Source organism: Myripristis murdjan, chromosome 6 (genome assembly GCF_902150065.1).
Source record: "Myripristis murdjan chromosome 6, fMyrMur1.1, whole genome shotgun sequence".
Taxonomy (NCBI): domain Eukaryota; kingdom Metazoa; phylum Chordata; class Actinopteri; order Holocentriformes; family Holocentridae; genus Myripristis; species Myripristis murdjan.
The window spans coordinates 18,361,536-18,422,483 of record NC_043985.1 but is presented as its reverse complement, the minus strand read 5'-3'; the positions used below and the strand labels follow the sequence as shown (position 1 = coordinate 18,422,483).

At 41.5% G+C, this 60,948-nt stretch overlaps 5 protein-coding genes and 5 non-coding genes across 11 annotated transcripts; 2 read left to right on the top strand and 8 right to left on the bottom strand.

The window, feature by feature from the left end:
* Positions 1–14,543: 14,543 nt before the first annotated feature.
* On the top strand, positions 14,544–28,221 carry map2k1 (mitogen-activated protein kinase kinase 1). The gene is made up of 11 exons (XM_030053964.1): positions 14,544–14,819; positions 22,489–22,699; positions 24,272–24,418; positions 25,126–25,203; positions 25,389–25,440; positions 25,875–25,999; positions 26,308–26,515; positions 26,750–26,814; positions 26,970–27,028; positions 27,546–27,591; positions 27,675–28,221. Exons 1-11 carry the CDS (start codon positions 14,737–14,739, stop codon positions 27,786–27,788), a joined length of 1,188 nt encoding a protein of 395 aa, XP_029909824.1. The 5' UTR covers positions 14,544–14,736; the 3' UTR covers positions 27,789–28,221.
* Positions 28,222–28,232: 11 nt separating this feature from the next.
* Positions 28,233–31,770, bottom strand: rpl4 (ribosomal protein L4). Its single transcript, XM_030053965.1, has 10 exons — positions 31,615–31,770; positions 30,738–30,909; positions 30,500–30,606; positions 30,118–30,256; positions 29,696–29,820; positions 29,303–29,432; positions 29,042–29,198; positions 28,759–28,842; positions 28,451–28,571; positions 28,233–28,366 (listed from the first exon to the last, which is right to left on the bottom strand). The coding sequence occupies exons 1-10, from the start codon at positions 31,615–31,617 to the stop codon at positions 28,292–28,294; spliced, it is 1,113 nt and encodes a 370-aa protein (XP_029909825.1). The 5' UTR covers positions 31,618–31,770; the 3' UTR covers positions 28,233–28,291.
* On the bottom strand, positions 28,648–28,715 carry LOC115361337 (small nucleolar RNA SNORD18). Its single transcript, XR_003928409.1, has one exon. It is a non-coding gene; the product is annotated as a small nucleolar RNA SNORD18 (small nucleolar RNA).
* Positions 28,911–28,982, bottom strand: LOC115361336 (small nucleolar RNA SNORD18). Its single transcript, XR_003928408.1, has one exon. It is a non-coding gene; the product is annotated as a small nucleolar RNA SNORD18 (small nucleolar RNA).
* On the bottom strand, positions 29,577–29,644 carry LOC115361335 (small nucleolar RNA SNORD18). Its single transcript, XR_003928407.1, has one exon. It is a non-coding gene; the product is annotated as a small nucleolar RNA SNORD18 (small nucleolar RNA).
* LOC115361339 (small nucleolar RNA SNORD16) lies at positions 29,904–30,003 on the bottom strand. The gene has a single exon (XR_003928411.1). It is a non-coding gene; the product is annotated as a small nucleolar RNA SNORD16 (small nucleolar RNA).
* On the bottom strand, positions 30,325–30,423 carry LOC115361338 (small nucleolar RNA SNORD16). Its single transcript, XR_003928410.1, has one exon. It is a non-coding gene; the product is annotated as a small nucleolar RNA SNORD16 (small nucleolar RNA).
* A 335-nt stretch (positions 31,771–32,105) lies between the features above and the next one.
* zwilch (zwilch kinetochore protein) lies at positions 32,106–36,858 on the top strand. The gene is made up of 18 exons (XM_030053314.1): positions 32,106–32,284; positions 32,408–32,450; positions 32,560–32,652; positions 33,006–33,127; positions 33,263–33,450; positions 33,575–33,654; positions 33,736–33,891; positions 34,136–34,207; positions 34,307–34,400; positions 34,485–34,537; positions 34,613–34,715; positions 34,813–34,892; positions 35,011–35,167; positions 35,318–35,346; positions 35,438–35,574; positions 35,690–35,785; positions 36,116–36,231; positions 36,355–36,858. Exons 1-18 carry the CDS (start codon positions 32,235–32,237, stop codon positions 36,441–36,443), a joined length of 1,758 nt encoding a protein of 585 aa, XP_029909174.1. The 5' UTR covers positions 32,106–32,234; the 3' UTR covers positions 36,444–36,858.
* Positions 36,859–36,953: 95 nt separating this feature from the next.
* lctlb (lactase-like b) lies at positions 36,954–41,674 on the bottom strand. Its single transcript, XM_030053315.1, has 14 exons — positions 41,548–41,674; positions 41,251–41,411; positions 41,027–41,114; positions 40,825–40,934; positions 40,582–40,710; positions 40,107–40,202; positions 39,912–39,966; positions 39,640–39,805; positions 39,276–39,549; positions 38,982–39,108; positions 38,354–38,553; positions 38,107–38,170; positions 37,340–37,384; positions 36,954–37,180 (listed from the first exon to the last, which is right to left on the bottom strand). The coding sequence occupies exons 1-14, from the start codon at positions 41,672–41,674 to the stop codon at positions 37,065–37,067; spliced, it is 1,758 nt and encodes a 585-aa protein (XP_029909175.1). The 3' UTR covers positions 36,954–37,064.
* A 1,588-nt stretch (positions 41,675–43,262) lies between these two features.
* snapc5 (small nuclear RNA activating complex, polypeptide 5) lies at positions 43,263–45,679 on the bottom strand. Of its 2 annotated transcripts, XM_030053318.1 has the most exons (4): positions 45,496–45,679; positions 45,104–45,231; positions 44,916–44,996; positions 43,263–43,977 (listed from the first exon to the last, which is right to left on the bottom strand). In XM_030053318.1, exons 2-4 carry the CDS (start codon positions 45,191–45,193, stop codon positions 43,786–43,788), a joined length of 363 nt encoding a protein of 120 aa, XP_029909178.1. In that variant the 5' UTR covers positions 45,194–45,231; positions 45,496–45,679; the 3' UTR covers positions 43,263–43,785. The 2 variants fall into 2 exon arrangements, with proteins under 2 accessions (XP_029909178.1, XP_029909179.1); XM_030053319.1 differs by having other exon boundaries at positions 45,104–45,679.
* Positions 45,680–60,948: the final 15,269 nt, after the last annotated feature.

Genomic DNA, 60,948 nt, shown 5'->3' with positions numbered 1-60,948 from the left:
CCTGTCCTGACTGCTGGCCATTGATCACAAGCGAGGTATCCGGGTGCTGAATAAGCGCAGGAGCTTTATGTTATAGGCCTCAAAGCACCTCACTGATAGCACAGAGATCCATCACAACACACTGGCAATGGGCCAGGATTTGCTCACAAGAAATGATCCCCTCGGGTGAAAGGAGAGACAGAGCTACACGGTTTATTAGACAGGAGTAGCACTGCATGGCGGTGTGATGTGTCAGTAATATGTTTATGCCAGACATCCATGCGGTGATCAATGGAGCCAAGTGTATGTAGGTAAGCATCTCCGGCTCTAGAGCTAAGATCACTTCCATAGAGGTTAGTTTCATGGAGAATGTATTCATACGAACTCAGAAATATACTCAAAATACAGACAAACACACACAAAAATGTCACAAACGTAACAGAGGCAAAGCATCACAGTCAAACAGGCATCACAATATTAATGGACAGTGAGCCATTTGTCCACTTTTATCATCTGTCAGGTGTATAGGCAGCCAAATGTGTCATGTCAACAACTCACATCTTGCTACATTTGTCAGGGTGATGATCATCCATCACTGATCACAATGCAGAATTATTGCACAATATGAAATGTGATTAACAATCATCATGTCAGCCAGCCTGCAACTCCTGCCTGCTCTGATACCTGTTCAGACATCTACATAACAAACTAACTGCCTGAAGAATTCATGTGCAGGTCAGTGATTCATATTAATGACATGTTTTTCTTTTAAGACCTATGTGTAATTCCATTTATCAACAGAATTTTTAAATCATTTTACCTTTTTGAACTCACACTGATTCTCTCTTCAGTCAGCAGGTCTGATCTCTGCTTTTTAATATTGTTTGGTTGAATATAAAGGAATGACAGCACATATTGCTGAGAGATTTTTTACTTTGTGGAGTTACATGACCAAGGACTCTGATCAATAGGAGTGGGTTTTGTAGGAAAAATTTTCAAATTCAGTACTTGTTAAAAAATGGCCTGTCTGTTGAAGTAGGGCCATGAGTTAGCATGAATTAAACTATGAGTAATAATCCTCTGTACTGGTCTACAGCTGATTTTCCCAACTCTTCTGCAACATTTTAAAGCATTTTTAATGTATCTCAGTACCTTTTTGATGCCTTCAAATTAATATTTCATAGTTAATTTCAGGATGTTTCTGATGGCTGATATTTTCAAAGCTCTGTCCTTCTACTCAGACAACCTCATTTCTCAGAAAAAAAGATTAACCAAAAATCCAGATGCTCACAGAATAGTGAATGTGTTTTCTCTGCAATCTGGACAAGTGATTAAGTCCTTTTCACACTCCGTGGTAATTATTATTAAAACTCATCAACAAATGTATAGCAGAGAATAAACTATGCGTAAAAGCATATGCCTGAAATGGAGAGTAGCTTTTCGCTGTCTTGTGAATAATGATGAATAATAGCCCTTTCAACAATAAAACCACAGGCTTGCATTGAGATGTTATCAATGCTCACTTCCTCAGCTCACGTTGAGTCCCATGCATCTCCACTGGAAAATGTGTCATATGGCTCTCTACACTGAAACCGACAGCCTGGACGTGTCTAAAGACTTGGGCTTTATAGCAACAGTCTTTTGACAAGAGAGGGAGGAAAAAGTGGCAGATGTAAGCAGATGCATCAGCAGTATTTGCAAAAAGTCACCCGATTCCCGCGAGGGACGTGCTTGTCATTAAAACAAACAAGAAAAGAACTGATGAGTGCATTAATCAGAGTACAGCCAAGCGTTGGTGTGGAGCTGTGTACATGGCATTCCTCCTCAGGAGCGCCCAGAGCCAACCGCACCTGAGGGAGGGGGGATTAACACAGCTCCACTCTGGAGCTCCTGTATCTGAAATCTGCCTTAGCTCATCGTTTCTGCTCCTCACTAGGAGGCTGTGGCTAAGATATCAGGCTCAGGCAATCTATTCCCCCGCAGAGTGCTGGCTGACCGACATCAATGCTGTGCATTGTCAAATTATTAATTAAATGCATGCAAGCATAATAAGATGCAGACATGGTCAGACCTTTGGGACAGCTAACATAGGATTGAGGCAGAATCTAAATTGCAGATTTCTTTCTTATTTTTCAGTGCAGACTATACTATATGAGGACCAAATATTGTAGCCTGCCTAATTCTTACTTAAGCACCACTTTACACTGACTTAACTTTGTTGTGATACAAAATTTGCATGACCATCACTCTTCCCCACCACCCGTATTCAGATGGAAATATACAGCATGACAAAATTAAAAGGAGCAATTTTCTCTTCCAAGAAAAGTTCAGACTTGCATGTCTAAAATACAGACTGTAACCAAAATAATGTCCAAATATATGTATATACTATATGTGGTTTCAATGTTAATTAAAATTTGTAACATGTTTGAAACACTATGCTTTGCTTCTCTTATAGTCAAATAACACAGGCTGCAGCATACAGATGTTGTCACAGACAAATAAAAGATAACAGAGGCTTACGCCACATTACTTCTTTTCATTTCCTTCCTACGAAGGTGCAAAATGTAAATATCACATGTTCATAGCTTTTCCAAGTTAAGAGAGAATTTCCACTGCCTGCCCCCATATTTTTCATTAACTTTTGCTAATGCAGTTGCTATGGCTCCAGGGTATTTGGTCAATGTTCAATGCACTTTTGCTGAAATAATAACATCTATCCGTCAGCTCAAAGCAAAAACAGCTTAATTTGCAGAATAAAGGTCATTGGAGCTGTTTCTTTGAAGGGTTCTGAGACAGAAGTGTTTTTAAAAGAAATTGTGGTTTTCTCTAATAAAGTCTGGACGAAACTCTATTTTGAAACATTTCCATAAATATATTGAGGTGCTCACAAACAGTTCTGAAAATCAGTTTCAAGTTCATGGTGTTGAATAGGGCACTGACTATCATGAAATGCCCTTGTGAATTGTACCCAACTCATTCATTATCCTGTAGGAAACGTACTGCATATCCCGATATGCTTCTAAAAATCGATTTGCCCTCTGTACAGCATTTTGAGCATGTAAAATATTTTACTCTGATCAGTGTTTCCAAATCTTCTCATTCACATATGATTAAGGGATTATCGTGCCTATGATTAAACCACTGGCTTATCAGGTGTTAATTGCATATATTGAATATTTTAAAAATTAATCACCTAATGCTCTGAATTGAACATAAACTTTGTTAAACGATTACCTCACTGTTGTTTCATTATTTTTAATCAGTTTTGCAAATAGTTAAACTATTGCACATAGATGAATGTAACTGCATATGTAAAATCCAAATTCTCTGAAATTCTTACCATGGAAAGCAGTTTCTCCATGCTTGCCAATACAATGTGTCCTTGGGAATTGAAACAACTGTCAGCTTTTCACAGCCGCACTCTCTCATTAATCAGCACTAATTAAATGTATTGATTGAGCCAAACATCAGGATTTCCAGTTGAAAGGGTTTACTAGACTGTAAAGTGCACACAAAAACAAAAAACAAAACAAAAAACACAGCAAATGAAAAAAACACTCACATGTCCTTGAAGAAGGCATCACTTTTGAACAGCTTAAAATAAATAAATAAATAGCCAAATAAAAATAAAATAAAAATAGAACAAAGATGTTTCTGCTCACTTCTCATTACTAAACGCTGTCAGAATTCACCTTGTCTCAGCGGCAAATATCGCCCTTGGCTCTGCTGAGCATTGAAGCCACTGAAGCTCACCTCAATATCAATCTGCTCTCTGGCTGCATGTTCTCTCATCACTAAAAAAGTTGTATCAAATCACAACACGGACCAAATAAAATGGTAAGACCAACAGATGGCATAGGTACTACAAAAACCCACAGTTCACTGGTTTTGATTAATAGCTACTGTGTTCAGACCTACACCGGTAGAGGGGAAATAGCAACCCTGAAACTGCCTGAATTTATTGTTTCCAAGTGCAGGATGTCTGAGATAGACTGAAGATGCATCTGTCTTTATACAAACACAGGTCAATCTGCCCCCAAAAACACACTGCACATGTAAATGTGTTTTCAAATACAGATTGTGTTGACATTTACAATTTGTCACAATATAAAAAAGCTGTGGAAAATATTTCTAATGTAGCACTAATATGGGGTGAGAATTATTCTCTAAACAAAGGCTGTTTTGAGATTAAAATGAAACACAAGTATGTCAATTTAACCAATAATGATAACCTAATTTACAGCTACAGAGATGCCACAAACAAAAGAACATGTAAATATAAAGCACATTTGTCCATACTGTCTGCAAGTCGATCCAACAGTAGATATAAAAGTTAATCTTCAAAATCTAAACATAAGATGCACCCACTACTCACACTGTTGTTGTTCCATTCAGTTACATCCAGTTTTGACAGTGAGACTCCTTGATGGCCATGATGTCCATGCTAAAGATAAGTTTGCATGCCTTTTGAGACTGTAAATGTTTTGTTTACATTTGTAATTTGGAAAAAAAAAAAAAAAAAAAAAAAAAAAAAAAACGGGGCACAAATTGAAAGGACATTCAAGACTGGCCTTTATCCGTACCCATTACTGATACACTCAAAGACAGAAAATAGCAAGCAAGGAAGAACGACTTCATTAAGGGATAACAAAGAAGCACCGAATCTAAATCTCTGTTAACAGTTGAGAACTTTCATCATGCTAAAAGCTTCAGTCTCCAAGTAAGAAAACAAAAAGCTGCACTGCTGAGGTGCTGAGGCGCATTAACCCTATGACAAATTATTTTACAACAAATTGCTGTAATGCGGGGAACCCATGCAGAGTGTAGGCGACAATTACGCAGCTTCCAATAGGGCAAAGCAACAGTAGGTACGGACTCCACTCCAGCGTCTTCAAATGATGGAAACACCATGTGTACGTGCACAAAGTTGCATAAAAAACTCCTTTGTCTAATTATTTCGGGGGAAAAAAGAAAAAAAAAATCAACCACAGCAGCCTTCTGATGATTTGATTATTAAAGCATCGTCCAGATCTGCTGAGTGAATGAGGGACTTGTGTTGAAGTTTGAGCAAAGCACCTCTGCCAGTAGCTTGCGCTCTGTTGTCATCTAGTGGCACAAAAACGAAACAGCAAACTACGTTTAATATTAATTCTCAACAGAGTCCAAATTTCAGCCACTTCTGTTGGATTCCTTCGATATCCATGGCTTTGAAGAGCAAAACGTAATCAGTATTCTTATTTCCTAGCAATATTCATATTGGGCCGGAAATGAACACTGTTATGCTTTTGTGTTTTCATCGGGCGCAACTTTCTGAGCAATGTCAGAGGGGAATATTGCGTTCCACTGGGAAGGGGGTGGAAACTGGAACAAAATAATGCCAAATATCCCCACTAATGGCAAACAGAACAACCTTCAACCCATTAGTAAAACCTCTGTCGCACCCTTGTTCATAGGCAGTCCAAATCAGTTGCTTATGCGTCAGGGTTGTGCATCCTCTCATACATTTAACAAATCATTAATGCATCAGGAGCCTCTAGATCACAATAATGTATCAAATTATCTATTTTTTTTTTTTCTGACACAACACAACACTTGGAAAACACATTGATGCAGCAGACTACACAAATCTTTAAGAAGAGCCAGCCTTTTTTTCTTTGGCAAAGCAGACACATTTTCATGGGATGCACTCGCCAATAGCCTAATTAAATTGAGAGCGCAATTTGTCACATCAACTAGCCTGCAGCAGCGCTTGCCAAATGCCAACGATTGCAACCCAAGTTATTGCTGGCCGGTACAACAACACAAAAAAATGTGACAAAGGCTGCTAATTTTTCGTTTCCCAACATTTGCAAGGGTCGGGTACTTCTTGCATAGCCTATGTAGACCGTAATGACATGGCATGTTGCAGTATCATCAGCTTCCCTGGCAATTAAATCTAGCTGAAGTTTTTATTAGGGGGGATTTTCGGGGAAACGTGTACTCACCTTCAGGAGACTTCAAATTGAAAGTTGTCGCCCTTGAAAATAGCATTCAGTGAGTCCAATGTGCCACGCGGTGTTCCATGTTTAAATGGTGTGTAACTTAAAATGCCCCCCAAAAATCTGTAGGCAATAGTTCAAAGTGGCAATTTCCTACGTCGCTACAGGAAAAACTCAGGTGTTGTGAGAGGCATCTCCGCTGCCTCCTGCCTGCTCTCTGCCGTCTCCTTCACTGGCTGAAGCGCGGCCCACTTTAAACTCAAATGACGTCATGGGCGCCGATGTTGATGCTGATGCTGCACCCCCCAAACGCACACGCGCGCACGCACGCGCACGCACATCACCATCAAAACCTAATTTTTATGGCTGTATAAAAGTTAAAACAAATCTGTTTCCCACTTTAAGTAAGGATTAGTCAATGTTAGTGGGGAAAAAAAGATAATTGTAAATTGTTTGCTTGCCATACATGCGACATGGAAGGGAATTGGGTAAATGGCATGGAACAAAATAATGACTACAATCAGATTTTTTTTCCTGCAAAACTTGGATTTTTCAGATTGCCTAAGGCTGTGCTTCAGTTTCAGATGATTGCTCACAGTCCTGCCGTATCATGTCTGATATGACATAAACACCAAGCGCGCCCAACTGTTGCCTGTGCAGCTCTGATCCCCACGCACTTGCAGTTGTGGGCCATCTCTGAGCATGTCATCTAACTTTGCAGGTGCAGGCATCAGTGCGTGTCACAACGCTGCAGCAGACTTTGCAAAACAGACATCTTCCTCTGCCAGAGAAGACACCCCTGTGCTTTTCCATACGGGAGATGTGGAAATGCAGCGCTGAATCCAATCCCTTAACTCAGGGCATGTTGTTTTTGTAGTGGGAGGTCAGAGGGAGGTGAGTGTAGCAGATAAGCCTTGCTGGGATGATGTGAACTTGAATGTTTTTCTTTTCTCTTGAATGCTTCTTTGTTATACTGGCCTATGTCAAGATAATATATGCTGCTATTTGGACAGAAGGGGAAAATGCCACATTCATAAAGATACTAAGTGATTTGTTATTTTTTAACAGGGTGGATGGCCCAACGGGAGCACCTATCTTCCTCCCACATAACCAACAAACACACGCACCCATGTACACCTCCCAGAGGACATTGTTGCAGGATGTAACCATAACTGTGACATTTCTGTGATTTTTTTTTTTTTTTTTTTTTTTAAAGGTATATGAGCATTTAATGATACTTTTGGTCCAAGCTCTGTTAATTTCTGACCGGGCCTCTGTCTTGCTTCTGGCCCACATTGTCTTTCTCCGTCAGCTGCTGTGCTCCTCAACACAAGAGAGAATAAGAGAGACCCACATCCGCCCAAACCCGCTCCTGTATGGCTACTTCATATTATAACTGCAGGCCTAGCCTAATTCTTGATATTATAATCGCAGTGATTTCAATAATGCTTATTTGTCAAAAGACAGCATAAACTTTACCTCCAATTATGTAACTGTAGCAGCTGAGCGCGGTACGGTCAGTGCAGGTTAATTTCCTCAGTCACATTATTACCTGCTCCACTCCCAGGTAACATCAAACATCTACAGTAAAAACTGTTCTCGTTTCTCCCCTAAAATATTTTCTCAAAGAGGTGGCTTGGTCTGGGATATATTTTCAGCAGCAAAGATGTTACTGAATGATCATAGAAATATTAAAGGAATATTATAGGAATACTACATTCATGATCAATAATACATTGATCATGAAGGTGACACTACTCTATAGAGGATATGGACGACAGTAAGGTGTAGAATTGAGTATTTATGGCATATAGTTTAGAAAATATTATAGATCCAAGACAAAACTGAAGAAAGGAGGGACTGAGAGAAAAAGTCTCAAATACAAATTTGCCTGCTACTTCAGCACCATGGACAGCACCAAGGATTTATCAATACACAGCACGGTTAGGCTGGTGACATTTCAGAGCCATGGCTGGGGCCATAGATTTAACTTGCACAAGCCTCAGTCAGATAAAGGATCAATGAATCAGGCTGAGTAGACTAACATATTCAACTAAACAACCCCCCTCTGTCCATGCACTCTCTCTGCTACTAGGGGATGGAGAGGGGGGATGGTAGGTTAATTAGGGGGTTGCATTTTGGTCATTCTGCTGACAACTGAGATGTCATCCCCCTCATCCTCCCTCAAATTGTCTAACTGCCTTTAAGTCAAAACCATGGAAAACGTGGTTTGTTTTAATGCTACATGCTGTTTAAACTCTCCATTGTTTTGGAACTGTCGCACTGTTTGTGAGAAAAATCCTAGAGGGGACATTTTTACCACACTCCCCTGACTACATATTGTTTTGAAAAATGACAAAAGACACAATAGGGAATATAAAATGTTTTGTCCCGATCCTCGTCTCAATCTGGGCTTACACCTAGTTCACATCATTACACCCATTCTTATCTTGCTATAAGCCTCAGCAAAAGAAATGGCTGAATCTGCTGACTTGAAATGGGCCACTCAGGAGTTTAGCTTTGAAAGATTTCTTCATAAATGACTGCTTTTTTCCCTTTTCTCAACAATCAGAGCAGCTCAAGGTCTCAGTTTTTACATTCACTTCACATTATGTGTAATACCAAATAGCCCAATTTGCTGCAAGACCCCTTGGTATCACCATAGACATGTTCCACTCTATTAACTGTATTACAAGACTATACTACATGAAGTAATATCTGATTTTTATTACCTGATTTACAAATTAGGCAGGCCATTTCTAAGTGCAGTACAAACAACAGCAGGACTTAGACCTAACCATCTGAGACCTCAGATGGATGCACACTTTGTCTGTGTCTGCAAACCATGCACTTGTATAGTTCACAGCCATTCTGTCCCCAAAACCAAAGTAGCTTTGTGCTTGTTTTGCAAACTCGGAATAAAAAGATATTCGAAAGACAAAGCAAACAGTATGCTTGATTATGTACCACAATAGCTGAGAGCAGTGTATCACTTCCCACTTCTTCATTCATAGTGATCCCATCCTTTGGTTGTGCCCGTGTCTTAGTTAGTCATAGGACAGATTTCCATGTTTTGGACCCCGACTCATTGCCTCTTTCTTCAGCAAAAGCAACTGTCTGCTCTTATCAGCTGCTTCAGAAGCTGCCTTTGTGCCCCACAGTAATCCCTGACCACGAATCCCTTAACACTCTGAATAAAGTAGTAGTGGATGGGGCGACAAATCCACAGCATCAAACTTCAACATAGCATATCATAGTTTTTCCAGAATTACTGTTCAGTCACGCTGCCAGCTCAGTGCATCTGAGCTTCATCTTTTTATATGCCTCATCTGCTGTGTTGTCTAGTGGCACAGTGAGCTCTATGAATTAAACAGCTCACTGAATATTGGACCACAATACTAGGTCAGGTCCTGAGCTGTTGTGGACTGTGGCAGGGATGTCAGCGGGTGGCATATTTCTGTTTACATTTCCCAATCGTCTGCTTCCCCTAAGTGCCCTACCTTATGTCTAATTAGTAGTGTTTCTTGACTGACATGCTCATGTAATGACCTTGTATATTGTCTAGTTGTTTGTGTTATTTGTTATATGCATTTTCTTAGTGTTACCTCTTTTAAACCAGTATTTAAATCAGAGACACTGAGCCCTGTGTATTCACTGCTGCACTTTCCTGATCATGTATATTGTCTAGCTGTCGACGTGTTATATGCTTTTTTCTTGATATTGCTTCTTTTAAATGTCCTAAAATGGGGAGAGACTCATGACTCAGAATTCCAATGTGTTAATGGTAATGGCAAATAAACTTGAACTGAACTGATGCATAGAGCTCTTTCCTCTGACAGTTAAGAATTAATTTCTGTTCATTTACTCTCAATTGCTGCTGGCAGGGACTGCAACACTTGCTGCCAAGTTGCTGAGGTCATTTGCATCCTGACAAGTTTGATGTGTGTAAAATGACATTGTTTTTGAGAGTGTATGTGTCTGATAATGCATTAGGGAGACCAGGTATGAAGTCTGTCCTGACATGATCAAATGACCTCAGCCCTGTTTGTGAAAAGCAGCATAGAGCTCACATACTTTTTCCCTAAGCGCTTGAAAGAGGACAGGGTCTGTGTTTCTTTTTTGTCAGTCCTTGTTCATGATGAAAAAGAGATGCTGTTGGCAGTAATATGCTTTTGGTAAACCAGTCACAGCTCAGTGGCCTTGTGGTTTGAATGTCTGTCAGGACAATGTGTTGACTCTTCAGAGCAGGTTGTGAAAATGGATGCCGGCTCCTTCTTTCTGCTTGATATTTAATCTACATGCAGGGTTATGCTGTCAGTTGACACATCATCATTCACCGGGGAAGGTACTGGGCTCCGACACAGCTGAAATCATTCACTGTTATTTCTGAGTTTTTGCACAGAGATCAAAGCCTCTCAGCACATAATTGGAACTGATAGTAGTAATATCTAACCCAAATTAAAAAGAGGAGTGCTCAGAAATTATCAAATCATTGTTATGCTCAGATGTGAGATGCTCCAAATTACTGAAGTTGATAGAATGGCTACAGTTATGCTATTTGCTAAAATGTACTTGTTATAAGATTGGATGTAACTGTATGAATGTTAAGCAGGACATTGCTGGAAGAGAGAAAACACACTCAGTTGACTTTAAAAACATGTGGCATCATAGTTTTTTGAGCTATTGCAGGAGCAAAGGGATAAAAACATGAAGAGTGCTTGGTTTGAGTCTGGGAATAAATGACAATATAAGATAGCATATTGAAATAAACAGCTACAGGATCTGCAAAAACCAGAGCTTTTCCACAGTGTGAGGAGAATCATCATGAGACGCCAACTCTTCTGAACTGCTTCAGATTGTATCAACACTTGTTTGATAAAAGACACCAAACATAAAAAGGAGGTATTAAAGAGGGCAAGTATTACTTTGGATGAGATCAGACACCAAGCCCTCAGTGTTTTCATGGCAAAATTAAAAAATAGGGCCAAAGCATGGAAAGAAAAACAGAGTGTGTGGGAGGCTCATGTTAACCTGAAAGACAAAAGACAGACTTGAACCTGAAAATTATTTCGAATGGTTGCTTTGAAATGACAACACAGGTTTGTCACAGGAAAATAATTTAGAGAGGAAAATGCTGAAGGATAAGCTTCAGCAACAAAGACTGCGACAGTGACCTGAGCATGGCAGAGATAGAATTAGGTCCAGGTTTAGAAGGCCCTCTGATAAAATGCTGAGGTCTTGTAAATGTTTGCTATTTTTTGTATTTCTTATTATAAAAAATAATCCTAGAAGTCCCCTTGCCTAGTGGTGTCACTTGGTGGTTGTAAGCACCACCACAGTGTATAACTTGTATTTCTTCCAGTGTAATAAGAGATCGATAACATATCTGATCAGAGCTGGTGTAACTGGTCAGCAATGCATATATGAGGGTATTATTTGAAGAAAACATGAACACTACTTTGTATGTGGTTGATATTGTTCTACTGGCCAAAACAAAGAGGGACCTAGGAAAGATCCTCTCCTGTGCCAACACCTAGTGTAACAAGTTGAGACTGCCTCTGAATGTCAAGAACACCTAAATAATATATTTTACAGTCTCACTGGGGGGATAATGGCTATTTTCAGTTCTGTTTGGGATAACTTCAGTTGAACAACACAAACAATTTCAAATCTCTCGGGTTTTATTTAAATGAAGACATGAACTTTGAAAAGTCCTTTGCACATCAGCTTCTAGAGCTCCGGAAGTAGCTCTAGGTAAGGATTTGATAAACATTTGTGTCTTTTCCTATAACAAACTCTACCTAGCCTGAGGTTGTCCAGTGTCAGATTACAGTGCTGAAGTCTGTGATGGGATCTATTTAAGATATAGAAGGAGGTATGAAGGGATTTACAATTGGGCAAAAAGATGTACTTCCCAGGATCACAAAGATTTGCATCCATATTAGCGAAAGTGTGCACATGTGGTGGAAACTGTGTCAAGTGCACTGCAGTATATAGATAACTAAATTGTGAAAATATAGAGGAGAGCAGACTATCCAAGGGAATATTTGAGTGGCATATAGATACAAAAGGTCATTTGGCAAGGGATATTCATGCTTTTTTAGATAATCAGATGCAAAAAGATTACATTATTAAATAGTGAAGCTATATAATACAGTAGACAATGTGACAGTTCCCCTGCTTACAGACAGGGCCTAAGGACCACTGGATCGATCAGGTGGTCAGTTTATCTGTCCATCTGCATGTCCATCCGTTGAATATTTAATACTTCATGCCAATGCAACATATCACAAAATCTATTGGGCTCATTGACATGAAATTTGGTGAGCACATCCATGCTCCCCAGAGAAGCAACCCTGTAAATTTTGTCTCCTTAGCTTGACCCTCAGGCAAAGTTTGTACACAATATATCAAAGTTTAATGGGTGGATTACCATAAAATTAGGAGACCACAATAATGCTCCTCAGAGGATGATGATAAATGTCATTTTCAGGGACGTCAATGGACTTTGCACAGAAGATATGATCTCATTTGTAAATAGAGAACAGAAAAGAGAACTCTGCTGCAGCGTGGTCACCCTATGACCTTTCTTCTAGCACCACCCTCAGGTCAAATATTTTACTTGTACACAACATATGTTTTTTAAAATGTAATGGATAGATTTTAATGTAATTTGCTGTGAGTATTCGTGTGTCCCAGGTAATGAACCCTATTTTTTGTTAGCAGGATATCTCAAAAGGTTATGAATAAATTTGCACAACTTTGTGGGAAACTTGGTCATGGGCCAATAAAGTGCTGATTAATTTTTCATGCTGATTGGTCAGAAGGGGACATGGCAGTGGGCCATGTCAATCAAAAAAAGGCATCTAACTTGTGAACAAATACATGTGACAGGGCAAATTTTTGTACAAAAGCTTGGTAATGCAGTTGGAGCTGATTAACCTTTCATGCTGGTGTTGTGATGGGGGTGTCCTATCAAATAAAGGTGCATAACTCCAGTGACAGAAATTCTCCCTAAATCATCCACACACACTTAACTATTTATTATTATTATTATTATTATTATTATTATTATTAAACCAAAAGCATTACCTTCAATTAAAAGCATGAAGCTGAGAAAAAGTTTAATTTGGTTAACTATGTGACATGGCAAGGGCATATCTTGAAAATTAAATGGGAACAGCCATGACATTTGGAAAGCACATTCATGCTACCCAGACAATGAACCCTGTCAGCTTTGTTGACCTTGTGACCTTTCCTCTGGCGCCACCCTCAGGCCAAAATGTATAAACCCCATGGGCCCACCAGGCTACTTGCCTTCCCTTGAAATGCACCAAGCCAACATAGCACCATTAATGGCGGCCCAATGCTTGGTAATCAGCTGAAAGCTAAGTGGTTTACAAAGACATGAAGGTAACCCCATCTAGAACATACTATGTGATTAAAATTAATTTTGAAGCAAAAACTATGGTCAGATGTGACTTATTCAAGAAGAAAGGAATACTGTACTATCTAAATCAGATTGGGAATATTACTTCTACATATTGAATGTGGACAAGATTAGTGGACAAAATTAAATTAATTTGATTTCATACTGGCCTATCTTATATATTCTGACAAAAAGACTTTAATAAGATTAATGACGAGACTGTCTGTAACTTGTACTTGTAATGAATTGACTGACGTTCTTACAGTGGGTGTCTCTGAAATGCTGAGAGCCATAAACATTTATTTGCAGATCATTTAGAGAAGGCTGAGGAAATACCTAATGCAGTACTTTTTGCATAATGGTCCTTTGGCCTTGAGGGAATATATATGGGATGACACATCAACAACTAAATAAATAAATATAATTACCCATTCATGCAGATATGCATTCATTCACACAATAACTATATAGCATGCTTCCTGGATGGCTGGCCATGGACTGTGTTGTTCAAGGCCAGTGTTGTACATGTGTTCCTGCTGTTACCTTCAGTCAGAGCTTGTGCGTGGGTTAGCTGAAAAATTGAGTGGACAACAGAAAAGAAAAGGTTTTATGGTCCCATGGTGGTCCTGTAGGCATTTCAGTACACAGTTTTATACTAAATTATGATGGACAACAGTTTGTTTTGTCACATGGGAGATGGGGAAAAGCAGGGATTCGAAACTCAATCAGCATTTATTTCTTTCGACACCGCCCACAGATGCATACTTGCAGGATTATAGTATTTTTCTATTCATGTTAGATATTATTCTAACCATAATATCAGACTGGAATTCAATTAAGGTTTAGTTTCTTTTAATGGGGTGTAACAAGATATAATTTTGAGGCACATGATCATAGGCCTCTTATCCAGGAGGGTGGGGTTTTATATTGTATGGCTGAGATATTGTTCTTCGTTATTTTATGGGGGCAAAAAAATGATCAAAAAATAGTGGTGACACGAGCAGCCGATTGCCTCTATTTCCTCAGTGGCTGAATGGTTACAGTGTAGCTATACCGTAAATCACCGATAGGGGGAGCACTGCCCCAAGCGCAGCCATGCTGTCCGGAAGACGAATGTAAATATTTTTGTGACGTACCATCCCCGAATCATTCACATCCACCCATTAAGAAGATCTGTGCTGTCTGTCAGGGGCACTTCTAGCTCAAGACAACATTATCCAGTTACTTCTTCTCAGCCATATTCGTGTTAATAGTCCGGGCTTGTCTGATCTGAGCTCGCTGGTCAGGTTTACATCCAAATTGCTCACCCTTGTGCGTTTTCACAGCAGATTGTTTCTTGTGTTCAACATGCAGAAGAGGAGGAAGCCAGAGCCGATCCAACTCAACCCGATTCCCGATGGAAACACCATAAATGGCACCGGAGCCACAGAGTGAGTGAGGATGTTCATCAGTACTTAGATTGATGTACAGTGAATGTCGTTATTGCCTCTCTGATTTATCAGTTATGATAGGATAATATTCCGTGCGCCAAGGCTCATGACTATTCAGTGGTAACATTATTCTCTAGCCTGCACGAAGTTATTTCCAAGTATCTAATCTGATGTTATTCTCCTACATTGTGTGTGTGTGTGTGTGTGTGTGTGTGTGTGTGTGTGTGTGTGTGTGTGTGTGTGTGTGTGTGTGTGTGTGTGTGTGTGTTCATGTTATGGATCAGCTGCACACCAATGTGTGAGCTGCATGTAGGTGATTTAAGGTCAATATCTGGGCTGCTCCAAACTTAAGAATTCAAATATCAAATGTAGCAGTATCAACCATATTTATTTTTTTTAATGCAAAACATTTTCACAAGTTAAATTTTGTGACTGCATCCCAACAGAGATTATGTAAACACAGCAGGACTGCAGCTTCATATCATCTTATTGGTGGCTTTGATGTCGACGTCCTTGCCTCCCTCTCCTGGCCTTGCACTGTGTAGAAAGTGATTAGTCAGAGGTTGACCTTTGCAGGGGGGTCCAGCATATTTAAAACTGTTTTGGTGTGTGGAGGATGTTGTGTGAAGGCCTGCTTGCACCACTGTCTGAAGAAAGCACAATAATGGAGATATTAAATTGTTGTGACACCGTGCTCTAGTTCTGAGTTCATCGTGAACAGCAGAGCCAAGCCTGCAGTCTCTTGTGCAGGATTTCTAGAGATATGAATTACATAACATGCCATCTCGTGTGTGTGTGTGTGTGTGTGTGTGTGTGTGTGTGCGTGCGCGTGTGTGTGTGTTTTCTCACGAGGTCATCTCCTGCACATCTGAAGGCAATGCGCCATTCTGGTCTTCTGCAGTGTATGATTTAGTATCTGTAAAATCAAGTGAAATAGGCTTCATTCAAGTCCTTGCAGAGTTCTGGATTAAACGTGTATAAGCGGCCGCTCTCAGCAGCGTAACATGTTACTTCAAATTCAGAGGCAGATATTAATGACATCACTAATGACACCAGCTGATACTTGGTAGGTCTTGCTACAGATCTGCTACAGATATACAGATAATATAGATGTAGATAATACAGTGACTATTCAATAAAAAGTACAGCATTATTTTCTATGTTCAATGTAGGCACTATTTTTCTTGATAGTGCGGTTACTATTCTGTCGTAAGTAAAGTGATGAGCCTGTGCACAGATACCTATGCTTGGAGTTTGCAGTTTAACAATTAACTGTATTATTTGTATTTTGTTGTAAGTGAGAAACACAACACTATATCGATACTCTAGCCCCTTTTTATCAACAGGTTATGTATTGTTTATCCAATTCATTTCCATATAATATTACATTTTGGTGCACTGTGTTAGGGAAGCGTATTGTGCTATTTCAGTTTACACAATTGGAATGGGGATTTTTAATTCAGTTTTTGAGGCAGTTTGTCACCAGTTTTATCCTTTAACTTGTTCTATATTTTATTAGTCTATCCAGTTGTTTGCAGTAGATTGTATTTTAAAGCTACATTAAGCAATATTACATGATTTTATGTTTATGGTAAAATGAGCCCCACCATAAAATTTACAGCCAGGCTGTTGTTATTTCTTGGTTTGAGCTCTCTAAATTTCTATATTGGCCCAAATAAGCTCTTCCATGGGAAAAAAAAAGTTTATTCAGAGCAGCTTACCTTGCAGCTGAATGTCTGCAGCTTCACCACGTTTTCGAATTGGAGGTCAGAAACAAAATAATCCAAGTAATCCAGCCAGAGCCATTCATCATTTCCATCCTCATTTTTTTTTTTTTTTGCCTTAATTTTCAATTATGTAGAAGCGATCTACTATGAAGCTGTATCATGATACGTATTGTATGATGGAGTCATTGCTATAATTATGCTTAATTTGAACACAATTTTTTAACATTGAATTTAATTTTAATTACATTTTTCCTATCAGAAATTGGTATTATTGTTATTGTTAGTTTTTATTAAAGAAAAGATGAATAAATGGATAAATATAGTTGATGGTAGTGGGTGGGCCATTTCTCCAGGACACTTAATCTGCATAATCAAAATCACGTCAGTAAATATTAAAAATAAACTAATCGCCTTATATTAAGCAGCATTCTGCTTTTTTGCTTGAAGGTCAAGATGGTGCCAAATGTTAACTCATGTATGGTAGGTGATGAGGACTTTGGTTTTATTCAATAGTCTCTTTTGTGCATGACATAATGCTTGGCTGGAGTAGAGTGCATTCCTTTTGCTGCTGGGCAGGCTGTGACGGGCCGAGCGGCAGCAAACACCAGGAACTCTGATTCAGGGCTTTGGAAGCCTCATCTTGGAAGACACGCTCTGGAATCCCTCTTCCCGGCATGCCTGCAACGGGAAGTCTCAACTTTTGTCTGTGTGTGTGTGTTTGTGTGTGTGTATATGTGTGTGTGCGTGCATGTGTGCAAGAGGGGGCTTAGTCTAATTCCTCTCCCTGGCCCAGTACAATGCTGCTGTACTGTGGCAGCCAACCGGACAGAGTTAGACTGACATATTGCTGACAGAATACCCATGGACTCTGGTTTGAGTTAGCCCTCTTTCCAATAAAAGCCAGTTTTATCTGGATGTGTAACTCTGAGTCTGAAAAAAAGTGAAATAAGCACTTACACTGTATGGACAAAAGTACTGGGCCACCTACACATTACACCCACAGGAGCTTTTATGAGATCCCACTTTAAATCCATAGACATTAATATGGAGTTCCCCCCTTTGCAGCTAGAACAGCTTCTCTTCTGTGAAGGCTTTCTACAAATTTTGGAATGTGTCTGTGGGAATTTTTGCCCGCTCATCCAGAAGAACATTTGTGAGGTCAGACACTGATGCTGGACAGTCGGCCTGGCTCACAATCTCTGTTCTAGTTCATCCCAAAGGTGTTGGATGGGGTTGAGGTCAGGGCTCTGTGTGGAGCCATTCAGGTTCTTCCACACCAAACTCAGCCAGCCATGCCTTTATGGAGCTGCTTTGTGCACTGGGGCTCAGTCATGCTGGAAGCAGAGAATTGTCCAAAATGTCTTGGTAAGCTGAAGCATTAAGATTTCCCTTCACTGGAACTAAGGAGCTGAGGCCAACCCCAGAAAAACAAGCCCTTAGCATTATCCCTCCTCCACCAAACCTTACAGTTGGTACAATGCAGTCAGGTAGGGAACGTTTTCCTGGCATTCACCAAACACAGACTCGTCCATCAGACCACCAGATAGAGAAGCGTGATTGGTTGCTCCACAGAACACGTTTCCATCACTCCAGAGTCCAGTGACGGTGTGCTTTACACCGCTCCATCCAACACTTGGCGTTGTGTTTTGGTGATGTAAGGCTTGCATGTGGCTGCTCGGCCATGGAAACCCCTGCCATGAAGCTCCCAGCACACAGTTTTTGTGCTGATGTTAATGCCAGAGGAAGTTTGGAGCTCCGCAGTTATTGAATCAGCAGAGTGTTGGCCACTTTTATGCACTATGTGCCTCAGCGACCACACTCTGTAACTTTACATGGTCTGCTACTTGGTGGCTGAGTTGCTGTGGTTTCTGAACACTTTCACTTTGTAATAATACCACTTACAGCTGATGGTGGAATATCTAGGTAAGGAAGAAACTTCACAAACTGACTTGTTGCAATCGTGGCATCCTATTAAATTACTATTACAGTGCCACACTCAAATTCAGTGACCTCTTTAGAACAAGCCATTCTTTCACAAATGTTTTTAAAGGCAGACTGCATGGCGAGGTGCTTGATTTTATAAACCTTAGGCAATGGGACTGAATGAAACACCTGAATTCAGTGATTAAGAGGTGTGGCCCAATACTTTTGTCCATATAGTGTATAATTTGATGGTTGAGTGTACATGGTTCTCTTTGTCAGAATGACTATCTGACTCTGTGCTTATCATTTCTGGTCAGTTTAGTCTAAATGGTCCTTGAGTATTATGCCACCTAGCAATGCAAAGCACTCAACATTATGATATAGCAAGCTGATGAGTTAATTACACAGTTTCCTGATTTTTTATGAGCTGGAAACACCATTAAATATGTCCCACTTTAGTGCTGAAATAATTGGTTGATTAATTGATTAGTCAATCAACAGAAAATGAATAGACTATAATTTTGATAACTGATTAATCATTTAATATTTATAAAGTGAAATTACCCAACATTGGCTATTTACAGTTACAATTAAAATAATGTTTAGCTGCAGCCCTACCCCCCTCAAGTAACACTCCTCTACCTTGCTAAGTAGCCTGTGTGATGGGGCTTTTAGGGCAGCTGGGAGCAATGTGCCACATGGATGCTAATGGTACCATAGATGCTTTTCAGTCTCCAGTAAAGACTTTCCTACCCAGCAGGATCACGGTCTCAATTACTTTGCAGGTGGTAGAGCCAAATCCATTAAAACTGGATAGAAGGGTTGCCCAACATATACCCTATAGGGGTGAACTGAATGTCTAGACCAACAATAAATTCAACATTGGAGTGGTTAGTCCACCAAAATTCCTGAGTCTCTGAGCAGCTCCAGGGCATGTGGACTGAACTCATCATTGCACCCCCAGTGTGTAGACTTATCTACCAACCCAACTTTGTATAAAGCCCAGATGTATAAATGAATAAACTGGATTTATGTTTTAAAACTTGGATCAGCCCTATATGTAATTCTCTTGACATCTTTTCCTCATTCGTAAGTAGTCTACCTCTTTCAGTGTCTACAAATAATACATTCAGGTCTGTTTCTCATGATGATTTAAGAGCTGACCAACTGGCATCTGAACCTGCAAATATCATGGAATAATAATCACATGCTCCATGGCCAATCCCGAAATGCTTTGTGCATGCTGAAGAGTGTCAGTCAGGCAGGCCAAATGTTTGAACCAGCAGATGTCTCAGTTGAAAACATCCCAACATTGATTGTATGGTGTTTCAAACATCTTTGTGTATCTGCAAAGATTTCAGTATGTCCTTATATTAGGCAGTAGGTCTCATATAATTGTGATACGCTTAAGGAACCAAAAGTTGGAATAGTAATTTATTCATAGAGCTTGGGATTTAAACGAATCCCTGCAGACCGGTTAAGCTAGAGGTTGAATTTAAAGATCTGAGCTACTTTTCCTTTGTATGTAATATAATATGATGGGTATGAATAATTGGGTATGGATATCAAAATGTACCTAGATCAGGTTAGACAGACGAGCCGGGTGGTTATGTCCAGGTATTTAATACCACACCTTAGCAAGGTAACGCTGCCTGAATGAGAATGAGATTTTGAGCCTGTAGGATGTAGGAAGAGCCTCAGATTTCATCCAGTTTGTCTCATAAACTGGTTGTAAAGAGAACATGTCGGTTGTTTCCAGTGTAGATGAATGCAGATTCCGTGTAGATGAGTTTAACCTAATCAGTTGCGGACCTTTTAATGATTCAAAACATTGTGCAACTGTGAAAAGATATTGCCATGTCATGTGAGAGCTGTTCTCAGTGGCCCACATAAACCCACCAATCTGTCATTATTGTCAGAGGAGGAGCACGAGCAAATAAAACCGACCTGGTCTGAATGGAGAGGTTGTAATTTTGTCCGGGCAGTTTGCTATAATCTTCTATGAGATCATGCTATCAAAGGCCAGACTTGGACCTGCAATGTTTAAGGTCTAGGGGGTCATTTCAGGTTCAGAGTGTTGTGGGTTTTTGTGTGTAAATATGATTTTTAATTCACATAACCATGGAATGTTTTTTTTTTCTTTCCATATTGAAACACATAAGATGTGCACTGATGGATAACAGGCTCAGCTATTCCCCAGAAACATGATTTGGTTGCTGATAATGCGTAATGGGAACATCAGTGGCAGTGTTCCTCTGTGACTTGTCATCAGTCCTCGCTATTCTAGCTGGACTAAACACAGACGCACAAGGGAATAACAAGGAAATCATATAATGATTAACCACTACTGCAGCGTAGTTTCTAGAGCTCACTACTCATTGGTCCCTGTTGCTATATCCTATCTTACCACAATGGAATGTGCACTTGTTTGTGATACACTCAGGTATGTATGCCAGTAGCCAAAGCTCAGCATGCCTTTAGGCTTGCATGGACTTATGTATGCTTAAAGTGATGTCTGCCTCTGTTCAGTCAGAACATCGGGCTGTACATATAGTGAGTTTCTTCTGTTCAGGTCTGCAGGGTGTCCTTGGACATTGTGTGGATGATGGAACACAAAAGGCCAGAGTCGTGCTCACTTCCTTATGCAGTTGGAAGTAAGGCTGTGCTGCTCAGCTATTGTAGTCCCTCCCACACGTTGTGTATAGTGTGTGCCTTGCTGCTCCTCTCTTCACTATCTCCAGCCTCTTCCACCTCCAGCTCTTGTCGTCAAAACGCCCACACCACCCACAGCCCCCTCAAACTCAGCACCTCGTCTCCATGGATATGCAGGCCTGTTGTCAAAAATAACACCACTTAACCCTCTCTTTGCCGCATGTGGTTGAGCCGTGCTGAGAGCAGCATCCTGCCCTGCTCTACCTGCTCTTCAGCGAGTCATGATTAAGTATAAATACAGAAAAAAAGCATAATGACCACTGTGCTTGAACAAAACAATACTATCACCACCACATGAGCATATTATGATGCAAGTATAGAAAACCAGCACTCACACTGATGAAAATCAGATTGTGCCTCTCAGTAGCTGAAGAGGCAAGACCTTACAGCAACTCACAGTCCTTTCAGAACAGATATGCTTGCTGGCATATCAAGTATATTGACAGTTATTCAATTGGGACATGCTTGTGTTACATTCATTTGCAGCATAAACCATTGGATGAAACATCTCCGCAGAAATGTGATTCCCATTTTACCATATTTATCCTCAATCAAGTTTGATTTTACAATATTTAATGAAAAGACATCTACAGTCACAGGGATGTTTAACACACAAGATCAGCTTACTGATCTTACTACAAATCAACTGTTTGACCAACTCATTATTTGCTTGAGAAATGACATGATGATTCATTGATCTTTAAATAAATAGTTCATGTTAAAAGTTAAGAATGGTATTGTGTTAATATGCTCTGGGAGAATGGAGGAGATCTGTGGGAGGAGAAGGAAAGGATGAAGAACAGCAGGTCAGATGAGTTCATTTCACAAATGACTTCTAAAGGAAATGCATTGCCATGACAACAGCGCCAGGGGAGAGGCATCGGTGCTCAGAGGAACTCCCAGCTTCCTCGCATTGGGATCTGGGGAAGGAACATTGAAGCACACGCCCATACAGCCCTCACTGTCCGCCAGCCTGCTCTTTTGGTTGGTGATCATATTCCTAAGGGCATAAATATTAGTTATCACACACCAAGCTAATGTGTATGCTGTGAGTTCTTAATGATATAATGAAATATCCTGATTCAGTTTGCTGTGTCTCTTGAGGGAAAAGACAAAACCTGTGTGTGAATAGCACTTATAATCTCACTTAAGTCCAAAATGTATACCTTGTATTTAGGGAACACTATTTAATACATGGATCGCTCATCTCTTTCTCTCTCTCTCTCTCTCTCTCTCTCTCTCTCTCTCTCTCTCTCTCTCTCTCTCTCTCTCTCTCTCTCTCTCTCTCTTGTCTTCCGCTTTGTAAGAACAAACTTGGAGGCACTGCAGAAGAAACTGGAGGAGCTGGAGCTGGATGAGCAGCAGCGGAAACGCCTGGAGGCCTTCCTGACACAGAAGCAGAAGGTGGGGGAGCTGAAGGACGATGACTTTGAGAAGATCTGTGAGCTGGGCGCAGGCAACGGAGGAGTTGTCTTCAAGGTCTCTCACCGACCCTCCGGTCTCATCATGGCTAGGAAGGTAAACTGTGACAGCAGTGCCTGGTTGCACTTAAAGCTCTGGTAAAGGCATTAAGAAAAAGCAGTTCACTGGCCTCTACTCCCTGGGTTCCTGAGTATATTGTAATTACATAACTCTTTGCAGTTCTTTTGCTTCAGCCAGCCTCAGTCAGGCTGGCTGAGAGCTGCCCTGAGTTCCACCCTGAGTTCCACCCTGAGTTCTCTTCCCCAGTATCTCAGACGGGCATTGATTTTTATAGGCATCATCACTGTTTTTAGAGGCTGTGGTCAGAAATGTACACTATACAGGCAAAAGTACTGGACCACACGTCTTCATCATTGAACTCGGGTGTTTGATTCAGTTCCATTGCCACAGTTGTATAAAATCAAGCACCTACCCATGCAGTCTGCCCTTACAAACATTTGAGAAAGAATGGCTCGTTCTAAAGAGCTCAATGAATTCCAGTGTGATACTGTAATAGTAATGTAATGGGATGCCACCATTGCAACAAGTCAGTTCGTGAAATCTCCTCCCTCATATTATTATAGTAGTGAAAGTAGTGAAAACGTGTTCTGTGGAGTGATGAATCACACTTCTCTATCTGGAAGTCTGGTGGATGGATCTGGGTTTGGCCAGGAGAATATTACCTGCCTGGCTGTATTGTGCCAACTGTAAAGTTTGGTGCAGGAGGGATAACGCTATGGGCTTGTTTTCCTGGGGTTGGCCTTGGCCCCTTAGTTCCAGTGAAGGGAAATCTTAATACTTCAGCTCACCAAGACATTTTGGACAAATTTATGCTTCCAACTTTGTGGGGACCATTTGGGGAAGGCCCTTTTCTGTTCCAGCATGACTGTACCCCAGTGCACAAAGCAAGCTCCATAAACGCATGTTTGGGTGAGTTTGGTGTGGAAGAACTTGACTGGCCCGCACAGAGCCCTGATCTCAACCCCATTCAATACCTTTAGGATGAACTAGAACAGAGATTGTGAGCCAGGCCCTCTTGTCCAACATCAGCGTCTGAGTGCACAAATGCTCTTCTGGATGAACAGGCCAAAATTCCCACAGACACACACCAAAATCTTGTAGAAAGCCTTCCCAGAAGAGTGGAAGCTGTTCTAGCTGCAAAAGGGGGGCTGACTCCATATTAATGCCTATAGATTTATAATGGGATATCATAATAGCTCCTGTAGCTGAAATGTGTAGGTGGCCCAGTACTTTTGTCCATCACTGCCTTTTTGTTCTCCACTCATCTCAAATTTATTGTGCACACAGTGAAAGTTGGGTTAGAGTTGTGGTATAAAAATGGTCATCACTGCAAACTAATAGTCAGTATTTGGCTTCCCATGCTTGGCTGACAAGATTCAAATGCATATCAAAGGTGCAACAGTATGAAAAAATATTGAACAACACGTGTCCCATATGATATTTCTGTGAATGTAACCTTGAGCATGGTTGAATGCATGTGTCACAATGATTCATGCAGCTCTCCTTCAGTGAGTGCATGCATCTCAAATCCTTGTGTGCGTGTGTGTGTGTGCAAATGTGAGACTGTGAATGCCAAAAGGTCATGACCTCATGTCTCATCTGTTCTAGCTGATCCACCTGGAGATCAAACCAGCCATCAGGAACCAGATCATTAGAGAACTGCAGGTGCTACATGAGTGTAACTCCCCCTATATTGTGGGCTTTTATGGGGCCTTCTACAGTGATGGAGAAATCAGTATCTGCATGGAGCATATGGTAAGACTTGTCAAATGTGTTGTGTTTGTCGGTGATTCTACCATACATTCTCTCAGAGTACTGTGTTACAGATCATGCCATAGTTAGCTGATATGTGTATTTTCCATGGATGAACTGAAATAAATTCACTTTACATTTCATACCTGTCATTTTGAATCTCAAAGAGCCATACAGTCATTCCATAGAAGGGATGTCACAAGAACTGATTCTTAGGTAGCAAGTAAACATCCAAATTTTTAGAATGTGCTTGCTTGTTTAGTATCATTATTATCAGCACACTTTGATACCTCACTCTGTAACTCTGTTTTTTTTTTTTAATCTTTTTATTATAATGCCGCCTTAACATGTATGTTTATATACTGCAATAGTTAGTATTATAATACTAAGTATGAATACTTATAATAGTTGCAGTCAGCCATGCAGGGCTGTAAATCAACATGAGAGCACATAGTCACATCAGTGTATTTATTGGTGCAGCAGGACATTTCATAGTTTGTTTAATTCTAAATGAGCATTTTGTTGAGCTGCTAAGGCTGCAGGTGAGTGTGCACTTGTAACTGATTTCTGTTTTCCACGTGGTATCAAATCAGGTATTGAGAATTATGGGACATTTCTGGTATTGGTATAAACTAGCCACCAGAATTCTGGTGTCTTGACATTCGTTTTACAGTAGATCCTCTCCTTCTGTCCTTCCCTGCTTGCTGTAGGATGGCGGCTCCCTGGATCAGTCTCTGAAGAAAGCAGGCAAGATCCCAGAGCAGATCCTTGGCAAAGTCAGCATTGCTGTGGGTAGCTCCAACACCTCTCCCACCAGATAAATGCAGTGCCATGACGTTAAAGCTATATTTGCATGTTTTTTTGGCTACCAAACAGGGCAGATAATTGATGCATGTGCACTATCGTGTTTCTTCTCCAGTTCACAATAATCCATGTGCATACTATGCTGATATATAATTATCTATCTTTCCAGGTCATTAAAGGGCTCTCCTACCTGAGAGAGAAACACAAGATCATGCACAGAGGTTAATCACTATTTTATTCACTGAAAGATGTTACAAATAACATAACGAAGAGGGCTTTATCCTCTCTTTACAAGCCCTTTATGTAACTGGTTACCACTCTTTGGTTATGCAACACTCAAAACTACTGTTTGCTTAAAATAACTAGAGAGACACTGATTTTGTCACTTACGCTGCAGTTGAGGCACAATGAGTGAAACACGCTAAGTTACAATGAATGTGAGATGTTTTGCTGTTTATAGAGGCATTGACTGAACCTCACTATCATTCAACTCCCCATATCGGATGGATAGGCTACACTTGAAATAAAAAATCTGTCTGGCAAACACTGGACACACAATGACCCTCTAGAAGAAATTTCTTTCTGCGGCGCTGACTGTTGCCTCTTGAACTCTTGCCCAAAGTGTTCTCCTGAATACAGCACATCTTTCTTTCAGATGTCAAGCCCTCTAACATCTTAGTGAATTCCCGTGGTGAGATCAAGCTGTGTGACTTTGGAGTGAGCGGACAGCTCATTGACTCCATGGCCAATTCCTTTGTGGGCACTCGCTCATACATGTCTGTGAGTTCACATGCACACATTACTCTTCTCTTTCCCCGCTGCACTCACTCACATAATTCTGACATTGTGCAACACTGAATTATAATGGTCCAGCATGCAGGTGGTGCACGACTATTTGTCATGTATCTGCATCTCCGTAAATGTAATGAATCTCAGATTTGCACATACATTAATGAAATTTTACCAGCATTTTACTTGGGTTATATTAACGGCAATTTGTCTGTAAATTTCTACCACTACTGTTATTATTATTATAATTATAAGCAATCGTAATGGTTGTAGTAATGTCATTTCATGTGTTTGTGCAGCCGGAGCGCTTGCAGGGTACCCATTACTCCGTTCAGTCAGACATCTGGAGTATGGGTCTGTCCCTGGTGGAAATGGCCATTGGACGCTTCCCCATCCCACCGCCTGATGCTAAGGAACTGGAACAGATCTTTGGCTTCCCAGTGGAGGGGGAAGCTGCCTCCAGTGAGTCCTCTCCAAAGCCACGGCCCCCTGGGCGACCAGGCAGCTGTAAGTCTGGGACGACACTGCTTCACCTTATCTTTTAGCAGACGAGCTCTTTAAATTACACTTGCTTTACTACTGACTAAAATAATTTGAAATGAACCCCCAAGCTTTGCTCAATTAATCATCATAAAGTGAAAACTTGTATTGCTCACCTTGAGTGATGCTTCCCACAGAAGCTCAGAGTAAAATATGACTGAATCAGGATGCTGTTATGAAAACTACTTTCTTCCCTTCTAGCGTACGGTCCAGACAGCAGACCTCCAATGGCTATATTTGAGCTGCTTGACTACATAGTCAATGAGGTGTGTGGATGTCCCTGCTTAATTTCCATGTGTTTGTTTGAGACTGTGAACTGAATTGTAAATGCATTTTGCTGATGCCTTTGCCTGCCTGTCTGCAATTTCATCACCCATAATGTTTGACTATTCAGTGTTGAATGAACTATCTTATTTTTCAGCCCCCGCCTAAGCTGCCTGGGATATTTGGTTCTGAGTTTCAAGACTTTGTGAATAAATGGTATGTATTTCATTGTTATTGACCATGTTACTGCTCTGCTCTAGCACCCTATTGAACACACCTGGTGAGCTTACGTTGTTTGACTTGGAGCTCAGGTGGCTTCTCCTTCCCCTATTCTTGATAAAATTTTGAATTTTTCCTTGTGCACAGAGGGTCTTAAGATTAGTGGTGCTGGGTAGTTTTAAGTTAGGGTTTGAAGGATGGTTATGCCCTGTTATGCCTCTTCAACACGCTGCTTTGTGTCTTGAATTTTGCTGAGTTTCATTTAGTTACATCAGTTTGTTCTATGAATGATTAGACTCAGTCTTTAAGACCCTTGAGATAAGCTTGTGATAAAGGGGTACATTAAAAAACATGTAATCACATCAATGGTCCAAACATTTTCAGTGCAGTACATGCAGTCATGTGTAAAGACAAGCAAGGCTCTGTATCAACAATGTGTCTGCTCATCCTAAGTTGTAATGCCACCTGGTGGTATCGTTCTGCAATTATAAAACGTTGAACCTCTCCATTACAGTTTGATAAAGAATCCAGCAGAGAGAGCGGACTTGAAACAGTTGATGGTAGGTGCACACGTTTACATTTCTCAGTTTCTAATGATTCCCGGTCCTATTGAGATGGGTTACATTTGTCCCTTTGTGCTTAGGTGCATTCGTTTATCAAACAGTCTGAAGCAGAAGAGGTGGACTTTGCTGGCTGGTTGTGTAGCACCATTGGACTAAATCAGCCTGTGACCCCCACCCATGGCACAGGCATGTGAGACCTGCTGTTTGTCTACGCGCCACACACAACCTGACCATTTCAACCGCTCTGCCAGAACCAGCTTCCACTCAAGGTCCTCCTGATAACTGGATTTGTATTATGGGAGAAAGGTATCCATTTCTACGAGTTTCAGTAGTTACTGGATCAAAAGTTGTGCAATCACTAGTTGTATATTTAGTATACAAACTTATATGCCAAGTGAAATTAACTATGTATTGAACAATTCTTTGGGCTATAATTGCAGGCCTGCCTGAAAGCCATTTTTTCTAATGATCAAATATTGAATTGTGACAAATGCTGCTCAACTCATTTGCTTGGTATTCTCATTATTGCCCGATGTGCTTTTACAGTTCCCTGGAGATAAGATTATTTGCTAGCATTTGTGAAATATGTTGTTATCAAAGTCTTGTGAATTAAAATTTTGAATGACAGGAGTGACTCGTGTATTTGAAACAATTTTATTTATGTCATCAGTGAGCCCCACAGTCTGTATGGACAGATTTATTCCTTGGCCTTTGCAGGTGCTGCCTTCTTCACTGGCTTCTTCTTCTTGGGTTTCAGCATCTTGGCCTTGATCTGTGGAGAGGCAGAAAGAGATTGGATAAACAATGATGACCTAAGCTAGTGTTCGCCTACCAGCTTACATCTTCTGCTACTTACAGTGGGGTCGTGCAGAAGGATGGCATGACGTCTTGCTGTCTTGGCGTAGGGGTTCAATTTCAGCATTATCCTCAGGTTCTTCAGTGGGTTCTTCTTCAGAACTCTGCGGTTGATCTTCTTGCTGTAATGGGAACAGAAAAAAAATTACAGATGTGTATATTTTGCTCATGTGCCATCTTTGTGATAAATTAGCTGCATGACTCAGGACTTCCATGATAATCAGGGTTCAGAAACACGGACCTGAAGTGGAAACTCATCATAATCTGACAAAACATTTGAATAAAAATTACAAACTGTGTGGTACTTACTTAGGTGCACGAAGTGCTTTCTGGATCTCCTCACTCTTCAAAATCCTGCTCAAGTCTGTGTTGGTCATCTTGTGCATTGGAAGGCTGAAACAAGTATGACACATTAAGAAAGGGGTCCTTGTGCATTATAAAGTTATGTTGATGTGTAGCTCGAACTCAGAACTTCTGAAGTTATCATTTCGTTTCAAAAACACGGACCATGAAGTGGAAGCTCATCACTGCAATACATCTGAGCAATATTAGTTTCATGAGTGCGACAATATAACATTCCCTGAATACTCACTTGTAATCCACCTTCAGGGAGGCAGGTTTGCGCCAGGTGCCGTACAGCTCATCCAACTTGCGGAAAGCGCTCTCAGTCCAGATGCAGAAGCGGCCGACATGACCACCAGGGGCGAGCCTCAGGAGGTTCAGTTTGTTCACGTTCTGCAGGGTGATGCCTGTAAACACCCACAATAATTAACCAACAACCAACTTTCAGGGTGCAGAGCAATAAATCAGCCTTAAAAAAAACTGATGTTAAGACGTTTACTGTTCTCAGTACCTGGGATATTTCTGAAGGCTTTGGTGACACCGGCGTCTTGGTTGTAGATGATGCACGGACCTTTGCGTTGGATACGTCTGCGGTTTCTCATCTTACCCTTTCCGGCACGCATGCGCTGGGAGGCATAGACCTGATGAGGGAGTAAACATAATACATGAGCTCACTACTAAAGATGGAAAAGGGACACTGTCATCAAATAACCTGCAGGTTTATAAATTCAGTCTGGTATTTGTATGAAGCTGCTCTGTCATTTTAATAAGCTGAGATAGCTGAAGGGCTCAGAACTTCCAATATAATCAGGATTCAGAAACACGGACCTGAAGTGGAAACTCATCATGGCTGCACTATCGCTCTGAAATTCAAACACTCAATTTCCAAGGCGGTTAAGATTACCTTTTTGATGTCATTCCAGGCTTTAAGCTTCTTCAGCAGCAGAACGGCCTCCTTGGTCTTCTTGTAGCCCTCAACTTTGTCGTCCACCACCAGTGGGACCTCGGGAATCTCCTCAATGCGATGTCCTAAGAAAAGAGACCATCATGTCAACCTCAAACGCAGCCACGCGACCTATGTTTGCTGAAGAACACGTACTACTGCTGGAGTGTGCTCAGAGTTTATGACACATCAATACCCAATGACAGCTTAGAGACAGCAGGCAACTGTCACTGTTCACAGGGTCAGACGCAAATTACACCATCATGGCAAGTAAAATGTAAGGCTGCTGTTTTAAAATGTTTAAACAAATGTTTGCAGCTTTTGTTGTGTCTGAAAAACACATTTTACTCTATTTACTATGTTCAATTACAACCAAGGCTTACCTTTGGACATAACGAGGGCAGGAATGGCAGAGGCAGCCAGGGCAGAGGAGATGGCATAGCGCTTCTGGGTTGTGTTGATCCTGCGGTGCCAGCGGCGCCAGGTCTTGGTGGGGGCAAACATGCGGCCTCCACGACACATCTAGACTTGGAGTCAAGGAAATAGACATACTACAACTACTACAATGACAAAAAAAGAATCTTCTTACCTGCTCAGACTCAATATTCATCAACCATCTGTGCCAGCCTATGACAGCAGGCAATCTGTCACTGGCCACAGAGTCAGACGCAAATTACACCATCACAGCAAGTTTGTTTACATCTTAAAAGAACCTCAAATGTGATTCTCATATTGGCTTCAATCCTAGTGAAGAGGTATGGATACATTTCCAAAAGCTCCCTGGCCAGAGCGGTGGGTACCACCACCTCTCACACGAGGGATACGGGCCACAGCTCTTCCTGTGCCCCAAGACTCTGCACTGGTCTGGTGACCTGGAATATAAATAAGCGATTACATGCCTCAGCTGCAGGAAAAAAGAGGCATCAAGTAATTTATTCAACACATGCCAAAACTTTGTTATAACAGCAAAATATCATAAATATGCCCGTTCAAATGTGCTTACCTGCCAGCTCGCTGACTGCATAGGGCTGGCGACTATTTTTGCGCATGTTGGTGTGCACAAAGTTCACAATGTCTGGGCGAATTGGAGCCTTGAACACAGCAGGCATGACAACATTCTTGCCTGAAGATTCTCCTTTCTCGGAATAAACCGAGATGAGGGGTCGGGCACAGGCCTGGGGAAGCAAGGAAAAAAACACAAAACTAAAATTCAGACAGGTGCACAAGAGATTAAACAGGAATTACACATTCTACATTGTGTACTCTTGAGAAAGTTCCCTTGTGTCATGTTTCAGCATGTGACAGCAAGCAACCTGACAAGCGCAGTAGTGTGATTAGCTTCAACGTGAATCACTGAATTCAGCTAATCTCACTAAACTCGTGTGGTGCCGCTTATAATGTCTCTTCTCTCCGACTGACAGCTTGTTTCTTGTGCCGCTTTACACTGAATCCGGTCTGCTAGCGTTAGCTTTGCTAAAGCTAGCCAGCATAGTTCACGAGCAGAGCTACACTCAATCATACATGATGGGAAACGTCACCCGCGTTACCAACAAAATGCGCTCACATTGTTGCGTTTCGTTTCTTAAGTGTAAACTTTTAGAAAACATAAGCGTCATGTGAACGAGTGGCCTTTGATAGCTCGCTGGCTAGTCCTCTCTCATTAAAGTGAAAATCACACGTGTAACAGGGCTGCTTGCTAACGCTTCTCATCCAAAATGGCTCCTCGTGTTAGCTTCGCTAGCCGGGAGCATTTCACCTCGCTGCGCTTTAAATCCCACAATTATATCCCCACAAGGCAGCGAATACATACGTCTTAACTTTAATACAAATGTGGAAACTGATAAATAACACTAACACATGACACTAATGTGAAGTCTCACCATCTTTCCTAATTTTTTTCGGCTCGCCGGGGACCACGCTCCTCACGCTATGGCGGCCACAGTAAAAAGGAAGTTGGCGAATTAACCCAAAACGTATATGCCTCCGCGACGACGAAGGACTACTTCCGGCACTGCCACAGGCCCCACAAGTCTTATGCTCAGCACAGATGGTGATGCACAACAGAGTTTGCATCAAAGGCAAATTACAATTTAAGATTTTTTTAATACAGTTCCATGGCTCTCCAGACCTCTTTAAAAACGACAGCAAACACTGGCACTACTTTTATAGTGCATGTACCGGGGGATGAACTTAACCGCCGAACTACATTCGAGGTCAACAGTTTCTATTTTCTATTCAGTAATTATTATTTTCTTGATAAGGTAATTCGTCATGCACCTGACACCATTAACACACCTTACTGATTTAATCTGTACATTTTGGTGATATAAAATTACTTAATTAAGTTGATGACCTTTAACCTCATGACGTCGCTCTTTCGTCACCTGTAAGCCCGCGACTGTCAAAACAGGAGCAGTGGCTGCTGCGCATTTTTTCACCAGATTAGTTTTTATCTTTCGGTTAACTTCTTTTGTCTGTGTGTTTTCTGTGTAATTTTGAAATGGCTGCAAAAGCGATAACGAATGCCAAGGAGTTTTTAAATACTCTTCGGTGAGTTTGGTGTTTGTTAGCGGCTCTGTGACTGTTAGCAAATGATAACAAGTGACGCTTTAGCTCGTTTAGTGTATTAGAGTTAGTTTACTCTCAGTTTTAATGCCTCCCTTTGCTTCCCAGGTCTCTCCAAAACGATGAAAATAAGGATTCAACTACATATGAGGTAAATGTTAACTTGACCTAGCAAATTTCGATGGAGTTGTGATATGTTCATGTGCGTCCAGTTGGATAATTTTGGTTTAATGCGCTAATGTAAATGTCTGGGGTTTCAGGAAGACATCCAGATAATACAGAGTGGGAGAGATGGATCTGCTGTGCTAAATATGTACTGTGGCAGCCAGCCGCTCTTCATCTGTGAAAAAGCTGTGAGTTGTTTTCTTTTTCTTTGGTGTGCACTATTCAGCTACATGCATGCTTTCACAGTGATAATAGATTAAAGTAGTGTTTCATTTAAGTTCTTTTTTTTTTTTTTTCTCCAAATTATTTGTACACCATTGGTATGAGTGCATGTACACCTGACCCTCAAGCTGCTCTTCAGACTGTGATCACTGATTACTTAAACAACCAAAATTACAATCTGGAAAGTACATCACAGGCCAAATATATGTTTTTGGGGGTGCAAGAGTTTGGCATCACTGCAGATATCTGTCCTGACTGTAAATCAGTCCTTTATCACTGTTGACCTGTACTATATGCTTTTATTTTTTGATTTGACAAGGTCCCAAAAATAACTGAACCTGATGATAAGAAAATGGATGACACGACATCAAGCTCTGATGGCGAGGTCAGTGTATCTCTGGCAGATTTGGGACCACAACCGCTCAACATCATGAAAGCAAGGTGATATATGCAATATTCACACTGTTTGGAATTACATTTCATATTTTCATTCCTGTAAGATAAGTGATGGTAGGATTGTGTTGCCTGTATAGTTTTGTAAGATGACTGTATTTTTTTTTTCCTTTCATTTTACAGACAACTGCTGTCTTGGTACACAATATCTCAAAATGCTAATGTCTCCTCTGTGGTCAAGTCGGCAGTACTCCCTCTGTGGGTTCGGTGTGACATGTCTGATCCTGTCGGGACGTCCTGGTTAGGGGCGGAAACAGTCTGCACAGGCGATAAAGTAACCGGTGTCAAATTATACTCTGTCACCTGCAAAGGTATGGCACAGAGACTTTATTTGAACATTCCATACTTAAAACATTACTGACAAAGTAAATTCATTGTGTTTCCCTCGATAATTATGAAAGTTTTGTATGTTATTATTTTTTATTTTTTTTTTAGATTCAGCAGTGGATAGAGGATCATTTCCTACCTTAGATGAACTTAAACAAGAGCACAAGAAAAGACATCATTCGTCCTCGGTATGGCATGGCTCCTCTTCTTTTGTAGGTCATTAAGTCATTAAAGAATCATCACTGACACACTTCTGTCAATGTTTCCAGATGGTGATAAAAGGCAGCGCTAAGTACACCTTGTTTGGCTCCACTGTTGTTGAAAACACTGTGATTGAGTCCCAGAATTATGTGACAGTGGATTTTACCTGGAGCCACGTAGAGAGCATCCTTGAGATGCCACCTCTGTCCTCCACAGCAACTCTGGTAAGCAGCAGTCAGTCTTGGCTCATACTCTTCATCTTGAATATAATACTTTATCTTAAGGTCTGTAAAACTGCCTTTAATCATGAAGTAAAATGAAAAATGAAAAAATACTTTCATTAATCATACATGTACAATGAAAATCTATGTCTGTTAAGTGGTAATGACTGCTTTTTTTTCTAGACCTCCTCACATTTACTCATTATTAATGTTATTTTTGCCTCCTTTTTCTTCTGTGCACATGCAGAACATCAAAGTTACCGGCGGCGACATGAGAAGTCCAATGTTCGAGATGTACAGGGAGCTGGAGTTTCTTCAGGTTTGTGTTATAATTTTGTGTCACAATTATTTGAGGTGAGTGAGTGTAAGTATAAATGCTTTATATTCTCTTAATATTTCTAATCGCTGTTATTGCCAGACTCTTGCTGACGGTTTGAGAACTGGTGAGACTGAATGGATGGAGCCCGTGGAAACTAATTCAGCTGTGAATCTCACCAAGGCCTACCTAGAAGGTTTGGACGTTTTGTTTAACATCTACAAAAATCGACTATGATTTAATGTTGACAGATAATTAAGAATACTGTATACTCTTTCAGAACTTCAGACGACTGCAAAGACACTACAGGATCAGGCTGCAAAAACAGCTGAGGTATGATGGTAATTTAAAGATTGGACTTTGAGAATACATTTTACTGTTTGCTCACCACTCACTGTTTACCAGCAGCCATCAAAGCTGAAGACTGAGTCGGAGCCGTCCATTTTTAACTCTCTAATGGAACGAGGCGACTTGGATTTTGTAGAGCAGCTGTGGGTTCGGATGAGAAAGAGTGAGTGAGTCCAGTGTGGGTTTCCTCTTTGGGACACTGTAATTCCATAGTTTCCATCGTGGGAAAGACACTGAAAATTCTATTGTATTCATTACAGGTGTGACTTCGTATCAAGATGTTGGAGACTGTCTGAAACTGGTTATTGAGGCCTTAAGATATGGCGACATTAAACCGTGGGTATGTTTGATGCAGCTTTTGAAAACTAGCTGTTAATCGGTTATGAAGAAAAAAATGAGGACCATAATAAGTGTCGTCTATTACAAGGCTGTTTCTTGTTTTGTGTTGCTTCCTCCAGATTCACCGGGACAGCAGCAGCTCCCTCAGCAAACTCATCCTACAGTCCTACCACCAGCAGATCGATCATGTGTCTCTTTCAGGGCTCACCCCTGTCCACATGCTGCTGGAGATGGGACTGGACAAGATGAGAAAGGATTACATCAATTACCTCATTGGTAACCTCTTCAGTAGCATTTTTTCTGACATTTATGTGTGCTTTCCATGTGATTTTGGAACCTCAAGATAATGCATGCCACCTGAGCTCAGGATAATATTGTGAAAATGCAGTTTTTTTACATACATGTGCTGATCTTTGTTCCTCTCAGGTGAAGAACTGACAACTCTCAACCACTTGGTAAGATCAAGATTATTCTAAAGACTTGCAGACAACCACTTTCAAATGAGTCCTCTTGCAAATTTCTGCATGTGTGTTTCACACTCCACAGAGTTTCTATCTCAGCACAGAGGTTGATCTGCAGGAGCAAGTTGCTCGAGTGAGGAAACTGCACCATCTGCTGGAAGTAATTGTGACCTGCAGCACCTTCCTGGGTTTGCCCTACGACCGGCTGTTCTCCCTCACACAGTAAATCGAGTCGGCTTGTTGCAGTGATTTATCTCATGCAAAATATGTGTTTTGCCTCATATGAAGTTAGATTACAGAAATTTTCAGTCTTTTATTTCTTTTTCCATTCTCCTAGATCATGCTTGCAGTATTACAAAACGCACCCATATGATGAAGACCATGAATTCAAACTGCAAATCACACCTGCCCTGATCAGCCACTTCTACCAGGAGTAAGGAATACATCTGTTTGCACATTACTTGAGTAGCTCCAAATAAATCTGTAAATATGTTTGAAATTATTACATTTTCATTCATGTCATAAATGACAAAATAGTGATAGTGAAGGAAGCATTGATTGGACAGGACATATACTGTCATGCGTCACATACAGTTGCATTAGAAGCTTGTTAGTTGCTCTATGGAAAACGTAAGTTAAAGTTAATGAATTTTAATTAAAGAGATTTAGACAGAAGTTTAAGTAGGATTATTTTGTTCTGCCAAAAAATAAAGGGGGGGCTATTACCTTATCCCTCATATGAATGTGTGTGTGCGCGCTACAGAACCCATCCAGTTGTGTGGGGGGTCGAGGTGTCCAGTGGCCACGGTTCTCGTGAGGTCAAGACATCGCTGCAGTTCAGTGACAGACCACTGTTCGATCATGTCATCTTTGAAACAGGTGACCTTTTTGTAGTCCTATAAATACATATCACATAGTTGTTGTTGTTTTTTTTTTTTGTTTTTTTTAACTATTATTAGCTATGGATAATTTCTTTTGTCCTCATTTTATTTTATTTTACAGAGAACATAATTGAAACGGTCAATGGAGACGACAGGGAGCCTGCCTACTTTACCACCATGGTGTGCTGCAGCCTCGTCAGCTTTGCTTGAATTCACACGAACTACAACTGAAAACAATCTAAGGGATGATCAGTTTATTTTGATATCACAGTTACTAATAAATTTATCTTAATATTGAAATGTGTAAAAACCTCATCACAAAGCTTACAGAGACCAGTGTATGATTTTTATTTTAATATATCATTGTCAAATGCATTATGAAAACAGCTTTTTTGTTTGTTTGTTTGTTTTTTCCTGTGCAAGCAAAAGAGTGTTGAAACAGTTGCGGTTAATTAAGCTCGAGTACTCCCAAATTTGACCAAATGAAGACACAAAGATCATTTCAGCTGTTTGCAAAAGTGATATTTCACGTTGATGTTTTAATAACAAAAAATCCAACATGTGGCAGTTTTATCCCCACTGTGCGAATGTTTGGTAATAAATCAATAAAGCAGTGTTTAAAGCAGTGTCCCATTGTACAGCAAACATTGAATGCACATCAAATGAAGAAATTTTTAAAAGAATTCTAATTAACTCTCAATATTCAGTTTGAATCATAAGATATGCTCACACATGACAAATTAAAGAAATTATGCCTATACAAGATGCATGTATGTATGTGTGTATACATATGTTTATGCTGGTGAACATGCATACTTTGAGAGCTGATTTCTAGTTCCGCCTCCGCAGCAGGAACATAAGGAAAATGGCACTGAGTAAAATAGAGAGTGTGCACACAGTGGGAACAACAATCTCAGTTACCATCTCCATGTGGCTGGTCAAAGGGTCTGCAAAGCACACAGACACATGTTAACGACTCACTTGCATGTAGTGCACACAGTGCTTAGAAAGCAGTCTAATGATGCTCAAGCACAGCACTCAAAGGGTTAATCATTTTCCTAGGTCATCTTTTATCTGATTTAGTATGAGAATAAGTGATTTCTTACCATGTATAAGTCTTAGAATATTGGCAGCAGTACTCCGCTGTTCCTCTAATAAAGAAAGAGAAATTACTGAGTTGAATGAAGGCACATTAACCCTTTGAGAACTGTATGCACGTAGTGGCCACATGTACAGATATGCTGAAATGCTTATCAATTTTCTGTTAAAGCTGCTGTGACATGGGGAAAGGGGGCGGGGGTTGCAAACTGGATTTAAAGCATTCTAAAAAATACAAAATTGCACACATCATACAATGCAAGCTATTGCTTGAGTTGTGCAAAGTCAGTAAAGTTGAAGTTAGTGTTGACGTGCTCAAACTTCACTCTGCAGGTCAGACTTAAAGCCACACATTCAGAACAGCTTAAAAGACAGTGCCTTAATGGAAGATAATGTACCCCTTAAGTTCTAAACTTCATCATGCACTGGCCAAACCTTTGGCATTTCGGCATGTTCCTTGGATTTTCTTCTAGCTGGAGGGGCAAACAAAGAAAAATCCTGTTAGAAATTTTGGTATCTAGTCTTTCCATTTCCACATTCCCTAATTAACTAATAATTGGTTCATGAGTGTTCTAAGGTGCTTATAGAACAGAAACACCTATTAAAGTCTGATTTTTTTTTTTATTTTTATAATTGCAGATATATTTTTGTCTCCATTAAAGCCTATCAGCAGGTTTTTGACATTTGTGTCAGAATCTTTATTTGTTTACCCCAGCTAGTTATTCACCTCCTGTCACTGAAAAAAAAAGGTGAGGTTTGTTATGGATGAACTGACCTGCAGCTAAGAGCTGGTTACTGGAAGAACAAGTCTCAATCGCCTTCTTTCTCCAGTTCTCAACCTGTAAAGATATTTAGCACAGCTGTCCGTCAGTACTTATATATTCAACAGCATTATGATAGAGTGAATACAGTTACTGCAAAGGTCATAATCTCAGGGAAAGCAGTTGGGTAGATCTGTATATGTATTAGTTATCAGTACAGTGATGAGAAGCAGGTATTTGAGCAGCCACACTATCTCTTACCTCTCTCTGATTGGGGAATCCATTTGAGCTGATTATGCGTTTGTAGTACTGAACGGAAGCCTTGGGATAGCGGGGCTTGTTTTTGTTCCTGAAGTCCACATAGTACAAGCCAAACCTCTCAGAGTAGCCCTCGTCCCACTCAAACTTGTCCAGCAGGGACCACGCAGTGTAGCCCCTCACATTGACGCCATCTTTGATAGCTGAGTGACACCCCAAAAGAGAAAGTGCAAGCTGATTATAAAATGAAGATGGATCTTGAATTATTTTGTTCTTAATTGTCAGATTAGCATGAAATACTAAAGCCCATACTTTTTCCTCTGTGTGTGTAGTGTAATATTGGTATGTATAGATCACATTCACAATTAAGGCTGGGCGATATATTGATATTTTGTCATAACCATGATTTGAGACTAGATAGCTAGGATTTTGGATATTGTGATCTAGTGATATGACAGAAGTACCTTCTTCTCCTGATTTTTAAAGTAGCATGACATTAAACAGATGTAGTTTTCTGAGCGTATGAGACTTATGAGACAATATTTGTATTTACATCTTCAGTTAAAGACACTGTGATATTTGATTTTGTCCATATCGCCCAGCTCTAATTCACATGTTGCCGCCCACTCGCCTTTTAGCATTTCATTGATGTAGTCTTTGTAATACTGTATCCTCCAGTCGTCACAGAGCTCTGTGCATAACATCTTCTCAGACACGCCGTTCTCTGTCACATAGATCATTGGGTTCCCATACTGAGTCTATATGGGGAACAAATCACAATACAATGTAAGTTGCTTTTACATGAAATCAAAAGAGGGGCAATGTGTTATGCTCCTTTTAGCTGTTTTGATTTATATGGTGGAGAAGAAACTTTAATCAACTTGCTGTGTATCATTAAGTCTACACCACAGGGTCCATGTTTCACCTTGACAAAATTAAGCAGACGCCTGAAGCCCCATGGCACAGAGTAGAGCCACTCAGACCCGGGGTCTGGCCAGCGGGGGTCAACCAGCTCAGCCAGGTCTCGGTCGGTGAAGTAGCTGCTGCCACTACGGCCCACTGGGTAGTTCTTTTGGGTGATGTAGCGGGTGGTGAAGTGACCAATGCCAAGGAAGTCACAGGTGCCCTTGATGTAGCTCTTCTCTTGGGAGGAGAATGTGGGCAGGCGAGACGTTCCCAGACCCTGTTGGCCACTCTTTCTCCCTGGACACATAGAGGGTTAAAGTCAAACATCCCACTGACTAATATCATTTTTACATGATCTCTTGATCAATTTTGTCCAGAATAACTTGCCAATGAAGTCTTTCATCACTTGAGGGTAGTCGCCATGGAAGACGGGTGTGGCAAACCAGCCGAGGTAGAACTGGACGTATCTCTCAGCGGCTTCAATGTCTTTCTGGTTTCCGATGTCCACCGGCTCTCCCCAGTCCCCAGACAGAGAGATGCCAATCAGACCTACAGATGTGGACAGCGGCTCTCAGTGCTCAGAGAGACACTACTGTTCAGAGACATTTTCAGGATTATGTTCAGATTGCCACTGAATGGCTTTGACCTTGTTTACCTTTTTGTTTGGCCCTCCACTGAGTGTCATATGTGTGCCAAACTTTAGCGTGTGCCTACAGGAAAAAAAGAAAAATCCAACCACGAAAAACAAAAACAGTCTCTGTTATGAATAAGAATTCCATTTCAACCCAAAGTGCTCATTCACAGATACATATTTTTGATACATATACATTTTACATTCACAGCTTTGTACCTTTATCATGTGATGGGCAGCCCTGTAGGCCCCAGTTCCTCTCAGCTTCAGTCCAGGAGCATGCTCACCTGTCTCATAGCCTTCAACAGCTACTGACTGTGGTTAAATAAAATGTCAGAACATCACATTACAATAACAGGTAGCTCCATGCGTATCCCAGCTCTACTACCAAAAAAACTGTTATTTTAATATTTCAAAGTGGGGGCACCAGTGAAAACGTGACTGAAAACTAAAAAAAAAAAAATAAAACTACTAGGAATGTGACGAGAATCAATATTTAGGTGTCTGTAGGCCGTATGTTCAAATACTTGTTAATGTTAATATAATAATAATATAAGTTTTTAAAGGGGGAGCATGCGCTGATGTCAGTATCTGTTTTTGCTGTGGTATTCACTCAGGTATTGAGAAACACGGAATTTCACTGGTATTGGTATCAGCTACCAAATTCATGTGCTGTGACATCCCAAGAACCTACCCACGGGTTGTTGAAAGTGATCCAGTACTTCACTCGGTTTCCAAATCTCTCAAAGCACAGGTTAGCAAAATCATTGAAATGATTGACCATGCTGATGTTCTGCCACCCTCCATATTTCTCTTGCAAAACCTGAAAAAGCAGAAACATAAAAACCCAGCCAGTAAAGAGATGAAGATTAATTAGTATACACTGCTATGATGGGAAAGTATCGCGATTGATGTTGGTAGTCCGTATTTTGTATACCTGTGGAAGATCCCAGTGATACAGGGTGACAATGGGGGTGATCTTGCTCTCCAGCAGATGGTCTATCAGATTGTCATAGTACTGGATTCCTTTCTCATTTACATGATCAGCTGCAAAGTGCAAAGAGTTTTTATCCATCAACAGACTGAATCATATTTGGCAGTTCTATTTCAAAAAGCTTGAGCCAAAATCGGGCACTCACACTTAATGCCAGTCGGAATGATTCTAGGCCAGGAGATGGAGAAACGATAGTGGTTCAGCTTTAGCTCCTTCATCAAAGAGATGTCATCCTGTACAGCACAGAGAAAAGAGATGATTACATTTGCTGTTGCCTACTTCTCTCACACTATTTTTCTCTGTCACACACTCATGTACACAGATACACAGTGTTTGTATACCAGCTTTGTCCCTTGATCACCAGCATACCTTGATTTTGTAGTAGCCCTCACAAGAGGAATCCCCTGTCTCATTACGCTGGACTTTGCCTTTCTTGTGGGTGAACACATCCCAGATGCTCAGTCCTTTTCCATCTTTGTCCCAGGCTCCTTCTGTCTGATAGGCTGAACTGCCGGCACCCCACGAAAATCCTAATAATCCAACAACCAACTCAGAGTTAGGTGACGTAGGAAACCAGCCTATAAGCCGTACAATACCATTTATTATAATGCCTCAATCCCAGTGAATTTCAAAAGCGAGTGCACAAGACTTGCTATGTGCTCATACCAGCTGGAAAAGTGCCATAATAGAAGGAGCCGCGGTCGTTCTTTGTCCAGTCGAAGTCCTCAGCCGCAGACAGACACAGCACCAACACAAGCACATGGCACACCCTGACTGCACAGCGGGGCAGCATGGTACTCCTGAGCCTGCAGCACAGTCACTCTTTGGTTATACTCCAGTCACTCACTGATTTCTGCACAGAGAAACACAAACAAACAAACAAACACACAAACAAAAACCATTCAGAGTCCCCTGAAACAATCTCAATGCCACCACTTAACCATCTTGTTTCTGGGCCACAAAACAAACAACGATAAATCCAGGAGTTTGTGCACAAATGCGTGCCTGTTTTTTGAAAACCAAGAGTAGAAAGAGTGAAAAGAAATTCCTAATGTGATGATGTGTAAATAGTCATCAAACAGTCTAGAAGCATCCAGTGCAATGGACCATGGGGGGGCTCCTGTGTTCCTAATGCAGAGCCAACTGCCCCTATTCAGACTCAATGGAGTGTGAGCTCATTTCGCTGAGGCAGACAGATCCCTTACAAACTACGGTTTCACCTCTGTAAGCAAAGTTAATGTTAGAAAGGCTGATATGTTTACTGTACACTATCACGTAACAATAGAAGGATAAAACAACTTCTGGATACTATTTCACAATAAATTAGACTGAAAGTGAATGTGCAAACATAGCCTCATCATTTGGCCATTATTGGGAATGTGTTGTATTTTAAAATCTTTAAAACTCTAGTGATGTACACACAAATCTTAGAAAATAAAGGCATCATAATTTACTTATTCATCATGAGAGCTCTGATGAAGGTTCAAACTGCTCAAACTTTTGTCTATGTACAAGCCATTAGAAATCTTAATTGCAAAATACTTTCCTTGCCACCTTTTTTTTTTTTTTTTTTTAAAGATTTATGTTTTTCTAGCCAGTAGCTGGTATGGATTTCACAAATTCAGCTCAGTGCTCCTAATGGATACTATTTGTTAATGAATGCACATCAGGCTAGTAACATGGATTTTCCAGTTTAAATGATTGCAAAGTGGACCACTTTGCAACAAAATATCAGGTGTAGTCATCTGTATCAAATACAATGCAATTACATGCCATTTTAACTTCACTCACACAAAAGTAAAAAACTTGTTGCCATAGTATCCATCTGTATCACGCCATGAAAACTGAGTTTGCAGAAACAATAAGTCATAAAGAGTAGTAAATGTTCAGTTACCTGTGTATCTTATGAAGCATTCATTAGCAGAGGAGTGTACTGAACCCAAGGCCCTGGGTGAATCTAAGCTCTCCTGGAGCAGTGGACCATGTGTATATATCTATTGGTGGAATCCCTATTGTACGTTGTGTGCTGTAGCACCACCCTTCTCCAGAGCTGTCCCTGCTCTCGGTGTGAAAGCAGGCCTTATTGTGAGGCTCACTGTATTGTTTTAGCTGTTTAGAAAATGCTGAATGGTTTGCTAGTGGAAAGTGTTTGCACTGCATTACCCATTTGAAAAGTAGATGCCGAGGTCGGGTTAGGACAAGAATGTGACACAAGGATAATCTTAACACATCTGAGGAGGAAATGGACCATAATCTGGATCTGTCCTCTTACAGCTCATACTGCATGAAATATATATTCCTTGCATTTCTTAATTACTAATGTGACAAGGACATTGGATTATGACTGGAACTGTATATATATATAAAAAAACAGTCAAGTGAACCCTATGCAAAACATTTTATTTTGTGCTTACAGTTAGACCTAATTACATAATGCAGGTTCACTGCCTTCTTATATGGCCCAGCCATACAGTTTCATGCTAAGAGACACATCTCAAATCCTTTGAATTGCTGCTCAGACACTTATCATCAAGATGTACAATATCATCAGTACAATATCAACAGTAAGCTACAAGCACCTATAACACTGTCTTACTGTATTACAGTGAGACATTTACCAGGAAAATGGACACATAAATTCTAATATGGTACGTAAACTTGACAACATGCCTTTAATTAGGCAAAGGAGAAAAAACTGTTACTACCACACTTCATCACACTGTGACTGTTACCATCCACTTAACACTTCATATCAAATTGCTTATTTGCTTTGTCAGAATAAAGTAAACTTCTTAAGTGATAAAAAAAGAGGTCAACAAATAAAGAACTGTCCATTTATCAATGGTTCTTCTTCAGTGGTGCAACTATTACAAGTACACTGCAATACCAAGGCAGCTAAAAACCTCAGTAATCATCCTCATCTTCTTCCTCATCCCCCTCAGGCACTAAATCAAGCTGATCGTCATCCTCTTCATCCTCCTCCTCCTCTTCCTCATCTTCATCTTCTTCCTCCTCCTCCATATCATAATCTGCAGGAGCGCTCAACAGCAGTTTGGTTTGATTGATCTCGCTTTCATCATCAACGCTGACATGAACCTGTAAGAAGGACAACAAGTAAACATTTCAAACTGATCCTCTAAAAGTATTTACAAATCAGAAAAGGAAAAGAGGGATGCAAACTTTATAAAAGCCTGTCTACAAAACTGAGAGACAATTTGTATGAAAATACAAGATCCCCAGACACAGCATTTCCAAGCCAAGGGCCCCAAGAGCAAATTTTAGTTTTTAACCTTTAGCCTCGAATGGAGCCTCGTCTGAGGATCTAGTTCTTCTCAAACATAAAGCTAGAGGCCAGAACCTCATGTGCCTTAAGGGTAATCAGTGGAAAACTAAGTCTAAAACTATAAGGCAACATGTGTACAGATGTTCACAGTAAGTTATATATGAACAAGTCTGAGTTTGTGTTTCAACCCTTGCTGCTACCTAGTGCATTTGCAGCAGGAAAGTTATGACAGTCGAAACAAGACAAAGTAAAGTAGCATTGATAGTTTTCAGCTGATGTTTTCAAATGAAGAAACGAGTCTCCTGCATATCTCAGAATCAAAAGAACCAAAACTTGCCCCAAGTTGTTGACCCAGTGAGTGCATTTCAACATGTGAATGCCATCATTTATTACTTTTAAAATCCAGAGACAGCATCAAAGTTGATACAGCTGATCATATTTCATGAGTGATAACTACATTCAACTACATTCATTTAAATTAAGACAGACACAAGATATTTTGATTCATCATGATGTAGTGACTAGCAGAGTTGTGGCCTGATGCTGTCACTGATGCTCTGACAATGCTAATATCACTACAACTAAAATCAAAAGTGGTAATATTAGTTTTAAATGAGGAGTGTGTGAGCTGATGGGAAGATCTGTTTTTGCTGCATTTTTCAATGAGGTATTGAGAAACGTGGATGGCGTTAGCTCTAAAACTAACATCAGAAGTGTTCATGAAATGTGTTGTCCTTCCACTGCGATTTACCTCTGTATCTGGAAACAGGGGCTGAGAGGCTCCTTCTTCTACCTGACCATTAATGATTGATTTCAAGGCTCCTTCTTCAAACTGAAACAGAGTGGACACCAGACAGCACCTCACATGAGACACCACAGGTACAGCAGCAGACATGCCAGCTCCCAACCAATGAAAACCCTGCACTCTCTCCCACTCACCTTTAACCTGTTCAGCTGGTCTTGTAACATGACTTTGATTTTGAGGAGAGTCTCCTCTTCCTTCTTCAGCTCCTGTAGACGACTGTGCATGTTTGCTGGTGTCGCTGCACTTAGACCATTCCTCAAAACTGCACGAAGACAACAGACGTCAGACAGCTAGCCATTTAAATGCGATTTACATAGCTGTGAGGTGCACTGATATCATATCGACCACCTTCCCAACAATGCTCCTTATATACGACTCAGGCCTGACAGACGTGAAATCTAAAGTTGTGTACCAACCAGCGCTGCTAGGCGGCTGCTACGGCTAAACAGCTTACTTAGACGAAGGTATCTGCTAGCTAAGCTTCACGCATGCTAATCGTGATTTAAAAGAGGTTTAAGCATGCTACCTCTGTTTACACTTCTTCCTACAGCGACATATCAACGTTGAAGTCCGCGATACAGAAGATTAGGTGCCGCTCCTAAATGGTTATTGGGGAATCTTTGTTTTGAGCTCTGGTAACTAAGCTGATGACTTGTAGCTGCCAGTGTTTTGTTGCGAGCTCCATTAATTTGCGTGTTAATGTGGTCACATCCGGACTGTTGGTGCCTTCAAGTACCGTAGGAAATATTAGAGTCAGTGTTGTAGCCTCTCTTCTGCTAACTGAACATCGACCGGTTTGAGTGAAACATTATTATAAAGATGTAATTCGCAAAATAGTACAGTAATTTTACTCTTTTATATTTTTGAATAAAAAATATTGAGATTATTGAGAAAATAAACAACAACAATAAATAATAAAAAAAAACCTGACGTGCCGTTTTTTCCGCCTCTGTGTCATCCAGTTTCTAAAGTAGAACAAGTGACACCAAAAACACTTAGTTTGCGGGTCCTTTTTTGGAAAGATTTCAGACTAAAAGCAAATGCAGGTGGTAACTTGTATTTACAACGCTTCGCAGATGCACCAGCTTCCGAAAAGCACTTGAAGGAGGCATTAATAGTGTGCGTCCACTTGTGCGGGTGTTTTGGCGACATCTGGTGGCGCGGCCGAGGTGTTGCTTTGTGTGGCATCGCCTGGTGAACCTCACAGAGGGCAGCGATGATAGATCGACCATGGTGGTGAGAAAAACAAATTGTAGACGATGGGATATTTCTTTAAGCAAACCTTATTTTTCATCGACAGGAAAATCAAGTGGTAGTCTTGTAATGTAGGCCCAAGACAAACAAGTAGTCATGTGTAAGAAATAAAACCTAAAACCTAAAAATATTAAACGTTATATTTTCTGTTTGAACGACCAAGTTGCTCAGGTAGGCTATGTCTTTCTTTCCGGCACTGCTATCAGTGGTCAGTCCTCCTATCCAAAGAGAAGTTTGAAGTGGCAGGTGTCAACTTTATGGCACTAGGAAGCCTAATTTGTAACAAATGTAGTTCACGGTGTTAGCCTCCCTCATAAAACATAAAGGTCACACTATAGGAAGACAAAAAGGCCTAAAACTGAGCCTGCTTTCCACTTCAGCAGATTATACTGGCAATGGCTGAACTAATGCAAGGTGTAAGGTTGTCCTAAACACCTAAACATCAGTGGTTGTTCAAAAAGAAACAAACATCCACGTTTAAAGACTAATTTGTTGGAAAAATCAAGTGTATAAAAGTGGTATCTAAGGCCTTTAATGCAATTTGACAGAAACATGATTTGAGTTACAGGGAAGCTGGGATCACTTTCGAGGTACAAAAAGAGAACACTTTTGGCGTTTGTGTTGTTTGTCATTGATTAAGTTTCCCATTGCAACCCTGCTTACTTGTTCAAGCACTGCCCATACACAACAGTTGACTGTGTATTACCTGCAAAGCATGACCCCCTAATTTTTCCCAAACCCCTACTAACACAGAAAGGGAGCAAGTAAAGTAGATAACGAATTCAGTGAAAACTCAAATAAATCACAGATGGAACTCATTGATGTGAAGCAGATCTGAAACAGCTCTTAATCATTCTTCAAAAAATGTTAGAAAAGCCCATTAAGTTCTTTATAGGATTCCTTGACTAAGTCCATCCAGATGTGTGCACTGATAATCACAGCACGTAGGCACGACTGGAGACTAACAATGGAGCCTGGCCAAGAGGAGAGACATACCTGTCTGTGTTCACACACATGAAAAAGGGCTGCTGTAAGATGTAGACTGCTCAGATTTCCTTAAAGCAAATACATTCTATTGCCCTTGCTAGACCATCATTTCATAATCAGATTTTAGACTGAGAGAAGAACAGAAAAGGTCTCTCTGGGCTATTTACGTTTCAGATGTGGCACTGTTCGTTCCAGCTGCATCCATATATAGAATCTTCATTCTAAATATACAAGATATATGCTGTTTTTTTTTTTTTTTTTTTATGACGATTCACTCATCCTTAGTCATGCTCTGTGTAACTTTAATTTAATCAGGATAGGATGTGGCCCATTTACCCATGGCACTCTTTGTGAAAGTCCTTAATGGCCGTCCTCCCTGTGAATCTGCGCGTCTCTTTGTACACTCGTGTATCCCAACCAGCATAATGTCATTTTGGAGAAGGTTACTGTTTTCATGTTATCTTTCATCTTCTCTGTGCGCTTAATGTTTGTGCGTATAGTCTCAGTGGAAAGATGCTGTCTGTGTTTAAGGTGAGAAGCAGAAGCCAACTAAAGTGCAGTGTCACCTCTCCAGACCCAACAGCAACTCCAGGTAACACACACTGAGCTGTGTGGGAATTGTGGACAAGCAGGTGTCCGTGTTTCCTTGATCCCTTAGTAATCCCACGTTGGATTACACTGATCTGAAGCAAGGGTCAGTAAATTGAGGAAGATTCCTACATGTGTACATGAAGAAATTTTCTCAGAGTGATGGTGGAGGGGGTATGTGTGTGGTGATTGATCCTTCAATAAGAAATTAATTCCAGCCATAAATTCAGTAACTTCCAGCTTAGTGTTATAGTAGCATTAATGAAAACAGCAACACAGTCTTTATAAAAATGTCATTAAATCCTTCAGTCACAAATCATCAAAAAAAAAAAAAAAATGTTTTAAAGTTTTTTACTACACATTTGGTGTTTGACTGTGTACATGTCTACATGTGTACATGCTCCCACCCCTGATCTGATTACAAATTAGTCAATTAATTGATGACTTGATCCACAGACAATCAAAGAAAATTTTGATAACTGGTTAATAGTTAATTCATAAAGAAAAAAAAATCATAGCATTTGCTGATTACCGCCTCACTCAGATTATCATCTGACCATCTGGCCAACGAAGCAATTTGAAGACATAAATTTGGGCTCTGCTAACTTCCAGTGAGCATTTGTCATTCTTTTTGTCAATTTATAGACTAAATTATGAAATGAATGACAAAACAGACCTTTATGTTAATTGATGATGACAATAATCATTAGTCATGGCTCTTGTTGTGTGTAAGAATTTTATTGAGCGTGGAGGCGCTTTGGGAGGCTGAAACTGGAGCTGTTTGTCAGTGTAGGGGAGAGCATCAGGATTTTGGGGGTCAGGAGAGAGGAACTGTGGCCCAGCACAGCCGGGAGAGGCCCCTCAGTGGCAGGAGCTGGCTTCAGCATGATGAAGGGGGCTAATACACTGCAGCAACAGTTGCTTTCTCCTTGTCATCACATGGACTCGCTTGCTGCTACACTGCATTTTCTTCCAGTCAGAGCTCTCCTCAGCTGGGTTGAGGTCCTGAGCTGAGGCCTGATGGCAGCTGAGGCCAGAGCTCTGTTGCCCTTCGTGCCGCTGGTAGTGGTGGTCTTGTCTGCTCGCGGAGCGTTTGAAGGTGCTCCCACCGTCTGTGGAATGCAGTGCTGGGCGTGTTGGAAGAGGGGCCTCACAAAAGGGAGAGGAGGAAAGGAGGTGGGGTGGGGTTGGGGGGGCTGACCTTTGAACAGTGCCGTCAGGAAGTTATGACTCAATTTTCAACTGGGACAGTGAAGGAGAGAGCAAGAGCAAGGAATAGCGGAGGGACGAAAGATGGAGAGGGAGAGAGGATGATGATACAGATTGTAAGGGGAGACCCGGGGAGATAAGATTGTAAGAGTGCAGTGAAGGGTTTGTGAAGTTGATGGGGGTAGGTGAGCCACTGGGCAATCATAGGTTCCCTTGTAACTGCAGCTGAGAAAAAACAGATCAGGCCAGCGCTGCATGTCATCTATCTGTGGAACAGGGTGACCAGGCTGAGAGAGCCTTTCTCTGAGACTTACTTTTGAGTGATGAAGCTGTGCATTCTTTTAGCGAGTGCTTTACATGTCTATAATGTACCAAAGGCCAGCCTATCTATAGAATGTGGAGGGAAAGGTGGGGGTGGTGGCTCCAGGATGTTCCCTCTTAGGCAGTACGGTGATGTGGAGAGAAGCCCCAGGCGCCTATGAAAGGAAAGGGCCCATGTGGAGATGCCGGAGCCTTTGTTTCCAAGGAACTACCTCAACCTTTACATTTCCTGCCTGACCTCCCACGCACACATATGCATGCAAATTGGCACGCACACTCAGTGGGACAAACACATTAAAACACATTCATTGCAATCAGTACAATCTTCAGCACGTACACAGAGCTCAAAAGGTATGGATACGTACCTTGGTGTTGAATGGTTGGATGTGTGTAAGATCAAGGCTACTGATATAGATCCAAGTGTACACAAATGCACGTTATACATACAGTTATAAATAAATCTATAGACGTTTACACCCGTCCATGCAATATCCTGTGCCAGAAGAAAGATATTATGTCCATATATCAGATTTTGTAAAGCGATTAAACCTGCTAGCTTTAAGTGAACACGTAAAACAATAGCACAGTTTACCTACCCTGAATTCTTTTGAGATTGTGTGTTTAAACCTTTCCCATTAAATCAATCAGCTGCCTAATCTCAATGGGAATTCTGTCACTGATTTACAGGAGATGATTGATAGTAGTCTAAATGACCAAATTAATCACAGCAGTGTGATATGGTTCACGGTGTGGTCTATGTCTGTCAACACTTTGTTTTGAGAGAGAGAGTGTGTGTGTTTGTTTTTAAGTGTAAATCTGCAGCCAGGTGCCCACTACAGCTGTAGCGAATCCCTCTTTTGATGACGAGAGTATATTAACCGCCCAACATCACTCCCTTTATTGGCTGAGAAGCTGGATTATTGTTCACGTTAGTGCTTTATTATCTTAAACACTCATGTTCTGGAGGACGCTTTAAGTACAGCACCCCGATCCATGCCAAGCTCATGGAAGCGGATTTATTCCTGTTCAGGTTTCAGTCAGTTTACATGGTCTTTGTTTGGCTTTTATAGTGGAACCGATCTGTCTAGAGAGGTATAAGTTTATTGGGTCAAATTGGACAGGATGTGCAAGTTGCTGTGATCCCAGCGAAAGGAAAGCCCTGCAGTGTGACACATTGATGGAGGTCTGGTTCTCAGAGGAGACATGGATGCATGGAAAACTGAAAGGGGCTAAAAGCATGGGCAGATCATGGATGTAAGGCAATCCAGTGTAACCACAGTAAAAAGCTGTTGATTTAGGTTGGGCTAAATGGAGTGAGCTTCTTTATGTTCCAGCCTGGGGAATGCCTCAGATCATGGCATGCGGTTTGGGCCTTGATATGATGTGGTTTGGTCGGGGATGACGGGAGGGACTCTGGGGCTGGGGCTGAGGAGAATGCCTCTGTCACAGCTGAAATCTGTAAACTAATTGACCACCCATATACAGCATTCCTGTTCCACCGGCCTCTCTCTTGGGACCAGCAAACAGACCCAGAACTCAAGCTCACCTCCCCCAGACCAGGCCCACTGACTGTAGTGTGATTAATTACACTTTCACTCTCTCTCTCTCTCTCTCTCTTGGTCTCTCTCTCTCTCTCTCTGCCCCTCCACCCCCCCACTCCTGGGTCTGGTGTATTGGTCTGCGTAGTTCGCCTCCCTTGGCACACTAAGTTAAACATCCTTGTAATGTCAAACCAGCCAGGAGGAAATCCACTGTGTTTTCCTTTTCTGCTGTCTTTTTTTCTCTTTTCACAGTAATTCATTAACAGTGAGGCTGCAGGCTCATTTATCTCTATTTGTGAGAGCATTTTAATCTCAAATATCCAACTGCTCGGCTGAAAAATGTGGTGAAAGATATTTTGGGGTAAAGTTAAACAAAACGAAACAAAACAAAGGTTTCTTACCCAATTCACCACAACCCGAAAGAGTGAAAAATTATGGTAAAATAAGTCTCAGTGCAGCACTGGGAAAAGTCAAGTCGGTTGTCTGGATGCCAAGGACAAAGGTCAAATGACAACACAATGCCAGATTACTCCCACGGGCCAGGCTTTGTGGTTATGACATACTGTATCTTAGGCTAGGCAACACCTTGTACTAAATATTTGACTTAGTGTGGGACCATGTGTCATACACTCAGAGCTTGGCTGGTTAATTTTCAGTTTGGGATATGTTTGGGCTTAATTTTCTGGCTGGCATCTCAGCTGTCGGTGGTGGGAGGCTATGCTGCCTGCTGCTATCATTTCATCTAAAGCAAATATTGACTGAGGAGGTTTGGGCATTCCCCACATTCCTCATGGAAAGACCACAGGACAGGTACCGCGCTCCCGCATTTCCTCCTGCTTCCCTTGCCCTCATTAACCAAGCCCTCTGTTCCCATTTTCTCCTCTTCTGCCAAAGACATCTAACAGCTTAGCCTAGACAGCACACACCATATGAGTGTGTTTTGATTTTTAAAAAAATGATTTTTAAGCTTCATCAGCAAAGAGAACTGTTTGAGCCATACAAGCGTTTCACCTAAATGATGGTTTAGTGAGTGTCACTGCATTTCTTTGGGTGAGGTCCAGTTGGTGTGTATGACTTTAGTGATGTCAGCAGTCAGCTGTGAGGGTGGTAGCCTATGCTAATGGAGGTACAAGGCTGAGCGGGCCCATTGGTTGGAGGAATGTGTGAACACAGTGACAAAACCATTTATTTACAGGCACTTCCACAGTGAGGTCTAGCACCCGCAGCCCAAGTGCAACCCCGGGGAAGACACAGCTGTGTGTGAACGGTGTAGCGCCAGCCCCGCTCACTTTGATCGCCCGATGTGAGAGCGGCCCTGATCTCCATGAACACCACCCATCTTGTATGATATTCCGAGTGCACAAACTGAGACATTCCAGACGTGCGAACTGCCTGTGACAAATGATCACCCTTTGGGTTTTCAGCTTTCGCATGCCGTGGGCTTCTTGGCAGTGGGTCCAGGGCTGAGAGTTTTCTCCTCTGTCCGGCTTCAGTAACTGGAGCAGCACCACAGAATGTGGACAAGTCCTGGTGTGGATTATTACATTAGAGAGAGCCTCCAGGGTGGGGCCATGATTTAATATTGACCTTTTTCAACACAGGACAGCCTGCACTCAGAGCACTGCCAAGGCTGTGGGGACTATGTGTCATTCAGTGGACTGTTGACTGGATTAAATCAACTTGAATAATACAGATCCTAGGCACAGCACAAAACAAAGTTGATTTCGTTTTAGTTTCAAGCCATAACCATCTGAGAGGAGAGAAGTGAAAATAACATATATTACTGCCAGATTAGTCACTACATATTAGCGGGTGATGTTGGTTTTGATTGGATTCCAACTCAACTCGAATTTCTCCTGCAGTTGCATGAAATATGTCCTTTTTTAATTCACAACTGGAGTCTCAAGGTGTGCTGCATGTTTTAAAAGGCATTATAGAAGCCCATTGATTTCTCCAGTTCATTAAACAGACTTCACACTATGCCATAACTGATGTCATTCCACTGTTTCCTGTCATTTTCCAGCCAGGCACTGTTCCACGTGCCCTCCTCCTGCAACAAGGTCCATCCAGTCAAATCCTGACATGATTGATTCTTTTACACTTACACATTTCTAGCATTTGCCAATCTTCCACTGAATCGTGAAACTTTGGCTGACGACTGTCCAAAGCAATCCAACAGCAGCATTAGGAATGCGAGACCCTGCTGTGGATAGAGATTTCCCAAATGAAGTGATAAGAAAAAAATATTGTTTTAAAAAGAAAAAAAAAAAAAAAAAACGAAACGTGCCATCAGTAATGTGCTGCCCGTCTGCCATCCAATTTTCTTTATAGAGCTAGCCTCAGGCAGCTGTATCGCTCAAATTCATATTAAAATGTATTTAAGTGGTATAAGTACAGCCTTACTTTGGTACCAGGACTGTTGTGTAGAAAGGCCTGTGGATTCTTCTGTCACAAAGCTGATTATTTGTCTGGTCAAGTTTTCTTTTCACAGAAACCTTCAATTAAGCATTTCTGCATCGCTGTTGAAGTTGCAAGCTTGTTTGCATGTATGTACCCCCCTTGTCCTCCTCCTCTGTTTGCTACAGTCTAGCGCAGATGATGATTACTGCCAGAATAGATGGCAGCTGATTTTACAAGAATGTTTACAAGATCTTAACAATTGCGTGTGTGTATATGTGCACACTACTGACGTGTGTGTGCGTGTGTTTGTGTGTTTGACTTGCTGTTATCAGACAGATCTCAATCGTGCAAGTTATGTATGACTTCCAGTTGTGGCATGTCTGAGACAGAGCCTGATGAAAAACCTGCAGATGCACACTGTGGGGAGAGAGGGGAAGTGGATGCTGCACCTTTGATTAAGACTTCAATATTAATTTTCAGTGGTGTCAACAGGTGAAATATAGCAAATGTTTCTACCACATAAGAAAGTCGGATACACATTGTTTCACTGTTGCAAAATTAAAGGATAATGAATTATGGCTGGTGCAGAGCACTACATGTTGTATTCAGAGAGGACACAGAGAGGTAATCGTGTATCCATCCTCCCATAACTGGACCGTGTGGAAGTGATCCTCCACTGATGGTTACATTGTGGGATCAGGGGAGGAAGTGTTGTGGAGGGGCTGTGAGGGCGTTGCTAAGCAACAGGGTGGACAACTTGGCGTAATGAGTGCGGGGCTCAGGAGCTGTCTGCTCAGTGTTCCGGGTCCTGACAAGAACAGACAGGCTGGCCTGGGACGGCCTGCATGGAGCTGCCACCACGGCCACCTGCTCACAGCAATCATCACCAGCACTCCAGCCAGCCACCGATACAGCATACAGACCCAATTAAGAGCTCTGCATGTCCCCCTCCAGCCAGCCATCACTAACACTCCTGCAAGTCTGACAAGGCTGCCTGTTTTCCCCCTAGCAAATCTCTAATTAACAACGGTAGTAGTGGTGAGGCCGGCCTGTACAGAGCTGCTGAAAGGGGCCGGGACTCTGCTCGGGTAATCAGCTTAAATACAGGTTTATTTCCTGCCCCCTGTGCCCTGCTGCTTCCAGCAGAGATTGCATTCTTTTATCTGTTTATCTCCAATTTCCTCTGACTTGTAACGTGTCTCTCAGACACACTGTCACCTCCACTTAAGGCCAGACTGAGTGCTCCTGCGATCAGATGGTTTCAGAGCAGTGATCAGAGTTGGTTTTGGCAGAGCAGAGCTCTCAACAATATCTCTGTCTGTTCCATTACTGCCTTACCACCTCCTCTCCATCTGCTCCCACCTCACTGAAGGCCTCTGATCTTAGAAGCAGAAACACCAGCGCATATCTGAGGGATCAAGGATGCTCATGAGGAAATATACCCTTTCATCAGATTAGACTTAAACATTTGAAGGTCTTATAAAGGCAATATATTGTTAAAGATAGAAATCAATCACAATGTCTTTGTTCCCATAACTGGGCAACAGCAGATTTCAGTTTGTTAAAATGAAAACAAAAAAAAAAGCAGCAAATTACACTGTGAAATGACCTCATTACCAGAGCAGGATTAAGAGAGCTGTGTGTTCCAGCCGAGAGCAGAGGAGGCGGAGGAATTTCCTTTCAGTGGGGAGGTGTTATTGTTGGAGCCCTGTGCATAGCCGCTGGATGAAATATCCTTTTCCCCAGTTTAGGACTGACTCTTGATACAGGACCGCCACTCTTGATTGTAGAAAATTATGCCCAATTGTCAGCACTGAGCAATTAAAAAAAAATATGTAAAGACTATTTTTAATTAAAATGACAAATGTTATGTTAATGTTACGAGGCCCGTAACCTTTTTTTGAACACATCTGCCCTTGCCTTGTGTTTTTCATCCATACATCATATGGTGTCTAAATGGTGTCTGTTCTGGCTTGCAGAAAGTGAAAAAGTTGGGCTTTATAAGGGTTTTACAAGGGATTCTTTCAGAAATGCCCACCCTTTGTCTTAAATTGCAATTAGTAAGGCCTATTCATAAACATACTGTATTGTACCATGATTTCTTGTAGCTATAGAGCTGCTGTAATCAGTATGAAGTGTTTTTCATTTTGTCCATTAAAAAAAGTTTTATTTTGTCTGTCACTCTGGGTGATGATGTCTTAATATTTGTTCTTTGTTTGTAAACAGGACCTTAAACATAGTAATGTGTGCATTTTCTTAGAGCCTATGAACAGCTTATTTAATGTTATGTTAAATGATGTGCTTTTGATTTGCATAACATATATTTTCACACAATGCCTTTGGAAAATTATTTTTTTTCTCCATTTCCCTTGGGGTGACTGATCCCAAAGGTAGCACAGAACCTATGCAGCAGAGGGCGCTGTTTATCAAAAGGGTTTGCAGTACGGTGCTATAATAAGAAGTGACTACAATGGATACAAATAGAAAACATGCCCTGTAGTTTTCTATGAATAACCTGATACTTGTAAAATTTTATCTCTTCCAACCATTTTTCTTTTCAAATTTTCCTTATCTCGGGAAGAAAAGTGGGAAGAATTTGTATTATCTGTCAGCTATAGCTATTTTTCTTAATATTGGTGTTCAGTATGTGTGTAATTCATCAATCAAGACACATCTGTCTCCATGCTGTTGTGTCAGATTCTTGATTTGACTTGACTACCATGAATGGCAGCACAGTCTTAATCACAGCCTGGTATACTCATGACAGCTAAGATGTGGAGCTGACAGGCTTCAGGGGGGCAAAGCAGCAGCCACTTCAGCAGTACCTGGAAACACCTCTCAGATCAGACGCCATGCAAACACCTGCTTTCCTGTTCCACTGAAAGCCTCACAACCAGGCAGCCTGTCTAGCCTCTGAATTCGTCTCAGCATAATTTCTTTTTCCACTTACCGATGGCCTCTTATGATTTCCATTGCTAATGTTGTTGATCTATGACCAAGACTGTATATTACTGTCTGTAGATGGTTTTCACAGATTATGTTGCTTTGATGCTGCTCTACTTTTGACAAATCGTCTTGATAGGAAATCTAGAATGACAGGGTGTGAATTGCCAGTTAAGTCGACTGATTTAGATAAGCAGTCTGATTCTATGGACTGATGCTTAGCTGTCTACTGTCGCTGTATTGGTTATTCTTGACACTCGTTACTTTCAGTGATGGTTGTGGAATTGGGTGGACTGCGCTGGCTCTGGCTGAGCTCCCCTTTCATTGCCTACCATGCATGGAAACTTGTGTGCTGCCCAACACCCAATCTGTTGCTCCGCAGGCAGTGGTTTCAGCGCAGGAGGTTCAACAAATATCTAAATGGGGGGATTTGGGTGTGGGGCTGAGGAGAGGGGAGCAGTCTAGCACTAAACCTCACTCTTTACCTGCATTAGGTCATAGGCTTATGACCACCTCCGTCACCACATCCAGCCCCCACACTCGGGTAGCCCCTCCATGACAGATAGTTCTGAACATGCTGGGTTTTTTCAGTTATGAACAATGAACTTGTAGTCCCCAGTCCCCCGGCCAGTCTGTGAAGAGAGGAAGGGAGCGGGAGGAGGAAGTGGAGTGGAGGGTGGGGGAGAAAACGCCTGGCGTTTCTCAGGCTGCCCCGGGACTGGCAGGGCAGTCTACTCCAAGCGAGCTGGGTCTCTAAGGCCCTTGTCTCGCTCAGCCCCTTGGTATCCCTCTTTCTGTCTGTGGGGCCAGGGTTCCTCTGGATGAAATTTCACCAGGGGTATGGGAATGGTTCACAGAGTTTAACACCTTCTTTAACATAGGCAAAATAAATGACTTCTCCTAATGCTCTAATTGGTGGCAGTTTGATGATCAGGTATCACAGGCCTGCGGGGCTGAAGCACCTCGTTGTTTTGCTACAGCTTGGTGAAAGAGCCAGTCTGTACCTGTTGCTTCAGAGCTTTTTTTCAAGAAAGGGAAAAAATTGCTTAGTAGCATGGGGTCTGTCGGGTCCTCTGAACTGTCTTTTTTCCATGAAGTCAAAGTAAAGCATTTGACATTTTAAGTTAAGCCTGGCTACTGATCTCTCCTCCTCAAAATCCCTGCCCCCTGGCTGGGATCTGCGTGTGAATTGTGAATCAAATGAGTGGCTTAAAAACGGTTCAGGCCCTGTGTGTTTCTTTCTCTCACTGTCTCTCTTTCTCTCCTTTTCTTGCTCTCTGTGTGCTTGTTTGTAGATGAGTGTCTAGGCTCTGTATAGTTCTGTGTGTTAAATTTTTTGAGAATAGCAAGGACCATAGGTTGAAGGAAGCTCCACTGATCCACAGTGGTGCCTCCTCACTTTTCCCTGAACCATGATCCTTCCCCAGACAAGTGTCAAAGTCAGAGTCAGACCCCTGCTGTGCTGCTGCACCGACAGCAAGGCCCACTGACAGACTAGATGTGTGTGTTTAGCCTCACTGATCAAATTGTCTCGCCTATGAGACTACATCAAACACATCCATCACTCTACAAATAGCTGAACTGACTCAGAGATGGCAGCCAGTTTTTGAGGTCACTGAATGGCACAGTATCATCTGCTGAAATAATCCTTTGATTTACCCAACATGTTTCTCCCCTCCTGAGGACGGTATAGCGCCCAGGCCAGACCTTTTAGCCTGCCACAACGAGCTTGTAACCCTGCTTTGTGTATAAATCAGGGCAAGTAAACTGAATTAATAATCAATGAATCAGGTAGCTCACTGAGAGGCTGGGTCTATGCCCAACACCCAGGCTGATGTACAGGGTTGTGTGTTTGCAAACTCAAAACAAGCGTTTACGGGTGTAATAGATCCTCCACGTTTGAGCCGTCAAGTCATTCTCTGTGGCGAGAACAAGCGCTTTACTGGGAGTGTTCTCCAAAATGAATGAAGGATACCTGGCCCAGCAAACAATACAATTTTGAGTGGCAACCCACAGCTGAAAAAAATGTTTTGAGGGACGCACAACAACACGTTTGTTCGGGTTTCAATATCAATGCTCTTCCACTTTCTACAGTATCACTATACAAGGGTGCTACATCCCATATTCATTCACCTTCCGCTTTGCTTGCACACAGCAAAATCACTGTTTGCTGGGGACATCCACTTGCTTTCATTTTGGAGAAGAACACTACAACTACTTGTTCTTGCAGCAAAGAAGATGCTGACAGGCCAGACTTGGAGGATCTATTGTACTGGTATGAAGTAGCAAAATATGGGTAAGAACCCAGATTAAGAAATTCAAAAACAACCATGCTTTCACCTTGACTACTAACCATCTTTTGACAACTAATCGTTTTTGAGTTTATCTAAATTATTTTGAAAATATTGTGTTAACTCAAGGGTTGTTGAATACCCCTCAATCCCTAAAAGAACATGTAACCTGACAAGTTCTGACTCGATTCATGTACATATGGACGAGAAAAACTAACCACTTAGCTACTTTAGTACACATCAAAATTCAAATAAGGTGACAATAGGACACTGCATTACTCAGCAGCTGTATGCACCAGTTTGTCTCCCCACAAACCCCTTGATTCTTTTGTTTTGTATCAGTAAATAGGTTCATAGGCAAATTTAAATCTTTCTGAAACAGTGTTTATTCTTTGAAAATAGATGTGGACCACACTGTTTTGTTCCTCAACCCCAGGAATGTTCTAAGTATGCTGAATTTGTGGGTAGGTTTCAGGCCATTGATTATGTGAGGTAAAACTTGTAGATGTGAGGAAAAAGGCAGTGGACAGTACTACAGTTGTGTCCGTTTGTTATTGTACTGGGTGCCTCATGGCTGTAGCATGTCACTTTCCATCACTTTCCCAGGTTAGCCCTGTGTAAGGCTTTAGGCTGGCCTTCTGTTTACAATACCTCCCATTCAGCCTGCTGCTCCTCAATGAAATTTCTATTTTTAGAGGCCACTGGCGTGCAGAGAGTCATCTGCTTGTTCTGAATGAGGCCTGGTGGTTTTGACAAGGTTAGCTGGATTAAAGCATTGGAGGAGGGGGGCTGAAGGACAGGTCACAGGGGCTGGTTGGGGTGAGAAGGCCACTGCGAAAAGACTGGCTGCCTTTATTATATGTGATGCTCAGTGTCAGCACAGTATTTGGTTAAATGCCAGACATGTGATGAAGCAGAGTTAGCCAAACATTTACTCAAAACCCAAACTCCAGTTTTATCCCTTTAATGTGGCCTTCATGTCTGCCCTGCACCTACACTGACGCCAAGTATGCATAGATTGCTGCTCTTTTGACGGGAAGTCAACATACAGTAAGAGCTGTTATAACCAGTCAGCAATGTCATGCACAATGATGTAATAACTCTGACAACACTGCCCTATAGATGGCCATATGGCCCCACCTATTCACCCAACCAATGGCCTATCAAGAGAGAGGCAATCTCCAATCAGAGGCCAGCCTTTGTGGAAGTGAGGAGTTTCATGGCTTGGAAAACATTTTTGACTGACAGCAGACATTGAGTTCATTACTGTACCAGTCAGTCAAAATACTCAGCATTCAGTTTTCTTAAAAGATCCATTATTGTGCCAAGGGTCCTTTTGGCTAATATCCTCCGACTGACTGTTGAGGAAATGTTTTTTCCAAAATTCTACGTGGCAAAAGAGAATGAAAAAAAGGCAATTTCCTTCATCCTTGCAGAGTTTTTTCCCCTTCTGCGTCTTTGTTTTGATTCTTTGGTGTGTGACGGTGTTTCCCACACTGTGGTGCTGCAGCCAGCTCGCCCTGCTCCATTGTGCTGCTGGCCTTTCTTTGAACCTGTGCAGCTATAAACATGCCTAAGTGCTCTCCATCAGTGGCAGACTTGCAACAGGACAATACTGTGACAGGAAGGTGCTCTACACTGTCCCAAGCCAACAGTGGGGCCAGAGGGAGAGGGAGAGGAGAGCTTGGATGAGGTACTCAAATATAGCTAAATTACCACAACCTCCGACCCTTGAGACAAATGTAAGCAAAGAGGTGTCTGTCAAAGTTTAGGACGGACCCCACCACCAACACACACACACACACACACACACACACACTGACACATACACACACACACACACACGCCATCATAATCATCTGCCTCCCATGTTCCTGCAACCTCAGGCTGTTCTCTCTCCCTAGTGGAGTTCAGCCAAGCCTAAACACAGGGCTGATCTTCTTCTTTCTTTTAATATTGAAATAGAGCCTCATGCTGATCTCTGTAAGCTGCTGATTCAGTTTCAAAGCTTTGGCCAACTATCTCCCCAGTATCTCCCAGAAAAAACATTGTCACTGTGTGGTCAGGATAAGCTGTGTTGGGATGAAGTGCAAATGAATGCCAGTGTGGTCGTGTTTGGACAATTTAGCAGGGCTGCACAGGAAAAACCCTCAAAGTCGTCTAAACAAGGGGACTCCTAAACCTCCCAGTCTCTCACGGTCTTGAATGAGTGGCTACTTGATAGACAGACTCTGAGACGACTCAAGAGGGATCCTATTCCAGAGTAGAGGACAACTCTGAACTGTTTGTACCTCACCGATCAGTATTTGTTTCGCGGAAACAAATACTGTTTCAGGAAGCCTTAAGTGAAACTTTGTCTTCCGAATGCTCTGAGTGCCCTCTTTTTCTCTCACGTGTGTTTATGTGCCCCTGATCTTGAGCTCCTCCTCTCTAGCCACAGCTCCT

Excerpts from the sequence above, each read along its gene's own strand:
- lctlb (XM_030053315.1), bottom strand. The coding sequence starts at position 41,674 with ATGCTGCCCCGCTGTGCAGTCAGGGTGTGCCATGTGCTTGTGTTGGTG. Across the intron at positions 39,967-40,106 it reads CTGCCCATCACATGATAAAG|GCACACGCTAAAGTTTGGCA; the intron begins GTACAAAGCTGT and ends TTTTTCCTGTAG. Across the intron at positions 39,109-39,275 it reads GTCTGCTTAATTTTGTCAAG|ACTCAGTATGGGAACCCAAT; the intron begins GTGAAACATGGA and ends TTCCCCATATAG.
- rpl4 (XM_030053965.1), bottom strand. Across the intron at positions 30,607-30,737 it reads TGCAGTCAGCGAGCTGGCAG|GTCACCAGACCAGTGCAGAG; the intron begins GTAAGCACATTT and ends TTTATATTCCAG. Across the intron at positions 28,843-29,041 it reads TCCCTGAAGGTGGATTACAA|CCTTCCAATGCACAAGATGA; the intron begins GTGAGTATTCAG and ends TACTTGTTTCAG.
- map2k1 (XM_030053964.1), top strand. The coding sequence starts at position 14,737 with ATGCAGAAGAGGAGGAAGCCAGAGCCGATCCAACTCAACCCGATTCCC. Across the intron at positions 26,516-26,749 it reads CCCTGGGCGACCAGGCAGCT|CGTACGGTCCAGACAGCAGA; the intron begins GTAAGTCTGGGA and ends CTTCCCTTCTAG. Across the intron at positions 27,592-27,674 it reads CGGACTTGAAACAGTTGATG|GTGCATTCGTTTATCAAACA; the intron begins GTAGGTGCACAC and ends CTTTGTGCTTAG.
- snapc5 (XM_030053319.1), bottom strand. The coding sequence starts at position 45,193 with ATGCACAGTCGTCTACAGGAGCTGAAGAAGGAAGAGGAGACTCTCCTC. Across the intron at positions 44,997-45,103 it reads ACCAGCTGAACAGGTTAAAG|TTTGAAGAAGGAGCCTTGAA; the intron begins GTGAGTGGGAGA and ends ACTCTGTTTCAG. Across the intron at positions 43,978-44,915 it reads CCCTGTTTCCAGATACAGAG|GTTCATGTCAGCGTTGATGA; the intron begins GTAAATCGCAGT and ends TCCTTCTTACAG.
- zwilch (XM_030053314.1), top strand. The coding sequence starts at position 32,235 with ATGGCTGCAAAAGCGATAACGAATGCCAAGGAGTTTTTAAATACTCTT. Across the intron at positions 34,716-34,812 it reads GTGGGTTCGGATGAGAAAGA|GTGTGACTTCGTATCAAGAT; the intron begins GTGAGTGAGTCC and ends TATTCATTACAG. Across the intron at positions 35,786-36,115 it reads ATCAGCCACTTCTACCAGGA|AACCCATCCAGTTGTGTGGG; the intron begins GTAAGGAATACA and ends TGCGCGCTACAG.